Source organism: Haliotis cracherodii, unplaced genomic scaffold (genome assembly GCF_022045235.1).
Source record: "Haliotis cracherodii isolate W230 unplaced genomic scaffold, xgHalCrac1.p SCAF_20, whole genome shotgun sequence".
In the NCBI taxonomy this organism is placed as follows: domain Eukaryota; kingdom Metazoa; phylum Mollusca; class Gastropoda; order Lepetellida; family Haliotidae; genus Haliotis; species Haliotis cracherodii.
The window spans coordinates 1,654,023-1,726,111 of record NW_027266276.1 but is presented as its reverse complement, the minus strand read 5'-3'; the positions used below and the strand labels follow the sequence as shown (position 1 = coordinate 1,726,111).

The 72,089-nt window shown below is 42.2% G+C and overlaps 2 protein-coding genes across 4 annotated transcripts in view; one reads left to right on the top strand and one right to left on the bottom strand.

The window, feature by feature from the left end:
* Positions 1 to 13,118: 13,118 nt before the first annotated feature.
* On the top strand, positions 13,119 to 56,935 carry LOC139470191 (sterol O-acyltransferase 1-like). 3 transcript variants are annotated; one of them, XM_071252503.1, is made up of 15 exons: positions 13,119 to 13,188; positions 17,726 to 17,787; positions 21,707 to 21,834; positions 22,663 to 22,695; positions 31,569 to 31,631; positions 33,064 to 33,171; positions 34,397 to 34,545; positions 36,455 to 36,582; positions 41,030 to 41,123; positions 41,888 to 41,981; positions 42,643 to 42,839; positions 46,250 to 46,425; positions 47,043 to 47,178; positions 49,659 to 49,801; positions 51,270 to 56,935. In XM_071252503.1, the coding sequence occupies exons 1-15, from the start codon at positions 13,131 to 13,133 to the stop codon at positions 51,318 to 51,320; spliced, it is 1,620 nt and encodes a 539-aa protein (XP_071108604.1). In that variant the 5' UTR covers positions 13,119 to 13,130; the 3' UTR covers positions 51,321 to 56,935. The 3 variants fall into 3 exon arrangements, with proteins under 3 accessions (XP_071108604.1, XP_071108606.1, XP_071108605.1); XM_071252505.1 differs by lacking the exon at positions 22,663 to 22,695; XM_071252504.1 differs by lacking the exon at positions 22,663 to 22,695 and having other exon boundaries at positions 31,551 to 31,631.
* A 9,686-nt stretch (positions 56,936 to 66,621) lies between these two features.
* Positions 66,622 to 72,089, bottom strand: part of LOC139470009 (dipeptidase 1-like) — a 25,775-nt gene continuing 20,307 nt past the window's right edge. Inside the window, exons 7-10 of the mRNA XM_071252295.1 lie at positions 71,466 to 71,562; positions 69,987 to 70,062; positions 68,819 to 68,954; positions 66,622 to 68,301 (exon numbers count right to left, since the gene is read on the bottom strand). Coding sequence (XP_071108396.1) covers positions 68,215 to 68,301; positions 68,819 to 68,954; positions 69,987 to 70,062; positions 71,466 to 71,562 — 396 coding nt within the window. The 3' untranslated portion in view covers positions 66,622 to 68,214. The remainder of the gene's footprint in view (positions 68,302 to 68,818; positions 68,955 to 69,986; positions 70,063 to 71,465; positions 71,563 to 72,089) is intronic.

Sequence of the window (72,089 nt, the reverse complement as noted above, 5' to 3'; positions counted from 1 at the left end):
TGGGTATTGTATCTCCAATCAATCATTACACATACTCTGGGTATTATATCTCCATTCAATCACTACGTATACCCTGGGTATTGTATCTCCAATCAATCATTACACATACTCTTGGTATTATATCCCCATTCAATCACTACGTATACCCTGGGTATTGTATCTCCAATCAATCATTACACATACTCTGGGTATTGTATCTCCATTCAATCACAACGTATACCCTGGGTATTGTATCTCCAATCAATCATTACACATACTCTGGGTATTATATCTCCATTCAATCACTACGTATACCCTGGGTATTGTATCTCCAATCAATCATTACACATACTCTGGGTATTATATCTCCATTCAATCACTACGTATACCCTGGGTATTGTATCTCCAATCAATCATTACACATACTCTGGGTATTATATCTCCATTCAATCACTACCTATACCCTGGGTATTGTATCTCCAATCAATCATTACACATACTCTGGGTATTATATCTCCATTCAATCACTACGTATACCCTGGGTATTGTATCTCCAATCAATCATTACACATACCCTGGGTATTATATCTCCATTCAATCACTACGTATACCCTGGGTATTGTATCTCCAATCAATCATTACACATACTCTGGGTATCATATCCCCATTCAATCACTACGTATACCCTTGACAATTCTCTGCCAAAGCCTTTAGTGACGTCACATCTTCATACTATCAGTGACTCCATCATCCGTGAATAAATACGAATAAAGTAATCTTATTTAATATACATGTATATGTATGTATATCTACAAAATACAAAACAAAATCCTCATTCTAGACTTGGGCTGGATTCAGATTGTTATATATCTTGGGCCCAGGAGACAAACTAGGTCAGGTTGCTGAACCGTTGTGGACGGCATAAACTCCATCTCATTCTTCTACATCACTTACCCTGTACCTACAGGGACTGGTCGGCTCGGAGTCAGTATACTGTGTCTGAGTAGGGTATTTTACCAACTCACTCACTAACTCACTCTTTCCTCCCACACTAAGCAGACTATCACTGTCGAAGCGGGGGCGGTCGGGTAGCCTAGTGGTTAAAGCGTTCGCTCGTCACGCCGAAGACCCGGGTTCGATTCCCGATATGGGTACAATGTGTGAAACCCATTTCTGGTGTCCCCCGCCGTGATATTGCTGGAATATTGCTAAAAGGGGCCTTAAACCATACTCACACTCACTGTTCGAAGCGGAGTCACTCACTTTCACTCCCTCACATTCCCTTACAAGGCCAAATCGTAGATGGTGATGTTTTTTTTTTGTTAGAATGGTTTATTATAGGATTTTAAGACATAAAATGTTGAACATTTTGAAGTAGTATTACGCATCTGACAGTTAAGCATACACCAGAACACACCATTTCTGAGCATGTCTGACCTAATAACGTGCAAATATATACAATCAAGATTTTACTTCGAGTGCAAATTTCGTAAATTTCGCTCTTCAAATACTATTTGCGTATTTATTACTGCAGCCTACGTTCAACAGATATAAAACACTTTTAAAAACTCTTTCACAAACAGATCCTCGCGTCCACATCACTCAAAGTTTAGAAACGTATCTTTTATCTACTTATTTTTAGGCACTGATATTAATTTAGCGACTGTTTACGGCTGAGCGAGCAACTGCCTTCGTCGGAGTAAGACTGCTGAATCGGCGGAGCTAACACTCGTTTTTATTGCAATTAATACTCAGCTTTATGGATTTTAAACCAAGATATTGCAGGTTTCACAAAAATCAGCATGCACAGATGTTATTATTGCACCTTTAGGAATAATCAATTGGTTGTCTGTTACAGATAAACTGTTTTCCCACGGCAATACGTTTTCATATCGCCATAGGGATGCCGAGTGGTTAGAGCGTTCGCTCGTCACGCCGAAAACCCGGATTCGATTCCCGACATGGGTACAATGTGAGAGGTCAGTTTATGGTGTCCCCGCCGTGATATTGCTGGAAAAGTGTTGAAAAGCGGCGGGAAACCACACTCACTCACCCTAAGTTTTGTAACCATTTTTTTCCAGAGTTCGAATCCAGTTCAACTGATCTGTACTTCAATGGATCACTGGGGTGGCACAGAATCAAATGACTTAAGATATGTCTAAATTTGTCCTTTATATGTGAGTGAGTGAGTATGGTTTTACGCCGCTTTTAGCAATATTCCGCAATATCACGGCGGGGGACACCAGAAATGGGTTTCACACATTGCACCCATATCGGGAATCGAACCCGAGTCTTCGGCGTGACGAGCGAACGCTTTACCCACTAGGCTACCCGGTCGCCCCTATCCTCGTAGCGAACACGTTAGTAACCACTTGATCATAACTAAAGGTGCAATAACATCTATACATGGTGTATTCTTTGTGAAACCTGCAAAATGTTGGGTTACTATCAATAAAAATTAGTATTAATTGCTATAAATACGACTTGGACTCCGCTGCTTCAAAATGGAGATGACTCCGCCGATAAGTCGCATCCGCCGGAGCAGGGTGATGGTGTGTGAGTTGCTGCAGCTGGCTTAACGGTTAACGCCAAGTCAAAGAAACAGACAGGCGGGAGCAGTGTAAGGGAGATAAATCCTACTTGACTCTAGAACTGACTGGCATTTGGACATGCCGCGAAATTTTGGTATTTGATAAAGTCTTTTTCCCCATCAACGATATTGGGGACACATAAATTACGTGGATCTGTTCAAAGCACAATTTTCAGCGTTGTCACGGGCACGGGTAAATACAATGATGAGCTGGTAACTACAATTTTTATTGATTTTAATGCATCTTTCCTCTTCATTAACTTTGTACTGACCGGATATCATTGTCGCAAGTGATATCATTTACTTGATAACGGTGTTAGAATCTACACCGAAATGTCGCCCTTTTGTAATAAAGAAGTTGCTCATCCATTACAATGTTGTCTTAGTTACCATTCCAACTTCTAAATGCCACTCAAAGAAGTTATCGTGTAAATTGTTTTACAGCAGGTTAATTTCGGCAGCTCCCGTAAAAATAAGAAGAAGGGATATGCACTGCCAGAATTTCAAAATGAACAGTATCCCCCTTGCCTCGAGTGTTGTCGCTAGTTTAACACCTCTACTTCACATACATGCGCTGCCACGGCCTATGTGTGTGTCTGTGTTTGACTGTACGTGTCTGTGTTTGTCTGTACGTGTGTGTGTGTGTCTGTGTTTGTCTGTACGTGTGTGTGTGTGTCTGTGTTTGTCTGTACGTGTGTGTGTGTCAGTGTTTGTCTGTACGTGTGTGTGTGTGTCTGTGTTTGTCTGTACGTGTGTGTGTGTCTGTGTTTGTCTGTACGTGTGTGTGTCTGTGTTTGTCTGTACGTGTGTGTGTCTGTGTTTGTCTGTACGTGTGTGTGTGTGTCTGTGTTTGTCTGTACATGTGTGTGTGTCTGTGTTTGTCTGTACGTGTGTGTGTGTCTGTGTTTGTCTGTACGTGTGTGTGTGTCTGTGTTTGTATGTACGTGTGTGTGTCTGTGTTTGTCTGTACGTGTGTGTGTGTCTGTGTTTGTCTGTACGTGTGTGTGTGTCTGTGTTTGTCTGTACGTGTGTGTGTGTCTGTGTTTGTCTGTACGTGTGTGTGTCTGTGTTTGTCTGTAGGTGTGTCTGTGTGAGTGTTTGTCTGTACGTGTGTGTGTGTCTGTGTTTGTCTGTACATGTGTGTGTCTGTGTTTGTCTGTACGTGTGTGTGTCTGTGTTTGTCTGTAGGTGTGTGTGTGTCTGTGTTTGTATGTACGTGTGTGTGTGTGTCTGTGTTTGTCTGTACGTGTGTGTGTGTGTCTGTGTTTGTATGTACGTGTGTGTGTCTGTGTTTGTCTGTACGTGTGTGTGTGTCTGTGTTTGTCTGTACGTGTGTGTGTCTGTGTTTGTCTGTACGTGTGTGTGTGTGTGTTTGTCTGTACATGTGTGTGTGTCTGTGTTTGTACGTGTGTGTGTGTGTGTGAGTGTTTGTCTGTACGTGTCTGTGTGTCTGTGTTTCTCTGTAGGTGTGTGTGTGTCTGTGTTTGTCTGTACGTGTGTGTGTGTGTCTGTGTTTGTCTGTACGTGTGTGTGTGTGTCTGTGTTTGTCTGTACGTGTGTGTGTGTGTCTGTGTTTGTCTGTACGTGTGTGTGTGTCTGTGTTTGTCTGTACGTGTGTGTGTCTGTGTTTGTATGTACGTGTGTGTGTGTGTCTGTGTTTGTCTGTACATGTGTGTGTGTCTGTGTTTGTCTGTACGTGTGTGTGTGTCTGTGTTTGTCTGTACGTGTGTGTGTGTCTGTGTTTGTATGTACGTGTGTGTGTCTGTGTTTGTCTGTACGTGTGTGTGTGTCTGTGTTTGTCTGTACGTGTGTGTGTGTCTGTGTTTGTCTGTACGTGTGTGTGTGTCTGTGTTTGTCTGTACGTGTGTGTGTCTGTGTTTGTCTGTAGGTGTGTGTGTGTGAGTGTTTGTCTGTACGTGTGTGTGTGTCTGTGTTTGTCTGTACGTGTGTGTGTGTCTGTGTTTGTATGTACGTGTGTGTGTCTGTGTTTGTCTGTACGTGTGTGTGTGTGTGTCTGTGTTTGTATGTACGTGTGTGTGTCTGTGTTTGTCTGTACGTGTGTGTGTGTCTGTGTTTGTCTGTACGTGTGTGTGTGTGTCTGTGTTTGTCTGTACGTGTGTGTGTCTGTGTTTGTCTGTACGTGTGTGTGTGTCTGTGTTTGTCTGTACGTGTGTGTGTCTGTGTTTGTCTGTACGTGTCTGTGTGTCTGTGTTTGTCTGTACGTGTGTGTGTCTGTGTTTGTCTGTAGGTGTGTGTGTGTGAGTGTTTGTCTGTACGTGTGTGTGTGTCTGTGTTTGTCTGCACATGTGTGTGTCTGTGTTTGTCTGTACGTGTGTGTGTGTCTGTGTTTGTCTGTACGTGTGTGTGTGTGTCTGTGTTTGTCTGTACGTGTGTGTGTCTGTGTTTGTCTGTACGTGTGTGTGTGTCTGTGTTTGTCTGTACGTGTGTGTGTCTGTGTTTGTCTGTACGTGTGTGTCTGTGTGTTTGTCTGTACGTGTGTGTGTGTCTGTGTTTGTACGTGTGTGTGTGTGTGTGTGAGTGTTTGTCTGTACGTGTCTGTGTGTCTGTGTTTGTCTGTAGGTGTGTGTGTGTCTGTGTTTGTCTGTACGTGTGTGTGTGTCTGTGTTTGTCTGTACGTGTGTGTATGCCTGTGGCTGTGAGTATGTATCTGCGTCTCCTTTGCTGAACGCCACACACAGCAGTAATCTTATTATATGGCGTCGGTATGTAAATCGAGTCTAGACAATCCAGTGATTGAAATTGTGAGCTTCGAGCCACGCCGTCACGAGCCACGGTTTGTGTCCACGCCTGTGTGTGTCTCTGCGCATGTGTATGTGTCTGCATGTGTATGTGTCTGCACCTGTATGTGCCTGCGCCTCTGTGTGTGTCTGCGCATGTGTATGTGTCTGTACCTGTGTGTGTCTGAACCTGTGTGTGTCTGCGCATGTGTATGTGTCTGCATGTGTGTGTCTGTACCTGTATGTGTCTGCACTTGTGAGTGTCTGCGCATGTATGTATCTGCACCTGTGTGTGTCTGCGCCTCTGTGTGTCTCTGCACCTGTATGTGTCTGCGCCTCTGTGTGTGTCTGCCCCGGTTTGTGTCTGTACCTCTGTGTGTCTGCGCCTCTGTGTGCCTGCACCTGTGTGTGTCTGCGCATGTGTATGTGTCTGCATGTGTGTGTCTGCACCTGTGTGTGTCTGCGCCTCTGTATGTGTCTGCACCTGTGTGTGTCTGCACCTGTGTGTGTCTGTACCTGTATATGTCTGCACCTGTATGTGTTTGCACCTGTGTGTGTCTGCACCTCTGTGTGTCTGCACTTGTGTGTGTCTGCACCTGTGTGTGTCTGCACTTGTGTGTGTCTGCGCCTGTGTGTGTCTGCAACTGTATGTGTCTGCACCTGTGTGTGTCTGCGCCTCTGTTCGTGCGCACCTCTGTGTACGTATGTGTGACTGTAGACTGCTTCTTTCGTTTAACGCCACACGCAGCAGTATTCTAGTTTTCTAGGTCTGTAAATCGAGTCTGGACCTGACAATCCAGTGATTAAAATTGTGAGCAACGATCCACACCGTCAGGGTAGGATGACACATCGAACCTGAACACCCGATCCATTATCTTGCCTCTTACGGCCAGCACAGGTTGCTGTGGACCAATTCCCACGACCGATGCCCATGTTACGTGAGATCATCTATGTTGATAATCCGCCGTTAAGTCCTGTACCTGTGCACCTGCAAGTGGGAGGTGTTTGTTATCAACAGCTGTGTCGGCAACAGCTGTGACGTGTTAGCAACCGAATTACCACCTTCCTCATCAAGTGACAGCATCAGTGACGCTTGTCTTTTTCTGGGGATCTGAACAGAAATAATCTATCAACGTATTCGATTTTGATTTATGAACATCACTGGTGTATTCGTGCATTTGAAATAAGGTGATGTAGTTGCAGCAGCTGTAGAGGATGACAAAGAGCATGCAGCGATGAGTGGTATCACTATCGTCGTCATCGATAGGTTCTGTATCTGAGTTGATGTTCACTGTATCCAGGGTAGATGTCCACTGTATCCAGGGTAGATGTCCACTGTATCCAGGGTTGATGTTTACTCTATCCAGGGTAGATGTTCACTGTATCCATGGTAGATGTCCACTGTATCCATGGTAGATGTCCACTGTATCCAGGGTTGATATTCACTGTATCCAGGGTAGATGTCCACTGTATCCATGGTAGATGTCCACTGTATCCAGGGTTGATATTCACTGTATCCATGGTAGATGTCCACTGTATCCAGGGTAGATGTCCACTGTATCCAGGGTAGATGTCAACTGTATCCAGAGTTGATATTCACTGTATCCATGGTAGATGTCCACTGTATCCAGGGTAGATGTTCACTGTATCCATGGTAGATGTCCACTGTATCCAGGGTTGATGGTTACTCTATCCAGGGTAGATGTTCACTGTATCCATGGTAGATGTCCACTGTATCCAGGGTAGATGTTCACTGTATCCAGGGTTGATGTCCACTGTATCCAGGGTTGATGTTTACTCTATCCAGGGTTGATATTCACTGTATCCATGGTAGATGTCCACTGTATCCAGGGTTGATATTCACTGTATCCATGGTAGATGTCCACTGTATCCAGGGTTGATATTCACTGTATCCATGGTAGATGTCCACTGTATCCAGGGTTGATATTCACTGTATCCATGGTAGATGTCCACTGTATCCAGGGTAGATGTTCACTGTATCCAGGGTAGATGTTCACTGTATCCAGGGTAGATGTCCACTGTATCCAGGGTTGATGTTCACTGTATCCATGGTAGATATTCACTGTATCCAGGGTTGATATTCACTGTATCCAGGGTAGATGTTCACTGTATCCATGGTTGATGTTCACTGTATCCATGGTAGATGTTCACTGTATCCAGGGTTGATGTTCACTGTATCCAGGGTTGATGTTCACTGTATCCATGGTTGATGTTCACTATATCCAGGGTTGATGTTCACTGTACCCAGGGTTGATGTTCACTGTATCCAGGGTTGATGTTCACTGTATCCAGGGTTGATGTTCACTGTATCCAGGGTAGATGTTCACTGTATCCAGGGTTGATGTTCACTATATCCAGGGTAGATGTTCACTGTATCCATGGTTGATATTCACTGTATCCATGGTAGATGTTCACTGTATCCAGGGTTGATATTCACTGTATCCATGGTTGATGTTCACTGTATCCATGGTTGATGTTCACTATATCCAGGGTTGATGTTCACTGTATCCAGGGTAGATGTCCACTGTATCCAGGGTTGATATTCACTGTATCCATGGTTGATGTTCACTGTATCCATGGTTGATGTTCACTATATCCAGGGTTGATGTTCACTGTATCCATGGTAGATGTTCACTGTATCAAGGGTTGATGTTCACTATATCCATGGTTGATGTTCACTGTATCCAGGGTTGATGTTCACTGTATCCAGGGTTGATGTTCACTATATCCAGGGTTGATGTTCACTGTATCCGGGTTGGCGGGCTGACGTTCCGACTTACGGAGATAGATGCTATACGTTGTAGCTTTGTATACACATACGGAGTTAGATGCTGTACGTTGTAGCCTTGTATACACATACGGAGTTAGATGCTGTACGTTGTAGCCTTGTATACACATACAACCTTTTCAATTGGGAGTTGTTGTATGGGGTTGACTTTTTATACAAAAATCTCGCTATATAAAAAAACATCGAGCTGAATGTTATGTAAAAGTAATACAAGTTCACACATTTAGTACATGATAGTTTTATTAAAAAACAAAAACAGGGACGAATATATGTCTATAATCACTGGCGAGACTGCTTATACGGTGACCTTGACCTCGTGTGTGACCTATGATCTACCTGCGACAACCTGCCTTCGTTCAATGCAGACAGACCAGGCACGTGTTCGCTGAGAGGTCCGATACGCTCTATTGTCGACATCATCGTATGCAGACAGGCCAGATAGGCTGGTATCGACAACAGAGCCTATCTGACCTCATAGCGAACACACGTGTCTGTCACTGATATATACAATATATATAATGATTAATTATAGCATATATATATATTGATCATAAAACTAGGAATATCGACACCTCATTCACAGGTCCGTTGACAACCAAACACCCTGTGCCTTGTTTTACACACAGGAGAAGTTTGTTTGTTTGTTTGTCTGTTTGTTTGTTCCGATTCCTCAGTTCCATGTCCTTGACCTCCGTTGGCGTCGCAGTGTCCTTGACCTCTCCTGACCACGAGCATGGGTATGGTGCTGACAAACCTAGAAACATAATTCGGGCGAACCGGGATTCGAACCCACAACCATAGGTTTCTGGCGTGACCAAGGGACGCAACTCTGCACAGCGATCGATCTCAGCGCCACTATTGTCGTCAGTCTATGTTCGTTTTTTGTTTTGTTTGTTGTTTAACGCCACACTCAGCAAGATTCCAGCTGGACCAGACAATCCAGTGATTGATATCAGGAGCATCAATCCACGCAATTGGAACACGATGACATGCATCAACCAAGTCAACGAGTCTGTTAAAGACGGGGCGGTCGGGTAGCATAGTGGTTAAAGCGTTCGCTCGTCACGCCGATGACCCGGGTTCGATTCCCAACATGGGTACAATGTGTGAAGCCCATTTCTGGTGTCCCCCGCCGTGATAGTGCAGGAATATTGCTAAAAGCGGCGTAAAACCATACTCACTCACTCACTGTTTAAGACAAGCCAGTGATTGATAGCATGAGCAACTAAGCCACAAGGTCCCACATTTCTCCGACTCTCGTGACAGACTTGATTTGCTGAATGGTCTCAGGAAGCCCTAATATACCCACAGTGTGAAACTGTTACATGACGTCATCAGCTATATTGAAGTCACATACAAACAAAAATATATTAGAGAGCACGTCTCAAAGCAAGGCTGAGGTTAGTTGAAATGGGATTTAACGTCACGTGCAAGAATTTTTCACGTATGTACAATGCCAAGCGTCATACTGGGAAACAATAAAAAAAACAAAACATATCATTATTTAACGTCATTTGCTAAGACGCGGCCGGGGGGTCGAATCCCCGACCGTCCGCTCCTCGATCAGACGCTCTATCCACGAGACCTCTAGAAGGCCGTCTATAGCTGTGTATAAGTGTGTATGCGGATGTGTCGGGTATGTCTTCTTTGTTTTAGGGGTGGTCGATGGGGGTTGGGGGAATATGAGATGAGATACAAACATGGGAAAACAACAGGAAACAGAAGAAGAGGATTGATAGACGCGAGGAGGTGGGGATTCGGGGTGGGAGTAGGGTGGGGGTTGGAGGTGGGGTTGGGTATGTGTGTGCGTTTGTTTGGGGGTACTGTATACCGAGAAAAGTACACTTGTACAGTACAGATGTATGTGATTAAAATGCCATCGTTGGTTTATTGCTTATACGCATAAATTCATGAAAGCAAATCAATAAACATTCATAAGAATACATTCATATGTATTGAATTCAATTTTCAAAAACAGACATGACAGTTTCCATTCTGGGTCACACAGGAAGATGTTGAACGCATGTTTATCTCGCCATGAATTGCACGGTCTAAAGGTTAATAACATACACACTGCACGATGTATCACGATCCACTCGATGTCATTTCCTTCCGTTGTCTATTTCATGCATTGTCATCCACGTGATTCACATCTAGCTCTATCGTACATTCTTATTCGGTCAATCTTTTCTATTCAAATCTATAAGTATTTAGTTTACACGTACTTTATTCACATTAAACAAGCATTGGGTACAGGTTATCACAGCTTAAATCGGCCTCTCCCACAGATTATAGGTATACTTGACCCGTGAAGATTCCGGGGTAGAATAGGTCTTGAGAAACCCATGCTTGTCGTAAAAGGCGACTATGCTTGTCGTAAGAGGCGACTATCGGGATCGGATGGTCAGGCTCGATGACCTGGTTGATGCATGTCATCGTATCCCAATTGCTTGGATCGATGCTCATGATATCAATCACTGGATTTTCTGGTCCAGACTTGATCATTTACAGACCGCCGTCATATAGCTGGAATATCGCTGAGTGCGGCGTCAAATAACAAACCAACAAACAAACATGTATAGTTATTTACAAGTCATATTATTATTATTATTATTATTATTATTATTATTATACTGCAGGTATCCAGGTACTACTAACCGCGCAGAGGGGGTCTAATTTGTTCCCCGACCAGTGGATCCGTTTGCATTCCCGTTATCATTCCCAACTCCCTGGGGAGTATACAACCAAGCTGCCTGAGGGCGCATATCGCGTACCCATTCCCTGCAGGGTCAACAGAGGCACATTTGAACAAAGTCACTTGCCCAGGATGATAGCACACGTTTTGACACTTGCGCTTCGGGTGTTTGTACGCGTGCTAATTTGAAAAAAATGACATCAGTAAAAAAACGAGTTTAATGCATATATTTTCGAGATGTGTGGACATCCCAGTCGGATTTGTGTATTCATTGTGTTGTTAGTTATTGCAATTTGATCCACGTCAATGTTTGACACACCTTGAGACGCGTCTAAATATTTCACTCTAAATCATGTTTATTTCACAATCGCGGCGTGTATATTGACAACTTAGATTGGCTACTCGTCCAGTCATATCCATTTATTCACCAATCAATAACTCAACCCCTCTTCATACAACTGCGTGCCACATATACTCTGACCTCATTTGACTGTATGTGAGAGTGCATAATAGGTCATGTGATCCAATTTGCCCTCAAATATACCATTACGTCACTAAGCACCCACGCTGGGTCATGCTCCAGGCACCGCATGTGACCACTCATAGTTTTCCTGATTGAGTTGTAAACAGATTGGGAAACGTCAGCTGCGCTGTTAAGAGCTTTCTGCACCATGTGTTTTGTATCGGAATTCCTCCACAACCTGTGACTTTATAATTACTGAATTTCTGCACTAGTAGGTGGTAGTGCTGTAGTTGTAATAGATCACTGTGTAGTGCCACAGTCACTTTATTATGAATCAATGCAAACTGTTTAGGAAATATTTTACGTTCAATGTAGACTTGCACAAGTATTATTGTTGTTTTTAAAATTTTTAAAAATAATCAAACCTTATTAATTTTTCTAGTCAACGTTATTGCTAGTTAATTCAGTGATGAAAATTTCATATCTCGTTACAATTAGAACTTTTTTAAATCAGATATAAAAAAATAAAAAATATTCGAACGGGCACTATTTTTATTATTTGCGTGGATTACCTGTGCTGATGATTACCAGTGGAAAAGTCCAGTACTAAAATCTGATCGGAAAGCACAGAGAATGTCTTCTATTTGTAGTTCTTGATCGTGCTGCATGGATCATTGTAGCGAATTTGGGTTTGCTAAAATAGCAAATATAAAAAATATGAAATAGTTTAAACTGAGGAGCCAAAGAAACTAAACCTTTTTATCATATGTTTGATTTTTTCAAATGAAAATATTTCAAGTTAGTGAAATTATATCCAAATGAACTGAACTGGCGCATAGTCAGCTCTCAAAGAATACTTTTACGCGAGGTTTGACTTTTTTTAAATGAATTGATTAAAACAGATAAAAATTAAAAACAAATCGCATTATACACAATGCTGACGGACCACTCACTCACGTAAAGAGTTAGTTCGTCACGGCGAAGCCCGAGTTCGATTCCCCACATGGGTACAATGTGTGACGATCTTTTCTGGTGTCCTCTGTCGTGATATTGTTGGAATAATTCTAAACGCTGCGTTAAACCATCCTCACTCACTCATCCACCCATGCACCCATCCTCTCACCCAACTACCACCCAACCAATCACCCTCTCACCCAACACACCCACCCACCCAACCACCCTTCCTCCCAACTACCGTCGCGAATATGAGTAGACGGGCACTAGTCTGATATGTTATCACAGCAGAATGTTAATGTGTTTCAAGCAGCGTATATATAACGGCATATGAAGTACAACATGGCTATACGTACAGTGACCTTTCGTTGACCACTGGTCACGTGACGCCAGAAACGCAGCAACCAGAAGCAGGTCATCGTCAACAAGTGTGACCTCATTTGTAAGTTGATATATTAGTGCCAAACTTTATTAAACTACATCAAAAATATAACTGCTCTTATAGTTTAAATATACTTTTCTACACAAACTGAAGCTTTAAATTATTATCGTGATAATTAACAGTTCAAGAAATATTGTTTTTCTTTACAATTTTAAATTAGATTTGATTATTTTATTGAAACATAAGAACGACTTTTTTATATTAGTAATAGTAAATACAATTTTTTTTAAGTGAATGTAATTCTTTTTCGATTGCTGAACAAATTTAGAGTCCTGTCTTTTATCAGTTTAGATACAAACAAACATCGACTGCATAATTTAATTTTTAAATATTTCTCAAATATGGTGTAATTTTTGCCAGCCGAAATGCTAAACTTGCCCCAATTTCACTCAATATTAAAAGCCAGTCTATAACCTCGGTATCCCATGACCCGGAAGTGTGACGTCACCGCTCTGTAAACATGGCGTCGAACGGACCTTCGCAGCCCCCAGGAGCGAATGGAGACCTTAAAAACGCTGGTAAGATAATTTTTCAAGTGGAGGAGATTTCAGAAATGGGACGAGAATACTAACATACCTCTTATATCTATGATCAAGCACGGTTTGATCTTAAATTATTCTCCGGTGGCTCAGAATGTGTAGGTAAACACACGAATCGTGGCACAATGGTTAGCGCTCGCGTGCAAGTGGGGAGAACATGTGTTGCTGTTTGTGAGTGTTTATGTTCACATAGGTAGTGTCACCTCTCTCGGCACTGCACAAAAGCATGGTCGTAAATAACACATTACGTCCATGATAATAACATTGATGAATGCTTCGTAGATTAGCAGATTGCGTCATGATTCATAAATCGTACTGAACTCGACGTTTATAGCATGTATAGACCACTGTGTGTACAATCAAGAGCCAAGGTTTTATCGGCTGTTAACAGCAGTAGATCTATGTTACACAGTTGTCATGTTCATAAGTTGGTCTTTCAAGCTCATTAGCTGGATACATATAAGATATTGCTTACAACACATTGAGAACATATTGTTATATTCTTTGTTTGTGAATGACAGTCCTGGATGTAAACATGGCTTAATTAGTGCAATAGATGGTATTTTGTATCTATGAATGGTGTGGTTTTGACTCGGAATAAATACAGAAAATTAGACTTTGTCATGTTATGCTGGCAGTATTAATCATGTTAATCACAGAATTGGTTGTATTCAAAACATCCAAAGCCATGAAACAGGATAGAGATCTGCTAAAAACTGACAGACAGCATCCATGGTCCAGTGAATAGAGCGTCTAACAGGAGAGCGGAATGTTAGTGGTTCTCTTCCTGGCCACGATATACCAAAAGATGTTACCATATGGTACTTGTTACCCTGTGCTGAACATTAGGGGATAAACAAGCACTGTTGGACCGAAGTCAGCTACTAGCATACTGTATACAGCTTCAGTAAACAGCCAATAAACATGTGCTAATTACTTAAGCCTGTGAGGCAGGCAATAATTGTAATGGTTCAACTGCCATAGTTGTCTCAAAAATGTCTTTTCTAAAGATGAACAAAAATACATCATGAAATACAGTTACCATGGTCAGTATACACAGGAGCATGTATGATAATCAGTGTTTGAAACTAGAGGGGGTCTTGGGTCTTTGAGGTATTCTCATGTGTTACCTGAATCTAGCGACTCTCAATATTTAACTTTTGACGTTAGGGTCGTGACAAGAACCCCTTGCCTTTCAGAGAGGATAATAAATAATGATACAACGGTTCACAAACTGTTTGATGATCAGTGTTCGATATCAAGTACAACTGTCATAGGGTCGTCATGGTTATTACAATTATGTAAGAAATATAAGTGAAACCACTACTTAACAAAAAGTCTTCAGTCTTTTAGGAAACAAAAGTTATGCATGACAATTCCCATGATTCAAAGGCACATCTTCCTGTTTCCCTGACACGATATTCCGGGTCAGGATAGGCGACCAGCAACCCTGCTTGTCACAACAGGATTGGGTGACAGCAGCGCTCCAGACAGCTTTTTAAGCAATTGAGTTTTTACTCGAAGGTTTCTATTTTATTTGGGTTATTACATTTTTCATTGGGAAACCTATATTTTTTCACTCATCTATTCATCACTCTATTGGGTTTTTTCCCAAAATGAGTAAGCATTTTGAGTTTTAAAAAATGAAATAATGTTTTAGATGTATATAACAGTTCTAAATATAGCCTTGACTCGGAAAGTAAATTCGTAAGCTCGTTAATGTGTTTCGGAAATTAGCTCTGTTGTACGCATGCTGAAAAAGCTTCATTGGATATTTACGCATGCTGTTTTCATACACATGATACAATTGAGTTTTTCATTTAATGCATGCGTTTCTGTACGCATTAATTTAAAGTAATTGGGTTTTGAATAGTTTTGAGGGGTATTTTACGCAAATACGCAGCTTATCTGTAGCTCTGTGTCAGTCTTGATGACAGCGTGGATCGGTGCTCATTATATTAATCACTGCCTGGTCCATGCTCAACTATTTACAAGCTGCCATCATTGAGCTGGAAAATTGCCTCACTACATACAAACACCAAACCTATCAATGAGCGCCATCTGTAGTCAAGTACAAAACAGACAATGATAACTCTCCAGTGGTATCTATGTACAGATCGTGATTGGAGAAAAGCAACCTGGTACATTAAGCAACCTGGTACATTAAACAGCTATCGCTGCTTAAAAGTGCACATTGCAATATACGTCATATGAAGCAAAACAATTTTCACATACTAATTAAAAAAACATTGTCATTATGTCATGGGTATACATGTACATGCGGTTTGTTTGTTTGTCGTTTAACGCCACACTCGGCAATATGACAGTGGTCTGTAAACAATCAAATCAGGACCAAACAATCCAGTGATTGATGTCATGAGCATCGATTCATGCAATTGGGATATGATGACATGCATGAAAAAAGTCAGCAAGCCTGACCACCCGATCCCGTTAGTCGCCTCTTACGACAAGCATAGTCGCCTACACACTATGGCAGAGGGAGGTAGCTACTGGTTCTTGTGGTATATACTTGGTCGTATCAGAAGGTTTGAGACTAGCATACACAGAACTGAAATACTATCATGAGTCAGCCCTCTAAGTAGTGAACAATTTCATGGCCAAAAAGAGACTTAAATCTATGATTGGTGACCTAAATTTATCTACTGCTCGTCACTTGGCTATCTAAAAGTCAACGTAACTGGTTACAATATCTGTTGGTTCCTATAAACTGAGGTTTTGGTTCCTAAAATATTCATGTTAGGAACCGCTTGGCTGCCTCTAAACAAACTTAGAGTGAGTGAGTGAGTTTTACGCCACTTTTAGCAATATTCCAGCAATATCACGGCGGGGGACACCAGAAATGGGCTTCACACATTGTACCCCTAAACAAACTTAGAGGGCTGAATAATCTGCAATAATTTTTCAACAAAGTCCTCTTAGTTTCGAACACTTGTACCATCTCTTCTCCTGGTCAGTTTTTTAGGTCAAATTGTGGTCAACCAGTCTTCCACAACTGCAACCCGTTCTTGGTCCCCGATAAACAAACGACTGCATGTGTGAGTGGTTTTTTTCCAATTTGGAAACAGGTTGTGGTCACTAGGGGCAAGATGTGGAATGATGTGGAGGGGTATAAGCTTGTATCCTCATCCTTGTACGGGAACCATGGCAACATGGCTGGGGGGAGATGGAGATGTCCTGATGGAGGAGAACACAGCATCAGAGTGTGTCATGACAGTTCCCTTTGATAGACTCGTGCAATCCTTTCAATAATATTCACCATTTGTAATTGTTCCCCATCTTCCTGAGGCAAGGGAATTAACTGACTGTAAGAGTCCAGTTTCCACCCGTGCCGAACTAGGCTGGAATTTCCCGTCTCAATTGTAATGTTCCAGTGGCTATTACGAGTTATGCCCCTTCAATGTCCCACCCATTGACCAATCAGATTCCACCTATAATATCACTTGCATTTACTTTAGATAAAATAGCAGTGCCCAGTAAAGACGATCTGATCGATAATCAAGATCTTTATCACAATAAAACGAGATTTATCTCGCAAAGTGCTACAAATCACTTCCGCACGTTGATTAAAAACATGATAAAATTTGAAAAATATCTGTCGACAGCCAGTTGACGGCACACATTACATATCCTGCAATCGACTTAAATCTGCAAATGATATTCTATGGTGATTGAGCCGATAGAGTAAAAGATTTGATAGCTGTTTTAATTCTCCGTTTTGCCTAATTCAAGGAATAGGGTACTTTTGAGTCGAATCAGTTATCAGCAAGTCACCAGACTGAATCACAACATATTGGACCCGTGAAGATTCCGGGGTAGAATAGGTCTTGAGAAACCCATGCTTGCCGTAAAAGGTGACTATGCTTGTCGTAAAAGGCGACTAACGGGGTCGGGTGGTCAGGCTCGCTGACTTGGTTGATACATGTCATCGATCCCAATTGCGTGGATCGATGCTCATGATATCAATCACTAGATTGTCTGGTCCAGACTGGATTATTTACAGACCGCCGTCGTATAGATGTAATATTGCTGAGTGCGGCGTTAAACAACAAACCAACCACAACATATTGTGAAAGATGACCCAGCAGACAGGTCTATACTAACATCTGTCACATGTAAATGTGACATGTGACAACAACCTAGATTCCCCTTTGTATAGGATCACTGCAAATAGTTCCTGCTGGACCTCTGAGTACCTTGACCATATAGGATATCGCTCAGCACTGTAGGATAAGTTTAAACACAAGGAAAACTCCAGTCTCTCGATCCTCTTTAATTATGACCAGTGACAAATGACCGATTGTTCACAAACTGGAACTGATCAATATTCTTTCATTTCTGATTTCATAATAATTAATATGAAACTACATATATAATTGACTCAGTGTTATGTGTTGCCGAGGTTCACGCTAATGTGTGGTTATCATGGCACAAACAACACATTATAACCTATAGTAACCATGGTAATGATTATTTTTTCTTTTTTTCTTTTCTCCAGAAACTACCCCTACTGCTGCTCAGCGCCAAGTGAATCTCCAGAGAATCAGGGATCAAGCACAGGTGAACAACATATTGCTCAGTTTTTGTGTCACTGTCGTCGTTCTAATGTCTTGTTCCTGCTCACCTGACTAAACATCAAGTGTTGCCAAGGTTTTGTTTTTACTTATATTGGTATCACTGTGGACTAGTTTTCTTTAAGTCGCTATATTTAGGGGAGATGGGGTAGCCTTGTGGTTTAAGCATTTACACGTCACACCGAAGATCTGGGTTCAATTCCCCACATGGGTACAATGTGTCAAGCCCATTACTGGTGTCCCCCACCATGATTTTGCTTGAATATTGCTAAAAGTGATGTTATACCATACTCACTCATTTAAGTCACTATTTAAATTTCTCACAATAATATGGTTGCAGCATCATAACATTATTGTTTCATAATTCAGGTGACCTGAGGACCCTTGTGCCTCTGCTATTTTGTTACTTTGATTCTAATAAGTATAACGCTGGGGCGGTCGGGTAGCCTAGTGGTTAAAGCATTGGATCGTCATGCCGAAGACCCGGGTTCGATACCCGACATGGGTACCGTGTGTGAAGCCCATTTCTGGTGTCCCCCGCCGTGGTATTGCTGGAATATTGCTAAAAGCGGCGTAAAATCATACTCACTCACTCACTCACTCTAATAACGCTAATGTTAACCCAGGGACTTGTCTAGGATTCTGAACAAAGTGTCCTTGGCAGACATTGCAACCTTGGAAAAAATCGTCATTTTGGGGGATTTGGGTTAAAGTTCTTATTTTCATAAATTAGGAGGTATTTTAACAGTACATTCAATACAATAGGGTAAAACTAAGTCAGTATGTCTTTTGATCCTCTTTGTTGACCAGACACCCTCCAGGATTTAGCGGTAGACGTCCGTCGGAAAGGGGAAGGTCGTAGGTTCGATGCCTACCGTGTCATACCAAAAGACGTTAACTCGTTGTTTCCTTGCCTGTCGCTTGGCATTAAGGGGCTTAAACAAGGACTGGTTAGATTAGAGTCAGTATACTGTGTCTGAGTGGGGTATTCATGTTAAACTGCGGCATGGTATCTCAGTGAGCTAGCACTATAAAATCGGCATTAGTCCGGACTAGTACAAGCAGCCACACGCACACGTGCATACATGTTGCTGTATACTATAAATCTTGAAATTAATGCGCGCCTGAATTAAATGTAAAAAATGCGAGTGGTCTTTGCTGGCATTATTAAACATTGCATTTGTATCAACAATAAGACATTTTGGATAGCAGAAATACCAACTCAGACATACGCTGGAAACAAACAACTATGTATTCCACATCACTGTTTATTGAGCAGCACTTGTAACAAGTATATAAACAATGTCATTCAAACACTGATTACATCTTGTGAATTGTCATTGCTTGGATCAAGACAGAGTTCTACTCACTTATGTCATCACTGATCACACCTGCAAGTCCAGACAGACGCCACCCACGCAACACAGAGTCAAAGACCAACACGAGCCAGCGTGCATGTATTCTTTTAGCGGAAGTACTCTACTCAGCGCTAATAAGCGGTGCTACTTGGTGTGTTATTGGATTAATGTAAGGTTGGATTAAGGTGAGGATTCACCTGTAAACCTGACAGAGGACATTTTCTTTAGATATAAATCAACCGATGCTTGAGATGAGCGGTTTCGCATTCATATTGAGTCACATTTTTGGTTAGGGGCCAGCGGTCAAATTCTTTTGGAGACACATTAATTTCACGTTTTACAGTAAGTGCACAGATCTTAAACATGATCTCTTCATTGGCCCTGTCATCAGTAAACTGCAAGTCCCTTCTACCATTGTCCACAAAGCCGTAACATTGGCTAGCATTAAGGAGAAATACTACTACACAAGTTGGGAAATTTGTAGTTCCAATTCGGGAATTTGTACTGACATTGACTGCAGAGTTGGGGATAAGTCCTTGTAACCAACCCACCAAAAGTTCCCATTATTATGAACTGAGTGAGTGACTGAGTTGGGTTTAACGCCGCTTTTAACAGTATTCCAGTTATATCGCGGCATGTCAGTTTAATGTGGCAGGAAAGCCTGAAGTGATGCAGGTCTTAGATGTTTACCACTTCGGTGAAACCCACGAGCAAGGGTATGGTGCTGACAAACCTAGAAACATAATCGGGGCCAACCGGAATTCGAACCCACAATCATAGGTTTCTGGCGTGCCCAGGGACGCAACTCTGCACAGCAAATCGCGGATGACTGGGCCACTGGTTACCCCTTTTATGAACTGGCCCCTGGCTAATTACAGCGTTCTACCAGCAGACATCTACCCAAGGCAAGAGGGTTAACTGACTATAAAAGTCCAGTTTCCACCCTTGCCGAACTAGGAGTTTTTGTTTTGGCTGGACTTACCAGTCTATGCATAGTCAAATCGAAACCGCGTAACAAACTAGACATCCAGTTTGTAAACTGCCTTGCAGATTTCGGTCGATTGCAGGATTTGCAAAGCGTGTGTATCGCCAGCTCGGCGTCAACAGATATTTTCCAAATCTTCTCATGTTTTTAATCAAGGTGCTCACGTGATTTGATGCATTTCGCAAGGCAAGACCCGCCTTATTACAATATAGATCTTTATTATCGATCAGATCGTCTTGACTGGTGGCCACCATTTTGTTTGAAGCAAATGCAAGTGATATGAGAGGTGGAATCTGATTGGTTAGTAGAAGGGACGTAGAAGGGACGTAAAAGGGACGTAGAAGGGTCAGTAGAAGGGTCAGTAGAAGGGACGTAAAAGGGTCATAACTCGTAATGGCCACTGGTGGCGCTATAATCGAGCTCAGAAATTCCAGGCCAGTTTGACAAAGGTGGAAACTGGACTTTTAGTCAGTTAACTCTCTTGCCCTGGGAAGATGACCTCCTGGGTCACATGCTCGTCTGTGAGATATGATTGTATCTGACATGCCCTACACATGGAAGGGCTGTGATGTTTACAGAGAAGATTAACGGATGTGTTTTTAAATGTGGCTGATAAAGTTATCTTTAAGATTTTAGAGAGTACTTATTTTAATCATGTTTATTCTTAAGTCGTGTCCCAACTGTATTATTTGTCGGTCGTTTTCGCCGAAATGAAGTCGTATCGTGTGGTTTGTGATGAGGAGACATATGTGGTTTGTATCTTAATTCATTTTTCAGTGTCAGCTTATTTTGTAAGCATATCATTTAGATATTAGGCATTGAAAAAATGAATTGTTTGGTAACCACTTGGCAAAGACCGACAATCCCATCAAAACACTATTGTTTAAACATTTTAGGTGCAAAGGTTCCTTGAATGTTGGCCACGGTTAAATAGGTTAGAGATCCGCTCCACAGCTTAGAATTTAAACTAGCAATTTCAATGATTAGACACTAGGTCCTCTGGCTCTAACATATTCCTCAGTCTGTTTCCTCAAGTTTTGAAAGAACCATGTACAATAGTGCTGAATACATTTGGTTCCTCAAGTTTTGAATGAACCATGTACAAAAGGGCAGAATTAGTTTGATCAAATTCCTTGGTGTTGCAAGGGTTTCTCTTAGTTTATGTCCTTTCTAATACATGCAATACAAGGGGGGGGGGGGGGGGGAATCATATTTGTTGAGGATTTCAATTAGAGTGTTCAGTGTTTGAAATTAAACTTGCATACACAAAAATAAGTTTGTATTTGTTGAAAATTTAGATTAGAGTGTTTAGTGTTTGACATTAAGCAAGGAAGTGAAAGGGACTTTGTCCGAATCCTAATGTCAAAAGTTAAAGATGTTGGAGGTCCATGGATTCTAAAAGCAAAGAAGAAAGTGTTCCAGTTTCCCTGTAATTTCGAACACTGGATATAATTTTGTGTCAGCATTTTGAAGATCTTGAGAAGAGTGTCTCTTTTCAGATGAAATATTTTTCATGTGAATTATTCTTCACAAAACATTCATGACGTGAATTATTTTTTCAGCGTTTGAAAGGGGAACTTCACGAGAATTTGAACAAGCATTTAGATGAATTATTTGAGTCGTTCGTCGCTGAAGTCGAGCTTATTGAACAAGGAAGCACAAGTAATGGGTTTCCAGTCTCCTCCAAAAGGTATTTATTTACTCCCACATCAAGGAAGTTATTCATGATGATTTATAATTAATACATATTTGCTGATTAATTTTCCTCCAGGAACAAGAATTACAATCGTCTTGGTCGAGTTTCATAGTCTGCTGCCTCTGTACAGCTGTACAAATATGATTGAAGTTTTGATATTTGCAGAATATTGATTCACAAATGTCTTTTATCATGTATACCATATTTAATGTTTTAAACGTTTTTAACCACGCTTATATTTTCAGACTTTAGACAACTCACAAATTTGATAACAGCATTGCTACTCTTGTAGTCCTCTTCTTCATCATTATGCGTCGCTATATGGCTGAAATAAAGCCGATGCGATGTTAGAGTTTAATTTTTTTAACTATCATTATGGTGTCATGGATATAACAAGGGTCGGTAGGGTAGCCTAGTGGTTAAAGCGTTCGCTCTTCACTCCGAAGAGACACGTTCAATTCCCGACATGGGTACAATGTGTGAAGCCCATTTCTGGTGTCCCCCGCCGTGATATTGCTGGAATATTGCTAAAAGCGGCGTAAAACCATACTCACTCACTCTCAACCCATGCTTGTCATAGAAGGCGACCAAATGGGTTGGGAGGCCAGACTCAGTGGTTTGGTTGATAACGTTTCATCGTACCTGATTGTGTGGATTTCTGTGCACAATGTCAATCACTGGATTGTCTGGTTCAGGCTTGCTGATTTACAGACTGTCATGATATAGCTGTTCTATTGCTGAGTGTAGCTGAGTGTAGCATTTAGCAACAAACAATCCTAAGTTGTACCTGGTGGATAAAAGTCAGTTTTCTCTTTACCTCAGCGTCATTAATAAAGAAGAGACTCTTATTATGCAGTATGTATCACCGGTTGGCTTTGTATTACCCAGGATGCTTTGGTAGTTTCATTATAACCTAACGACGAGCCAAGAAACAATGCCGTGTACACAACGTGATGTTAGGTGTTCACACAACGTGATGTTAGGTGTTCACATAACGTGATGTTAGGTGTTCTCAGAACAATGCCATGTACACAACGTGATGTTAGGTGTTCCCAGAACAATGCCATGTACACAACGTGATGTTAGGTGTTCACACAACGTGATGTTAGGTGTTCTCAGAACAATGCTGTGTACACAACGTGATGTTAGGTGTTCCCACAACATGATGTTAGGTGTTTTCAGAACAATGCCATGTACACAACGTGATGTTAGGTGTTCCCAGAACAATGCCATGTACACAACGTGATGTTAGGTGTTCACACAACGTGATGTTAGGTGTTCCCAGAACAATGCCGTGTACACAACGTGATGTTAGGTGTTCACACTACGTGATGTTAGGTGTTCCCAGAACAATGCCATGTACACAACGTGATGTTAGGTGTTCTCAGAACAATGCCATGTACACAATGTGATGTTAGGTGTTCACACAACGTGATGTTAGGTGTTCACACAACATGATGTTAGGTGTTCTCAGAACAATGCCGTGTACACAACGTGATGTTAGGTGTTCACACAACGTGATGTTAGGTGTTCTCAGAACAATGCCGTGTACACAACGTGATGTTAGGTGTTCCCAGAACAATGCCATGTACACAACGTGATGTTAGGTGTTCTCAGAGCAATGCCGTGTACACAACGTGATGTTAGGTGTTCACACAACGTGATGTTAGGTGTTCCCAGAACAATGCCGGGTACACAACGTGATGTTAGGTGTTCCCAGAACAATGCCATGTACACAACGTGATGTTAGGTGTTCTCAGAACAATGCCGTGTACACAACGTGATGTTAGGTGTTCTCAGAACAATGCCATGTACACAACGTGATGTTAGGTGTTCCCACAACGTGATGGTAGGTGTTCTCAGAACAATGCCGTGTACACAACGTGATGTTAGGCGTTCACACGTGATGTTAGGTGTTCACACAACGTGATGTTAGGTGTTCCCAGAACAATGCCGTGTATACAACGTGATGTTAGGCGTTCACACGTGATGTTAGGTGTTCACACAACGTGATGTTAGGTGTTCCCAGAACAATGCTGTGTACACAACGTGATGTTAGGTGTTCCCAGAACAATGCCATGTATACAACGTGATGTTAGGCGTTCACACATAATGTTAGGTGTTAACACAACGTGATGTAAGTTGTTCCCAGAACTGAGAAGTTGATCATTATTGCCAGCAGAAAGTTAGCATTCTTTCTTTAAAACTATCAAGTGGGATTTGAGACAGGTTAATTGACAGTCATATACAATATTTCATTTTAGGCCAGTATCAATTATTCAGCATTGTAACATCTACCAGATTATTTACCAAAGAATATAATCCATTTAGTTGTAAAATTCTTGTGAGTGTTTTATCAGTGTGTTTTATAGTTACATTTGTTTTCTTTAGCCGTTTCGTGGAGACTATAAGAATGCTGAGTTAGCAATTTACAGTCCTCATGACCACCGGTCTCAGCTGCCTGATGTGTAACTGTTGTGTTTAGTAAACAGAAGCAGGCTCTTGTTGCACGTGGCTGAATACTTGGAGAACATCTGTTGTAGTGGCAGATACTGTTGTCAATGTTTATTCATATCTGTACGTTCAGGATACAGCAATCGGAGAAGGGATGATTATTGCTGGGACAGGCAATTTGATGGATTAAACTCATCTTTCTGTGACTTTGTCACGGAGTTGATTTTCTAACACTGATTTTCATTACATCTTATAAATTGACATTTTTTATGAAAATTCTTTAGAAGACAGAATAGCCTCAATTTTTTGCCATAATTATGAAATAATCACACAAACAAACTGCAACCCAGTTAAAAATAATTTGAATCATTGTTTGAAAAAGGCAATTCAGTTTCTTGTGCATATGGAGGACAATAAAAACAGTTTTTATTTTAGGAATTATTATATTAATTCGATTGATATGATGCTTCCTGTGCTGTATCTTTTGGGGATAAGTTACAGGGATATCTGATTATCATGAAGAGGGATATGTACCATATTCGACGTAATCAGCGCCCACAGTGATATTTACAAATATATAGGCTAGGGAACGATCCCAATTAGCACCCCTTCCGATTGATCAGTGTACACTTATTTATTTGTGTATAATACGCACTTGTGTGTTATATGCGCCCTTCATTATGGGCAATTAATTTCTGGAAAATATATCTGTCATGTATAATACGCACAGACTTTTCTTTTGTATCATTTTAGGCTGTCTGCATAAACCATGAAATTTATGATCTTTCCACTCTGTTTTTTTTTCTCACCAAAATTATATTCTAATAAGAGCCCCCTATTTCTAATTTTGAGGGCGCCCTGGATGCTTATTACGTCGAATACGGAAGTTATAATATATCCTTGGAAAGGTAAAATATATTCGTTTTATCACTGCCATTAATGAGTCAGCTGTGTATCAGGTGAATATTTTGTATATAGAAAGGCATTGTGTATCGGGTGAATATTGTGTATTTAGAAAGGCATTGTGTATCGGGTGAATATTGTGTATTTAGAAAGGCATTGTGTATTGGGTGAATATTGTGTATTTAGAAAGGCATTGTGTATTGGGTGAATATTGTGTATTAAGAAAGGCATTGTGTATAGGTTGAATATTGTGTATTAAGAAAGGCATTGTGTATTGGGTGAATATTGTGTATTAAGAAAGGCATTATGTATAGGTTGAATATTGTGTATTTAGAAAGGCATTGTGTATTGGGTGAATATTGTGTATTTAGAAAGGCATTGTGTATCGAGTGAATATTGTGTATTTAGAAAGGCATTGTGTATCGGGTGAATATTGTGTATTTAGAAAGGCATTGTGTATCAGGTGAATATTGTGTATTAAGAAAGGCATTGTGTATCGGGTGAATATTGTGTATTTAGAAAGGCATTGTGTATCGGGTGAATATTGTGTATTAAGAAAGGCATTGTTTCTTGACTCGTCCACTGCATGACTAACATGAAAGGGACCTCGCCCAGGTGTTTTCACTGTTGAATTTCTCTGCCCAGCATTCTCTAACTTCCTGTTCCCATTTCATGCCATAAAACAGTTGTTTAATTTATAAAAACTATCAAGGGGAGGTAACTCATGCACTTCGTTATTTCATTATTTTGTTGCACATCTTAGGGAATTTCAGATCCTGTTTTCGATTTGCCAAATTTCCCGAAAAGAATTCAAATCTGAATATAATGATGCATGTGTCAGAAATGATTGTAAATTTGGTTGACCTACAACATGAACAAAGTAGGAAAAATAAAAATGAAAAAAATAATTAAAAATGTTTTAAAAAAAAGAAGTTGGAAAATTGAATATTTTTCAGATTATAACTATTGAATTCTGTTCTGGTAATTGGCCATCAATGTTTGACCAACATTGTTCAATGCGATACGTCTGAAGGTTTTTAAACTACTGTGCACACTCCTTAACAAACCAGGCACACTCCTTAACAAACCAAACCCGTGATGAGCCAGGGTAGAATAGCTCTTCAGCAACCTATGCTTGCCGTAAAAGGCGACTATAATTGTCGTAAGAGGCGACTAACAGGATCGGGTGGTCAGGCTCGCTGATTTGGTTGATGCATGTCATCGATCCCAATTGCGTGGATCGATGATCATGATATCAATCACTGGATCGATTTTTTACAGATTGCTAGCTAGAATATTGCTGAGTGTGGTGTTAAACAACAAACAAACAAACAAACACACCAGTTAGTCGCCTCTTACGACAAGCTTAGTCGCCTTTTACAGCAAGCATCTGAACATGCAACTGGTTTCTGTCAGCAGTAAGAGTCACTGTTTGGTCAAGGTCTGCAATGTGGAAATAGTGGAGTTTTATGTGGGAAGAGGCCGCAGCACCTTGTCCTGTGTCTGTTGTTAGAGAATGGGATCATATGGGCAGCACCTTGTCCTGTGTCTGTGTGAGAGAAGGGGATCATATGGGCAGCACCTTGTCCTGTGTCTGTTGTGAGAGAATGGGGATCATATGGGCAGCACCTTATCCTGTGTCTGTTGTGAGAGAATGGGGATCATATGGGCAGCACCTTGTCCTGTGTCTGTGTGAGAGAATTGGGATCATATGGGCAGCACCTTGTCCTGTGTCTGTGTGAGAGAATGGGGATCATATGGGCAGCACCTTATCCTGTGTCTGTTATGAGAGAATGGGATCATATGGGCAGCACCTTATCCTGTGTCTAGTGTGAGAGAATGGGGATCCTATGGGCAGCACCTTGTCCTGTGTCTGTTGTGAGAGAATGGGGATCATATGGGCAGCACCTTGTCCTGTGTCTGTGTGAGAGAATGGGGATCATATGGGCAGCACCTTGTCCTGTGTCTGTGTGAGAGAATGGGGATCATATGGGCAGCACCTTGTCCTGTGTCTGTTGTTAGAGAATGGGGATCATATGGGCAGCACCTTGTCCTGTGTCTGTTGTGAGAGAAGGGGATCATATGGGCAGCACCTTGTCCTGTGTCTGTGTGAGAGAATGGGGATCATATGGGCAGCACCTTGTCCTGTGTCTGTGTGAGAGAATGGGGATCATATGGGCAGCACCTTGTCCTGTGTCTGTGTGAGAGAATGGGATCATATGGGCAGCACCTTGTCCTGTGTCTGTTGTTAGAGAATGGGATCATATGGGCAGCACCTTGTCCTGTGTCTGTTGTTAGAGAATGGGATCATATGGGCAGCACCTTGTCCTGTGTCTGTTGTTAGAGAAGGGGATCACATGGGCAGCACCTTGTCCTGTGTCTGTGTGAGAGAATGGGATCATATGGGAAGCACCTTGTCCTGTGTCTGTTGTGAGAGAAGGGGATCATATGGGCAGCACCTTGTCCTGTGTCTGTGTGAGAGAATGGGGATCATATGGGCAGCACCTTGTCCTGTGTCTGTGTGAGAGAATGGGATCATATGGGCAGCACCTTGTCCTGTGTCTGTTGTTAGAGAATGGGATCATATGGGCAGCACCTTGTCCTGTGTCTGTTGTGAGAGAATGGGGATCATATGGGCAGCACCTTGTCCTGTGTCTGTGTGAGAGAATGGGGATCATATGGGCAGCACCTTGTCCTGTGTCTGTTGTGAGAGAATGGGATCATATGGGCAGCACCTTGTCCTGTGTCTGTTGTTAGAGAATGGGATCATATGGGCAGCACCTTGTCCTGTGTCTGTTGTTAGAGAATGGGGATCATATGGGCAGCACCTTGTCCTGTGTCTGTTGTTAGAGAATGGGATCATATGGGCAGCACCTTGTCCTGTGTCTGTTGTTAGAGAAGGGGATCACATGGGCAGCACCTTGTCCTGTGTCTGTGTGAGAGAATGGGATCATATGGGAAGCACCTTGTCCTGTGTCTGTTGTGAGAGAAGGGGATCATATGGGCAGCACCTTGTCCTGTGTCTGTGTGAGAGAATGGGGATCATATGGGCAGCACCTTGTCCTGTGTCTAGTGTGAGAGAATGGGGATCCTATGGGCAGTACCTTGTCCTGTGTCTGTGTGAGAGAATGGGATCATATGGGCAGCACCTTGTCCTGTGTCTGTTGTGAGAGAATGGGGATCATATGGGCAGCACCTTGTCCTGTGTCTGTGTGAGAGAATGGGGATCATATGGGCAGCACCTTGTCCTGTGTCTGTTGTGAGAGAATGGGATCATATGGGCAGCACCTTGTCCTGTGTCTGTTGTTAGAGAATGGGATCATATGGGCAGCACCTTGTCCTGTGTCTGTTGTTAGAGAATGGGGATCATATGGGCAGCACCTTGTCCTGTGTCTGTTGTTAGAGAATGGGATCATATGGGCAGCACCTTGTCCTGTGTCTGTTGTTAGAGAAGGGGATCACATGGGCAGCACCTTGTCCTGTGTCTGTGTGAGAGAATGGGATCATATGGGAAGCACCTTGTCCTGTGTCTGTTGTGAGAGAAGGGGATCATATGGGCAGCACCTTGTCCTGTGTCTGTGTGAGAGAATGGGGATCATATGGGCAGCACCTTGTCCTGTGTCTAGTGTGAGAGAATGGGGATCCTATGGGCAGTACCTTGTCCTGTGTCTGTGTGAGAGAAGGGGATCATATGGGCAGCACCTTGTCCTGTGTCTGTTGTTAGAGAAGGGGATCATATGGGCAGCACCTTGTCCTGTGTCTGTTGTGAGAGAATGGGGATCATATCAGCTCAATTGTTGAATGTGAACACAAGGGTGGACGGCCTTGTTTTATGCTTCTGAGTACTGCATCATATATTTGATGAAACCTCAATTTGGTCAAGATGTTTGAATCTGATTTTCAATATGGCCACCACGGCAGCCATATTGAAAAAAAACTTTCATGGCCATTACTCAATCATTGTAAAAGATAATGATAAAATTTGGTGCATGTGATGTTAGTAGTGGGGCTCATGTTTCGTTTTTTCACAATACTTTTGGCCTTGATTTGACCATACTAGAAGCTGATACTTCTATGGCTATTTCTCAGCCATTGTCATTCAGTAGTGGGGATTGTGTCATTGTATAGTGGGGAGCAACGCATATAGATTCCCTGGTTGGCGATATTTTATATTCTGACCTTCATTTGATCTTTGCACTTTGGCGATGCACCTAAATTCTCTCTACCTCTTCAGAAAACACTTCACCAATGAAGCATTAACTTCAACAATTCCATCCAATGATGACACATGAATGTATTCAAGATGTTCGAATCCCATTTTCAATATGGCCGCCACAGCAGCCATTTTGGAAAAAAACTGTTGATAGGCCATTTTTTGTTAAAAATGTTTTGAAATTATTTTCTTTGCGTGAAGTTAGTAGATGGGTTCAACATATATGTTCTGTTTATATTTGGATCCTGTTTTGACTCTGCTCTTATATTCTTCAAAAATTCATATTTTTCTCTGAGGGAGCTGTAAGTTTTTCTTTCTGATGTCATCATAATTTTTCCAAATCAAATCATTAGATGTCTGTATTTACGCAGACAATATTTGAATAACACTGCTGACAGCAACTTGTTACATGTTGGTCTTTGTTGATAGTTTTATACTTTTGACTACACATGCAGGTGAGCTACAGAACTTTTTAGCCGTACTCTTTAACAAGATTTAAAGATGGCTTGATCATGGTATTTATGGAAATTATGGCAATGAAATCTTTAGCTGGTTTTATTTTCATGTCCGGTTGAGATATTAGTTTTAGACAAGGACTTCATCCTTTATTTTTGGTCAAGGGACCTTTTTTGTCTGAAATATTTTTTTAAACATGTTGTTGAAGCAGGATCTTCAGTCCATTGTTTTTGGACCCTTTTTCCCACAGACAGTTTCATTAGAACTTCCCTTTTTTGAGCATGTTACCATGGTTACCCTGAGGTGATTCCGTATCACAACAGGTCCAAGAGGATCATTTCACGAAGCTGTCGAGGGCCACGACTGTCATAAGTCTTTGTTAAAGTATGGGAGGTATGACTGTCGTAGCAACAGATCGCTTTGGGAAATGGAGCTCTGGCTAGTTTGTGCTTTTGTTGCCATGGTAACCCGATGGTATGTATGGTTGTACAATATATGAAGCACTGGTTTGTCTGTCCCAAACTCAAGCTAGGGATGCTGTGGCGTAGCTTGGGTTAAAGCGTTCGCTTGTCACGTCAAAGACCCGGGTTTGATTCCCCAGAAGGGTACAATGTGTGAAGCTCATTTCTGGTGTCCCCCACCGTGACATTGCTGGAATATTGCCAAAAGCGGTGTAGACTCACTCACTCACTCACTGTGGTGTAGCTGGAATATTGCTGGCTGCAGCATGAGACAACTTGCTGTCACTAAAGCAGGACAAGAAGTCCTTTTGGCCCTAACCATGATTGTCTCAGTTTCAACAGAAGCGCATTTGAAATGTAGGTGGCCCTATCATCTAAAGCATCCCAATTTGCTGTGCAGAGTTGTTTCCCTTGAGCATGCCAGGAACCTGTGATCATGGGTTCAAATCCCACATTTGTCCTGATTATGTATCTAGGTTTATTAGCACCATACCCGTGCACCTGGGTGTTAAACATCCAAGACCCATGACACTTTTAGATTCCTCCCTCCCACATCAAGCTGACATACCTGGATATGACTGAAATACTGTTCAAAGCGGCGTTCCGGAGAACTGAAGGTCCAGGGTTCGATCCCTGGCCATGTCAGACCAAAGATGTTAATAGATGGTACTTGTTGTTACCCTGTCTGGCTCTCGGTATTGAGGGGCTAAAACAAGGACTGGTTGACTCAGAGACAGAATAATGTGTCTGAGTGGGTATTCATGTTAAACTGCGGCATGGTATCTCAGTGGGCTAGCACTATAAATCGGCATCAGTCCGGACTAGTACAAGCAGCCACAAACACACATGCGCATGTACGTCGCAATATGAGTGCAATAATCTTGGACGGGACGTTAAACCCCATTTCACCTCACCTCACCTGTCAACTGGGCGTTGACAGATATTTTCCAAATCATTTCATGTTATCAATCAAAGTGCTCATGTGATTTACAATCAGAATTCATGGTATTGAATGACATATTTTCAGATATACATAGCAACATTGGTTTTAATTGAAAACTGTATTTTTGCCTTAATCATGTTAATGTTAACAGGTGTGTATTTCGCCTGTCGTCTCATGTTAACATATGCCACGTACTGTCTCTACTTCTAAAATGTTGAACGTTTTGTGTGATATAATATTGTTATTTATTGATACATATTTGTTACCATGGTTATAACAGCTACATTGAATTTTTCAGTAAAAGAAGGAAAGATGGGGATCTGCCGGATAAGGTGTTTGTAAATCGTCGATCAGTATTAACGTGAGTATAGGAGTTGTTGGGTCACAACAGAAACCGCCTTGCGTCTTGAACAATCAGGGTTTTATGCGATGCACAAATGTAGAGAATGGATGCAGAAAAAGAATATACTCAACACAAATTGAGTCTGCTTGATTTAGAATTACGTCCCTTAGCTACTCGTCGCTAGGCAACATTGACAAGATGGCGGACGCCACATGTCAGTTTTTGTCAACTTTGTTTCCTAATTGATATGTTGAATCGCATTTAGTCATTCAGTGAATGCCAATGTGACAATTAAAGAGTATGACTGTTTGTATAGTCAAATACTAGTCATTCAATCACATTCATTCACATTGGTGCTAAAACACTGCAGTAACCTAAGACTTTACCAGTTACAAGTGAAATTTTGTATTAAAATGTTATTGAGAGGACAATTTGAACTTGTTTCCTTCTCATTTCTTGTTTTCTTTCAATATAGTTTCAGAAAGTTATAATTATTTTGATGGTGTCAGTCAAAATGCTGAAATATATGCTGCTAAAGCCTGCTATAATTGCAAGTGAAAACTATTGCAATAGTATCGCAATAGTAGGGCCACTATCGCAATAGTATCGCAATAGTTGTTTTAACTATCGCAATAGTATCGCAATAGTCAAAAATACCTCAATAGTCACCCCTAGCAATGGGCCTGCTACATCCGATCATTATTGCTATAAGTTTCTGACATCACCTGAAATTACTTTCACGTTTAAGATACAATCAATGATAGAGATTGTTTAGAGATATTCAGGTTGATTTTTTTAATATTTGATTTGATTATGTTAATGAAAATACATATATTCACTTATCATGATTATTTTCTGGGTCGTGGGTGACCCAGTCGTCTAAGGTGCCACAATTGTGCAGGTTGCGTATACATAGGGGTGCCATGGCTCGCTAAATACAATGTTTATTCCTAATGCAGGATATTTACCATCCCCAAACACACTCGCGTGATAACCTCTATTTATCATCCCAAACTGGCTCCCACAGGAGATATCACTTGGGTGAGATCAAGTGATATCTACATTGTAGATATCGCTGCAATGAAATTGCATGACACTGCTTTGAAGACCATTGTGACATCATTGGTTACCATGACGTCACAATCAAATGACATCACTAATGGCTCTGCTTCTGAAGCTGTAGGCAGTACCTTTTACACTTAAGACACTGCTTATTACTGTCTACAAACTGAAAAAGTTGGAATGATGAAGTTGGATGATAAATAAGATCTCACCCTCATGTCTTTTGATATCTAATATATCAACACTTGTTGATAAAAGTGGAAACACTCCTCGACAATCCTCAGAGTTTTTGCAGGAGAGTTGATATATTTTATATCCACAGACACTCAGATGAGATTCTGTATATGCATATATATTTATGGTAAAACATGTGTCTTTGTCTTTTCAGGGAATTGTTTGAGATCAACCATATAAGAACAATCTACCATATATTTGTAGCAATACTCGTCGTTTTTAGTCTCAATACCATCATCTTTGACTGGGTGGAACAAGGCAGGTAAGCAATGGGCATGTGTATCCGGCCATTTTGTAATGCCAAGTATTCACAATAATTGTCAGGCCAAATAAGGAAATATTTCCTGGGCATCCTGTCTGTATTCCGGGATAGAATAGTTTCTACCACTCTATGCTGGTTGTAGTAGGCGACTAGTGCAAGGGGTCATCATGTTCGGCTGGCTGTAGTAGGCGACTAGTGCAAGGGGTCATCATGTTCGGCTGGCTGTAGTAGGCGACTAGTGCATGGGGTTATCATGTTCGGCTGGCTGTAGTAGGCGACTAGTGCAAGGGGTTATCATGTTCGGTGACTTGGCTGATTGCGTGGTTTCTACTACTCTATGCTGGTTGTAGTAGGCGACTAGTGCAAGGGGTCATCATGTTCGGCTGGCTGTAGTAGGCGACTAGAGCATGGGGTTATCATGTTCGGCTGGCTGTAGTAGGCGACTAGTGCATGGGGTCATCATGTTCGGCTGGCTGTAGTAGGCGACTAGTGCAAGGGGTCATCATGTTCATGCAAGGGGTCATCATGTTCGATGACTTGGCTGATTGCTTGGCAGTGTACCCTGACAACGTGGATCGATGCTCATTATATCCATCACTTGATTCCACAGACATATGGCTGGATTATTGTTGAGTGCGGTGTTAACAGCAAACAAAACATTAAGCTTTGCTCATTCAGCATTTTTATTAAATTTTTAATAAACAAATTTATGTTTACTTTCCCACATGGTATCCACGGGCTGTCATCCATTCACTAACACTGTATTTTGAGTTAGTTGAATGTGTTTCTGCTACAAGCTTCTGCGCGGGCTAAACAGGGAAGGCTTGATCAGCTGTCGATATTATGTGTTTTGATTAATGACTATTGTAGCTCAGAGGCTAAACAAATGGATTTGACTAACAATGTTACACATGTCAGTTCTGTTTCACTAAGCGTAAATGTCCATCCAGAGCTTTGTGCATATTAAACATTTGATTCAAGGTCAAGGTCATGGGATGTCAAATGTTTCTGCCAGGAACCTACATTCCTGGATTCCGCCTGAAAATGTTTCTTGTTTTCTCAGCACCTTGCAAAGTGGTAAATGTCTGAGACCTGCATCACTTCAGGCTTTCCTCCCACATCAGTCTGACACGCCATGTTATGACTGCAGTACTGTTCAAAAAGTGACATTAAACCTGACTCACTCATTTTCTATGACAGTGTTATTGTGTACTGTTCTCTCCAGACTCGTCCTGGACTTTGACCTGATACAATGGGGCCTGGGCAAGTTGCCGAAGGTGATGGCGTTGTGGGTGTGCATGAAGCTGAGCACGCTGCTGGTGGTGTACCCAGCCTTCTACTACTGGTCAACCAACAGGGTCCCCGGCAAGCCGCGTGAGTCTCACTCAGGGGCGATTACTCCTCCACTTGCATCTTCTGATATTGATGTTATTATACCCCGCCATGAAGTAAAACCGGCATATAGGAATGGGTGCTGTCTGTCAGCAGTCCATCAAATTTTGTTTCTGGAGCAGAACTCAAAAACCATGACAGATATCCCAACCAAACTTGGCACATAGATAGGTCTAGTGGTGAACTGGTGCCTTTTGATTGTTTGTGATTTTTTAAAATTTATTTTTCGAGTTTCCATAGCAATGACATGGACTAAGACTGAAAATGGCTTTCATGCTCGTTTCCGGAGCAAATCTTGAAAATCGTACTCTTTTCTTGCCTTTCACACAACCGGAGATGTCATATTGGTGAGGGATATAAGTATTTCAAGCTTGTTGATAATGGCTGAAAGTGACACCAAATTATGTTGCAGCTCGTTATCAATATTTTTCAGTTCTTAGTTTCTGTATCTATTGACCCAAAATATTTTTTTCCTTCCCATCAAATCTGTTCACTAATTTTTATAAACTTAAAATAGGTCAATGAAAAGGGAAGTATCTCTAGCTCACAAAACTTTATATTGAAATCATCATGGTTTTCCTATCACAGTGAGCTGGAATGCTGATAAGACAGAAATACAATACTGTGAGTGAGTCGGTGAGTGAGTATAGTTTTACACCATTTTTAGCAATATTCCAGCAATATCACAGCAGGGGACATCAGAAATGGGCTTCACATGCCGGCGTGATGAGCGATGCTTTTACCGCTAGGCTACCCTACGACCCAAAATACGGTTGAAACCAACACCGACACACATGAAATCACTGGTGTACTTTGTGTCAGTACATACTTAGCCAGATGGTGATCAACAGGTTTTCCCTAGTCAGTTACAGTTGAAATACACCCAACCTTCATGATGATAGTCAAAGGGGAGATAATTTGAGAGAAAAACGCAGTTGTCTCCCCTGATGTATTTCCTTCCTAGAACCTAACCCCAGTGTATCTCAGTGTGAGAATAATAAGTAAAACAACCATAGTTTTTCAACAAGCAATGTTCTCACATGTGATTGAATGACATTGAAGGTCAGAGCATTTGTGATTGGATTTTGCTGAAACTTATTCTCCATGACCTCTTGGCAGTTAATGGATGATACTGAAGGTCAAGGTCATTTAACCCAGGAATTGCTCATAGCTTTGTTATTAAGGTAGAAGTGGCATAAGACTTTCGGTTTCAGACATGTACTGCATTGCGTTTGTGTTTTCCAAAACCAGAGGGGACACGGGTGGCCTAGTCGTCTAAGGCGCCGTGATTCGCTGCGTCCCTTGGGCATGCCAGAAACCGATGATCGTGGGTTCGAATCCCTGTTGGCCCCAATTATGTTTCTCGGTTTGTCAGCACCATACCAGTGCTCTTGGGTTTCACCAAGTGGTAAACGTCTGAGACCTGCATCACTTCGGGCTTTCCTCCCACATTAAGCTAACACGCCGTGATATAAATGGAATACTGTTAAAAGCAGCGTTAAACCCAACTCACTCACTCCAAAAGTGATGCTATTGAACCGGAAGTGCTAATAGCTTTGTTATTAAGATATTTAGAGACATAGTCTTTTCTGTTTCAAAGATTGATTGTATATTGGGCATGTGTTAGGTCACCTGTCACTGATGTGAGGGGTGTGGGGCAGCCTAGTGGTTAAAGTGTTCACTCGTCATCTCGAAGACCTGGGTTCTCTTCCCAACATGGGTACAGTGTGTGAAGCCCACCGTGATATTGCTGGAATATTGCTAAAAGCAGCGTAAAACCTCACTCACTCACTATGGTAGGAACGTTTAGAGGCATTCAGGGATGGTGGGTATGGATCTGCTTCTGTTTTGCATGTAATAAAACACGTTTGTAGTGTATTTGTTGTTTCAGGGCTGATGGACTACATCTGGCTGGTGCTGTACATCTTGTATGAGTGCCTGTTCCTGATGCTGCCCATCAAATACGTCGCAGAGAATGAACTGCCACCCGCATCCACCCTCATTATCGCCTGTGAACAGGTGAGTGTTGTTGGCCACTGGCCAGTGATTGGGACCAAAGAAGCTGCACATAGATCAATGACTTGGACCTGAAAAATGTAAGAAGTCAATGACAAAAATCAATCCGTCAAATACACAACAAGGGGCACGAACGGCCTAGTCAGTGTGATTCACTGTGCAGATTTGCGTCCCTTGGGGACGCCAGAAACCTATGATTGTGGGTTCGAATCCTGTTTCGCCCCGATTATGTTTCTAGGTTTGTCAGCACCATACCCGTGCTCGTGGGTTTCACCAAGTGGTTGACGTCCGAGACCTGCATCCCTTCGGGCTTTCCTCCCACATTAGGCCCTGATATAAATGGAATACTGTTAAAAGCGGCGTTTTAACCCAACTGACTCACTCCAATACACAAACACGAGAATTGCTTATGCCATCTGCTCACAAATCAACAGACCCGTGAAGATCTGGGGTAGAATAGGTCTTCAGTAACCCATGCTTGCCGTAAAAGGCAACTATGCTTGTCGTAAAAGGCGACAACAGGATCAGGTGGTCAGGCTCACTGACTTGGTTGATGCATGTCATCAATCCCAATTGCGTGGATCGATGCTCATGATGTCAATCACTGGATTGTCTGGTCCAGACTCGATTATTTACAGATCGCCGCCATATAGCTGGAATACTGCTGAGTGCGGCGTTAAACAACAAACCAACCAACCAGAACAACACAAATCAACAAAAATGGCAGGCGAACCCTAGCAACAGATCAATGCAATACCCTTCACAACTGGATTAATACATACAATCTGGCCAATGAACGTCGCGATAAGAAACTTGCTTGACTACGTCACTATGGCTCCTGACAGTATTTCCCTATGATACAGAAAGTATGATGCAAAGACGCGTGCTGTGCAGAACTTCAATCACGATTTTTGATGGCTGTGCATTGTTTTATTGAATTGATTTTGTAAGTAGGACTAAACCTTAATATCTACTTTTTAATCATTAAATTATGAAACAAGTGACACCTTGCTTAGCGTTTTTATAAATAAGAAGTCTGACTACTTAAACAAACCATCTGTTGAAATTTTTATCTGTCTATGACTGGGACCAATGGCCATCTGAAACTGTTGGCTGAATGTAGTCTTATACCGAAGTCAACAGCTAACAGCCAACAGAGCCAACAGCCAACAGGCATGTCGTGGGATGGGTTTCCTTATAATCACATATGTTCATATGAGTGAGAGATTGAGTTAATGTTGTTTTATGCCACCGCCAACACTTTTCCACTTTTGTCATGTCGCTGTTTTCCTTAAACTCCCTGTGTGCAGCTGAATGTTGTGAATCAGAGATTGGGTGAATGTTGTTTTATGCCACAGCCAACACAACTCCAGCTTTGACATGTTTAGGCTTGGCAGTCGTCTGAGGCACCGCAGTTTGCTGTGAAGCGTTGTGTCCCTTGGGCATAATTTCAGCTGATACTGGAATAGAGTTCAAAGCGGTGTTAATCTGAACTGACTCACTCACACAGGGCTTGGCCGACTAGCGGATGATAGAAGCTGTGACATCATGGTTCAGTGGGATCAAGCAGGTCCCCCATTTTAGCCACCTGATCCTCATGTAGCTGGGCCCTGTATGTATCATGTAGCTGGGCCCTGTATGTATCATGTAGCTGGGCCCTGTATGTATCATGTAGCTGGGCCCTGTATGTATCATGTAGCTGGGCCCTGTATGTATCATGTAGCTGGGCCCTGTATGTATCATGTAGCTGGGCCCTGTATGTATCATGTAGCTGGGCCCTGTATGTATCGTGTAGCTGGGCCCTGTATGTATCATGTAGCTGGGCCCTGTATGTATCATGTAGCTGGGCCCCGTATGTATCGTGTAGCTGGGCCCTGTATGTATCATGTAGCTGGGCCCTGTATGTATCATGTAGCTGGGCCCTGTATGTATCATGTAGCTGGGCCCTGTATGTATCATGTAGCTGGGCCCTGTATGTATCATGTAGCTGGGCTCTGTATGTATCATGTAGCTGGGCCCTGTATGTATCATGTAGCTGGGCCCTGTATGTATCATGTAGCTGGGCCCTGTATGTATCATGTAGCTGGGCCCTGTATGTATCATGTAGCTGGGCCCTGTATGTATCATGTAGCTGGGCCCTGTATGTATCATGTAGCTGGGCCCTGTATGTATCATATAGCTGGGCCCTGTATGTATCGTGTAGCTGGGCCCTGTATGTATCATGTAGCTGGGCCCTGTATGTATCATGTAGCTGGGCCCCGTATGTATCGTGTAGCTGGGCCCTGTATGTATCATGTAGCTGGGCCCTGTATGTATCATGTAGCTGGGCCCTGTATGTATCATGTAGCTGGGCCCTGTATGTATCGTGTAGCTGGGCCCTGTATGTATCGTGTAGCTGGGCCCTGTATGTATCATGTAGCTGGGCTCTGTATGTATCATGTAGCTGGGCCCTGTATGTATCATGTAGCTGGGCCCTGTATGTATCATGTAGCTGGGCCCTGTATGTATCATGTAGCTGGGCCCTGTATGTATCATGTAGCTGGGCCCTGTATGTATCATGTAGCTGGGCCCTGTATGTATCATGTAGCTGGGCCCCGTATGTATCATGTAGCTGGGCCCTGTATGTATCATGTAGCTGGGCCCTGTATGTATCATATAGCTGGGCCCTGTATGTATCATGTAGCTGGGCCCTGTATGTATCATATAGCTGGGCCCTGTATGTATCATGTAGCTGGGCCCTGTATGTATCATGTAGCTGGGCCCTGTATGTATCATGTAGCTGGGCCCCGTATGTATCATGTAGCTGGGCCCTGTATGTATCGTGTAGCTGGGCCCTGTATGTATCATGTAGCTGGGCCCTGTATGTATTGTGTAGCTGGGCCCTGTATGTATCATGTAGCTGGGCCCTGTATGTATCATGTAGCTGGGCCCTGTATGTATCATGTAGCTGGGCCCTGTATGTATCATGTAGCTGGGCCCTGTATGTATCGTGTAGCTGGGCCCTGTATGTATCATGTAGCTGGGCCCTGTATGTATCATGTAGCTGGGCCCTGTATGTATCATGTAGCTGGGCCCTGTATGTATCATATAGCTGGGCCCTGTATGTATCATGTAGCTGGGCCCTGTATGTATCATATAGCTGGGCCCTGTATGTATCATGTAGCTGGGCCCTGTATGTATCATGTAGCTGGGCCCTGTATGTATCATGTAGCTGGGCCCTGTATGTATCGTGTAGCTGGGCCCTGTATGTATCATGTAGCTGGGCCCTGTATGTATCATGTAGCTGGGCCCTGTATGTATCGTGTAGCTGGGCCCTGTATGTATCGTGTAGCTGGGCCCTGTATGTATCATGTAGCTGGGCCCTGTATGTATCGTGTAGCTGGGCCCTGTATGTATCATGTAGCTGGGCCCTGTATGTATCATGTAGCTGGGCCCTGTATGTATCATGTAGCTGGGCCCTGTATGTATCGTGTAGCTAGGCCCTGTATGTATCGTGTAGCTGGGCCCTGTATGTATCGTGTAGCTGGGCCCTGTATGTATCGTGTAGCTGGGCCCTGTATGTATCATGTAGCTGGGCCCTGTATGTATCGTGGAGCTGGGCCCTGTATGTATCATGTAGCTGGGCCCTGTTTGTATCATGTAGCTGGGCCCTGTATGTATCGTGGAGCTGGGCCCTGTATGTATCATGTAGCTGGGCCCTGTATGTATCATGTAGCTGGGCCCTGTATGTATCATGTAGCTGGGCCCTATATGTATCATGTAGCTGGGCCCTGTTTGTATCATGTAGCTGGGCCCTGTATGTATCGTGGAGCTGGGCCCTGTATGTATCATGTAGCTGGGCCCTGTATGTATCATGTAGCTGGGCCCTGTATGTATCATGTAGCTGGGCCCTGTATGTATCATGTAGCTGGGCCCTGTATGTATCGTGTAGCTGGGCCCTGTATGTATCATGTAGCTGGGCCCTGTATGTATCATGTAGCTGGGCCCTGTATGTATCATGTGTGGAGGAGAAGAAAAGCTGTCTTTTATATCACGGGTAGATGAAGGAAAACAATTAATTATGTGAGAAGTGGAAGGCCATCTAGTGTTGAGACAAACTGGCTTTCTTGAACTAACCACATGAGGTGAAATGGGGTTATTGCTCTTTTTAGCAATGTGCATGTGTGTTCTTGCACTTGTATTAGTCTGGACGAACGCCGATTTTATAGTGCTTGTCGTATTAGACCCATAAAGATCCGGGTAGAGAGTACCATATTTCCTTGAGTATAGTTCACACATTTTTAAAAAGACCAACACAGCTATGTAGAAGGGGGTGCACATTATACAGGCCTGATGAGTTTTGATGTTTTTTCCCCCAACGCAAAGACATTACTGTGAGCACGTAACACCGCAGGTCTTCAGCAACCCATGCTTGTCGTATGTTACGTTCTTCTGTTTCTCTGCCCTGCAGTTGCGCCTGTGTATGAAGACCCATGCCTTTGTCCGTACAAACATGGTGCGCTTGCTGAACCACAAGAAGGATGAGAGCATGGAGGAACCTGAGGGTATGTGGAGGAGAGGAGATGTGCACTGGTGGCAGGTTCTGTCCACTTGTCTATGGTGCCACAACTAACTCCAATTGCCTAATAACAGTGAAGATCCGGGGTAGAAGGTCTTCAGCAACCCATGCTTGCCGTAAAAGGCAACTATGCTTGTCGTAAAAGGTGACTAACGGGATCGGGTGGTCAGGCTCGCCGACTTGGTTGATACATGTCATCAATCCCCATTGCGTGGATCAGTGCTCATGATATCAATCACTGGATTGTCTGGTCCAGACTTGATTATTTACAGACCGCCACCATATAGCTAGAATATTTCTGAGTGCGGCGTTAAACAACAAATCAACCAACCAACCATTTGCCTAATATTATTTGACACATTTCAACAATATCTTAAGACATGTAAAATTGAATAGAGAAAAATCAAAACTTGTTAAGTTTCCTCTTGAGATCAAATAAGATGTGATTGACGTACAGATCTGATATGATCTGGATTAGGTAGTGGAAAAATAAGCTGTGGGTTTGAATTCAGGATTAATGTCAATTATGATCCTTCGTTTGGTTTCTGCGTCTGAAACAATGACACGCATGTCCTGTTGACAGTGTTCCCACCAAACTCTTTCAGGATCTTCTCGTTCATCCCACCAACCATACTTTACAGATCACTTAAAACTGAATTCTTGTAATTATATTTGAACAGCAAAGGATGTGTGTGTAAGTTATATTTCTGAAAAGTAATACATGTACCTGAAACCTGCCTTGTATGTCAGGAGGGGAGACGACGGAGAGTCGGTGCCCGGGGTTCTCCAAGTACCTGTACTTCCTCTTCGCCCCCACCCTCATCTACAGAGACTCCTACCCCAGGTATGTGTTACCATGGTTACAAGACACACCTGCAGACCACCCTGGAAGCTTCATGATTGAGTAAAGAAATTAGATATTGTCTTGTAAGATGATGGGTATGTCCCGAATGGTTATAACGTTGGATCTATCAAGCTTTTTCCACTTACAGACCCACCCTGTGATGATCAAGTCTGTATGTGAACATGTTTGAGAACCCACAATATAAGATTGTGTTTCATGATGATCAGATCTGTATTTGAACATGTTTCAGAACCCACAGTAGTAGATGGAGATTCATAATGATCACTTTATTAGAATGAGATTCATGATGATCAAATCGTATTTGAACATGCTTCAGAACCCACAATATTTGATGGGGATTCATAATGTTCACTTTATTAGATGGAGATTCATAATGATCAAATCTGTATTTGAACATGTTTCAGAACCCACAGTAATAGATGGAGATTCATAATGATCAAATCTGCATTTGAACATGTTTCAGAACCCACAGTAGTAGATCGAGATTCATAATGATCAAATCTGTATTTGAACATGTTTCAGAACCCACAGTAATAGATGGAGATTCATAATGATCAAATCTGTATTTGAACATGTTTCAGAACCCACAGTAATAGATGGAGATTCATAATGATCAAATCTGTATTTGAACATGTTTCAGAACCCACAGTATTCGATGGAAATACGTGGTGAGCAACTTCACCCAGGTGTTCGCCTGTCTCATGTATACATACTACATCTTCGAGAGATTCTGCATCCCTTATTTCCGCAAGTTTAACAAGGACCATGTCACCCCCAAGGCGCTGATGCTGTCAGCTTTCGGCTGTATGTTGCCTGGAACACTGGTGCTATTTATTGGTAAGCCATGTTGCCTGGAACACTGGTGCTATTTATTGATAAGCTATGTTGCCTGGAACACTGGTGCTATTTATTGGTAAGCTATGTTGCCTGGAATACTGGTGCTATTTATTGGTAAGCTATGTTGCCTGGAACACTGGTTCTATTTATTGGTAAGCCATGTTGCCTGGAATACTGGTGCTATTTATTGGTAAGCTATGTTGCCTGGAATACTGGTGCTATTTATTGGTAAGCTATGTTGCCTGGAACACTGGTGATATTTATTGGTAAGCTATGTTGCCTGGAATACTGGTGCTATTTATTGGTAAGCCATGTTGCCTGGAACACTGGTGCTATTTATTGGTAAGCTATGTAGCCTGAAACACTGGTTCTATATATTGGTAAGCTATGTTGCCTGGAACACTGGTTCTATTCATTGGTAAGCTATGTTGCCTGAAACACTGGTTCTCTTTATTGGTAAGCTATGTTGCCTGGAACACTGGTTCTATTTATTGGTAAGCTATGTTGCCTGGAACACTGGTGCTCTTTATTGGTAAGCTATGTTGCCTGCAACACTGGTGCTCTTTATTGGTAAGCTATGTTGCCTGGAACAATGGTTCTATTTATTGGTAAGCTATGTAGCCTGAAACACTGGTTCTATTCATTGGTAAGCTATGTAGCCTGGAACACTGGTTCTATTTATTGGTAAGCTATGTAGCCTGGAACACTGGTTCTATTCATTGGTAAGCTATGTTGCCTGGAACACTGGTTCTATTTATTGGTAAGCTATGTAGCCTGAAACACTGGTTCTATTCATTGGTAAGCTATGTAGCCTGGAACACTGGTTCTATTTATTTGTAAGCTATGTAGCCTGAAACACTGGTGCTATTCATTGGTAAGCTATGTAGCCTGGAACACTGGTTCTATTTATTGGTAAGTCATGTTGCCTGCAACACTGGTTCTATTTTTAAATACCATATTTTCTTGAGTATAGTGCGCACTTTTTTTCGAAAAAACACAGCTGTGTAGAAGGGGGTGCGCAAATTATGAGTTTGGATGTTTTTTTCCCCCATGGAAAGACATTACCGTGAGCATGAAACACCGGAAATGCCATGTCAACAAATCCATACTGAAGTACGCAAAATAATCATGTAATTAATTACACTCTCTGGCTATAAAAAGTGTTCTTTGTATATCTGGACTTATGTTTGTAACTTATTTCATTAATTTTATTCAAAATTCCTTATAATATTGTTTTTATTAATTTCGGCGAAATCTTGTGTGAAGCGATCGGAAGATCGCACAACTCACCGTTATTAACAGCAACCAAGGTCAGAATACCGCTATTGACGCCTTGAAACGAACTTTAGTTGACAGAGAATGGATACATATATCATAAATGACATACTTTGACTTTTTAAAAGTCATATTTGTTTTTGTTTGACGATTCTATGTCAACATGAAATTCTCGCGATCACGCGATCAAGTGCGCCTGAGCCTTGACGGTGACTGGTCAGAATGGTTCCATGTTAAAAATAGTACCAATAGCGATCAGCTGCCTCGCTTAGGGTTATTATTTTAAATATGTTTAGTAGAGGCTGCATATAATTAAGAAAAAAATGGAATATATTATTCCTGATAAAAAAAATAGTTTCAGATACAATTGTTGCCGATCCTTGCATTAAAAATCCTATAAAGTTATATCATAGGGTGTGTTTTGACCGAATCACCGGTCGATTCCAAGAAAACGTGTGTACAGCTGATTGCTGTTTCCGGCTTAGTTTATGAGAAAATACACAAGGTAATCTTAATCCCTAGATATAAAACAATGCCTAGCAGAACAATAAATACTATTTAAACTGTAAATAAACATGTCTGGTGATTTTTTATCTCAAATTTCGAATTTGTACTGACGAAGTTTCTCAGTACCCGTTTGTTTGCAGGACTTCGCTGAAAGTGTACAATGTAAATTTTTTCTGCGCATAATATTCAAATTTCTTTTTTTCCAAAATATTGAACCCGCTAGAGGGGGGTGCGCATTATACATGGGTGCGCACTATACTCAAGAAAATACGGTAAGCCATGTTGCCTGAAACACTGGTGATATTTATTAGTAAGATAGCTTGCCTGGAACACTGGTGCTATCTAATGAACAAACATATTGCCTGGAAGACCCAAGTTCAATCCCCATCTTGTGTACAATGTGTGAAGCCTATTTATGGTGTCCCCCACCGTGATACTGTTGGAATGTTGCTAAAACTGGTGTAAAACCGCACTCACTCACTCACCCTTGGTATTCTGAGCAATACAGGTCCCTAGCACTCCATTGTTTGTTGTTGGGGGGTCAGGCTAGTTGACTTGTAGGTTCCTACTAATATCAACCTCTGGTTTGCCAGGCACAGATTGTTTTCCAGGCCACCATGACATGGCTCCAGAGCCGCTACCTGTGGAGTAGGGCAGCATGCACTCAGGAGTATCTGTCGGGTGGTGGCTCCACAGCCGCTACCTGTGGAGTAGGGCAGCATGCACTCAGGAGTATCTGTCGGGTGGTGGCTCCACAGCCGCTACCTGTTGAGTAGGGCAGCATGCACTCAGGAGTATCTGTCGGGTGGTGGCTCCACAGCGGCTACCTGTGGAGTAGGGCAGCATGCACTCAGGAGTATCTGTCGGGTGGTGGCTCCACAGCCGCTACCTGTGGAGTAGGGCAGCATGCGCTCAGGAGTATCTGTCGGGTGGTGGCTCCACAGCCGCTACCTGTGGAGTAGGGCAGCATGCACTCAGGAGTATCTGCCGGATAGTCGGGTAGCCTAGTGGTTAAAGTGTTCACTTGTCACACCACTGACCCAAGTTCGATTCCATTCATGGGTAAAATGTGTGAAGCCCATTTCTGGTGTGTCCCCCGCCGTGATGTTGCTGGAATATTGCTAAAAGTGGCGTAAAACAATACCTACTCAGTATCTGTGACATACTCACCTTTTCCAGGCAGGTTTCTTCCTCCACTCATGGCTGGGATGTTGGTGTTGGATGTTGTTCATTATATCCAGACCTGTGAAGATCCGGGGTAGAAAAGGTCTTCAGCAACCCATACTTGGTGTAAAAGGCGTCTATCTGTCGTAAGCTTGTCGTAAAAGGCGACAAACGGGATCGGGTGGTCAGGCTTGCTGACTTGGTTGATGCATGTCATCGATCCCAATTGCGTGGATCGATGCTTATGATGTCAATCACTGGATAGTGTAGTCCAGACTTGATTATTTACAGACTGCTGTCATAATGCTGGAACACAACAAACCAACAATCATTATATAAAGCACTGGTTTGCATGGCCTGAACTTGATTATTTAATGGCCACTGTGGAATATTGTTTACTGTCATAAACTAACATGGTCTCTCTAATCTCTGACTCACTCACTCACTTGCCTTTTCATTCTCAGGTTTCTTCGCCATCCTGCACTCGTGGTTGAATGCATTTGCTGAGATGCTGCGCTTCGGGGATCGTCTGTTCTACAAGGACTGGTGGAACTCCACTACCTTCTCCAACTACTACCGCACATGGAACGTCGTTGTACACGACTGGCTCTACACCTACATCTACAAGGACTTTTGCAGGGTAGGTAGAGCAGTCCATGCCTTCTCTAGTAGGGTTGTGACATCGAGATTCGTGGCTGTAATACTTCCCCAGCATCATTTCCTTGTTCTATGACTGTGGTTCACAAAAAAAATAATTTTATTCAAACTCACCAAACATGAACAATTTGGTAAAGCAGATTTGGTCCTTTCTGTGGCTGAATCTGTACAGGCTAGATTTTCACACACTTGAGTTATCCACAGGAATGTCAGAAGGAACTTTTTTCTCAGCAAATAGTCCTTAAGTACATGCCACTATCACTATCACACTTACTGAACCCATGAAGATCCAGGTAGAATAGATCTTCAGCAACCCATGCTTGCCATAAGAGGCAACTATGCTTGTCGTAAGAGGCGATTAACAGGATTGGGTGGTCAGGCTCGCTGTTGCATGTCATCTATCCAAATTGTGTAGATAGATGCTCATGATGTCAAATCATTGGATTGTCTGGCCCAGACTCGATTATTTATAGAACACCGTCATACACCTGGAATATTGCTGAGTGCAACACTCACTCACTCACTCACTCACTCACTCACTCACTCACTCACTCACTCAGCTCCAATATGATTGTTAAGGTATTGTGGTGTTTGTTGCAGCTGTTCGGCCACCAGAACCGAGCTGCGGCGATGGGGTTGGTGTTCCTCATCTCTGCTGTCTTCCACGAATATGTCCTCATCATCTCCTTCGGCTTCTTCTACCCTGTCCTCTTTGTCATGTTTGCTGGAGCAGGATGTGAGTAGTCCATAACACCTCCACCTGTTTAATGCCTGAGTTAAACATGACCCTACTACCCTTACCAGTAAACCAGAGTTAAACATGACCCTACTACCCTAACCAGTAAACCAGAGTTAAACATGACCCTACTATCCTAACCAGTAAACCAGAGTTGAACATGACCCTACTACCCTAACCAGTAAACCAGAGTTGAACATGACCCTACTCCCCTTACCAGTAAACCAGAGTTAAACATGACCCTACTACCCTTACCAGTAAACCAGAGTTAAACATGACCCTACTACCCTTACCAGTAAACCAGAGTTAAACATGACCCTACTACCCTAACCAGTAAACCAGAGTTAAACATGACCCTACTACCCTTACCAGTAAACCAGAGTTAAACATGACCCTACTACCCTAACCAGTAAACCAGAGTTGAACATGACAGCCTACTACCCTTACCAGTAAACCAGAGTTGAACATGACCCTACTACCCTAACCAGTAAACCAGAGTTAAACATGACCCTACTACCCTAACCAGTAAACCAGAGTTAAACATGACAGCCTACTACCCTAACCAGTAAACCAGAGTTAAACATGACCCTACTACCCTAACCAGTAAACCAGAGTTAAACATGACCCTACTACCCTTACCAGTAAACCAGAGTTAAACATGACCCTACTACCCTTACCAGTAAACCAGAGTTAAACATGACAGCCTACTACCCTAACCAGTAAACCAGAGTTAAACATGACCCCACTACCCTAACCAGTAAACCAGAGTTAAACATGACCCTACTACCCTTACCAGTAAACCAGAGTTAAACATGACCCTACTACCCTAACCAGTAAACCAGAGTTAAACATGACCCTACTACCCTTACCAGTAAACCAGAGTTAAACATGACCCTACTTCCCTTACCAGTAAACCAGAGTTAAACATGACCCTACTACCCTAACCAGTAAACCAGAGTTAAACATGACCCTACTACCCTAACCAGTAAACCAGAGTTAAACATGACCCTACTACCCTAACCAGTAAACCAGAGTTAAACATGACCCTACTACCCTTACCAGTAAACCAGAGTTAAACATGACCCTACTACCCTAACCAGTAAACCAGAGTTAAACATGACCCTACTACCCTAACCAGTAAACCAGAGTTAAACATGACCCTACTACCCTAACCAGTAAACCAGAGTTGAACATGACCCTACTACCCTTACCAGTAAACCAGAGTCAAACATGACCCTACTACCCTTACCAGTAAACCAGAGTTAAACATGACCCTACTACCCTAACCAGTAAACCAGAGTTGAACATGACCCTACTACCCTAACCAGTAAACCAGAGTTGAACATGACCCTACTACCCTTACCAGTAAACCAGAGTTGAACATGACCCTACTACCCTAACCAGTAAACCAGAGTCAAACATGACCCTACTACCCTTACCAGTAAACCAGAGTTAAACATGACCCTACTACCCTAACCAGTAAACCAGAGTTGAACATGACCCTACTACCCTAACCAGTAAACCAGAGTTGAACATGACCCTACTACCCTAACCAGTAAACCAGAGTTAAACATGACAGCCTACTACCCTAACCAGTAAACCAGAGTTAAACATGACCCTACTACCCTTACCAGTAAACCAGAGTTAAACATGACCCTACTACCCTAACCAGTAAACCAGAGTTGAACATGACCCTACTACCCTAACCAGTAAACCAGAGTTGAACATGACCCTACTACCCTAACCAGTAAACCAGAGTTAAACATGACCCTACTACCCTAACCAGTAAACCAGAGTTGAACATGACCCTACTACCCTAACCAGTAAACCAGAGTTAAACATGACCCTACTACCCTTACCAGTAAACCAGAGTTGAACATGACCCTACTACCCTAACCAGTAAACCAGAGTTAAACATGACCCTACTACCCTTACCAGTAAACCAGAGTTAAACATGACTCTACTACCCTTACCAGTAGATCTGAGTTAAACATAACCCTACTACCCTTACCAGTAAACCAGAGTTAAACATGACCCTACTACCCTTACCAGTAAACCAGAGTTAAACATGACAGTCTACTACCCTTACCAGTAAATCTGAGATGAAGCTGACTGTCTACTACCCTTTCCCGTAAATTGGAGTTAAAGATAACATTTTACTACCCTTAACAGTCAATCTGAGTTAAAGATGACAGTTGTACTTGAATAAAATATCTGTACTGCCTTTAAAGTTGAAGTTAAAGATGAGAAGTGCATCACACTTGAAGGTAACTAGCCATGAATAGCTGCAATACTGCTGATGCGGGTAAAACAAAATCAACATAATATGTTCACAGACTCACTAGAAGGTAAGCCATCATACTTGAGTTAAAGATGTGTACGGCCTTTAAGGACCCATGGAGCATTCTCAGAAATCGTATCCTTTCCAAATTCCATTTGTTTTGTCAACATAAATAGAAACCTTCCAATCTTTGTTGCAGTTGGTTTTATTTTTCTGACGGACAAGGGGTCTTCTCGGAGCTGGAACGTGTTTCTGTGGGTGGCGCTGTTCATTGGCAACGGTCTACTTATGTGTTTGTACAGCATGGAGTGGTACGCCAGGAGGAACTGCCCTGTCAACTCAGTAAGTACACGTCTACTGTCCTGTCAACTCAGTAAGTACACATCTACTGTCCTGTCAACTCAGTAAGTAGACGTCTACTGTCCTGTCAACTCACTAAGTACACGTCTACTGCCCTGTCAACTCAGTAAGTACACGTCTACTGTCCTGTCAACTCAGTAAGTACACGTCTACTGCCCTGTCAACTCAGTAAGTACACATCTACTGTCCTGTCAACTCACTAAGTACACGTCTACTGCCCTGTCAACTCAGTAAGTACACATCTACTGTCCTGTCAACTCACTAAGTACACGTCTACTGTCCTGTCAACTCAGTAAGTACACGTCTACTGTCCTGTCAACTCAGTAAGTAGACGTCTACTGTCCTGTCAACTCACTAAGTACACGTCTACTGTCCTGTCAACTCAGTAAGTACACGTCTACTGTCCTGTCAACTCAGTAAGTACACGTCTACTGTCCTGTCAACTCAGTAAGTACACGTCTACTGCCCTGTCAACTCAGTAAGTACACGTCTACTGTCCTGTCAACTCAGTAAGTACACGTCTACTGCCCTGTCAACTCAGTAAGTACACATCTACTGTCCTGTCAACTCACTAAGTACACGTCTACTGTCCTGTCAACTCAGTAAGTACACGTCTACTGTCCTGTCAACTCAGTAAGTAGACGTCTACTGTCCTGTCAACTCACTAAGTACACGTCTACTGTCCTGTCAACTCAGTAAGTACACGTCTACTGTCCTGTCAACTCAGTAAGTACACATCTACTGCCCTGTCAACTCAGTAAGTACACGTCTACTGTCCTGTCAACTCAGTAAGTACACGTCTACTGTCCTGTCAAATCAGTAAGTACAGGTCTACAGTCCTGTCAACTCAGTAAGTACAGGTCTACTGTCCTGTCAACTCAGTAAGTACACGTCTACTGTCCTGTCAACTCAGTAAGTACACGTCTACTGTCCTGTCAACTCAGTAAGTACACGTCTACTGCCCTGTCAACTCAGTAAGTACATGTCTACTGTCCTGTCAACTCAGTAAGTACACATCTATTGTCCTGTCAACTCAGTAAGTACAGGTCTACTGTCCTGTCAACTCAGTAAGTACACACATCTACTGTCCTGTCAACTTAGTAAGTACAGGTCTACTGTCCTGTCAACTCAGTAAGTACACGTGTACTGTCCTGTCAACTCAGTGAGGATTCTGGATGAGAATAGGTCCAAAGCAACCTTTGATGGATATAGGAATCGACTGAATGGATCATTTGGTCACGCTCAGTAACTTGATTGATTTCCCGTCGCTGTATTTCGATGGCTTGGATTATTGCTCATAATATCAATCACAGGACTGCCATGTTCCGACTTGATTATTTACAGGCCGCTGTCATATGGCTGGAATAGTGCTGAGGGCAGTGTTAAACAACATACTGAATAGGATCTCACAGAAACACGACACGTCTGATTATGTTTGTTGTTGTTTCAGGACAGTTTCATCGACTACCTGATCCCAAGGTCATGGACGTGCATGATATGAGTATCGCCAGTGCAAGAGGCGCAGCTATGTCCGCGCAATGTGTCGACGACATTCACATCATCATCAACGTGCCCCATCAACGAACCCCCACCCCCATTGTAGAGAACCATTGACCATTGCTCCATGAATGTCATGACAGGATGTCAGACCGTACCATTGTGATACAAATTTACATTTCAATCAAGTCTTTCTTGTCCAACTCATCATGTCTGTCTCAGTTTTGCGATGTTCATGTGTTTTGTGATTATCAATGTGATTGTATCATGTTGGCATAATTCACTATGTAAATGTCTTATCTTAATAATTTGTATGAAAGATTTTAGTGTACAAAAATTAGGTCATCCAAAATGTGAAAGATTTTCTCTTTCTTCATTGATCATGGAGCATGGGTTACCAAGTCGTCTAATGTGCCACAATTCACTTAGCAGAGTTGTCTCCCTTGGCAGACCAGGAACCTATGATCGTGGCTTCAAGTACCTCTTCGCCCTTATTGCTTTTGTAGGTTTGGCCGCACCAAACCTGTGTTCCTTGGTGCCACCAAAGTGGTAAACATCTGAGACTTGCTGGTACTCCATGATATAAATGGAATACTGTTCAAAGAGGTGTAAAACTCGCTACTCACTCACTCACTCAGTTTGCGCTCCTTGTAAATATGTACTTTACCTGTCATTCATACATTTTTCCAAATATTGTATTTTTATTATGATCATGTTGTTTTCAGAATATATTGATTTCTTTTCATCCAATGGATTGGGGTTGAAATGAAAATACAATTGGAAAACAAGTTTCTTTTTAACATGAATACAAATATATGAAAGCCTTGCTTATTGGAGTAAAAGTGTCAGAGGTCCTTCAGAAAGAAAGAAAAATTGTTTTGAATTAATTTTTTTACATTTATTAAAATGTTTAAGAAGAAATGCCAAATGATGAAATAAAATGTTGGATACTTCAGTTAATCGTTACATATAACTTGGAGTAAGATAGGCCAGCAGGTAGTGTGACCAGCAGTGTGCATATGTCCACCAATTATATGTGCCACCATCACCATCATCAGGGCCTAACATGAACTTCCCTTGACCTGCCCTTGACCCACCCATGACCTGTCCTTGACCCGCCCTTGACCTGCCCTTGACCCACCCTTGACCTGTCCTTGACCCGCCCTTAACCCACCCTTGAACTGCCCTTGACCCGCCCTTAACCCAGCATTGACCTATCCTTTACCCGCCTTTGACCCGCCCTTGACCCACCCATGACCTGCCCTTGACCCACCCTTGACCTGCCCTTGACCCACCCATGACCTGCCCTTGACCCACCCATGACCTGCCCTTGACCCACCAATGACCTGTCCTTGACCCGCCCTTAACCCACCCTTGAACTGCCCTTGACCCGCCCTTAACCCACCATTGACCTATCCTTTACCCGCCTTTGACCCACTCTTGAACTGTCCTTGACCTTGACAAAAATAAACCTGAAATGACATCGTTATTGTCTTTCTTCACAAACAAACCAGGTTATTTCACCCCCCACCCCACCCCCCAAAAAAAAACAAAAAACAAAAACATCTAAGAAATATGACAAGTCAGGCTTCCAATGTTATTTGTGTATAGCATCTGATATCATACATGTGATATATGTGTATAGTCCATGTCATGTAATGTATATAGACAGGATACAATGTCAGTGTTGTACAGGGTGTGTGTGGTATATGATTACATAAGTATACATATGCATGGTATCGTGTGGTATAATCTGTATATCATGACGTCATGATCTGTGTGTATAGCAGCATACATAATTCAAGTTCAAATGCATGTACCTACATACAGAGACTACATACCACATACGGAGCAGTTTCACTTCCAATGTAAAACCAGGGCATTTTTTTCCCCGTATGCAATATTTGTAACTAACACTTGTAACTATCACCAGTAACTATCACCAGTATTGCAACAGACAATCTTAGTTTAGGTACAAGCATTTGATAAACTCGCCACTTTATATGAGATCAATCACAATTAGGTCTTTAATTTGTTGGAACATTGATGCTCTTTCGATGACTCATCCTCATTGATGTAGGGTATTATATCTCTGTTCTGTTATATCTCTATTCTATGAATAGATATTATAAGCTATGGGTTTCCGTACCATAAATATCAGGTATTAGGAATACAATTGTATTATGCAAGTCTTTTGTGAATGTGATACATGATTTCTAAAAATAATTGATGTTTAAGATATTTGATGTCACGCTCTACTTTCGAAACCGTGTATGAATACAATGTTTGAGTGAATCGCCCGATTTGACATATAGGGCCACGTGATTTGCAGGGTTTCTTGTCTTCATGATCACCGACCAGTGTTCCCGTTGATCGATAATTACCAGTTTTTTACCGGTAATATTTGGCTTGGACCATTAATTCATGTGACTGCCAGTCCCTGTGGACGCTCAAATAAAAGCCTGTTGTCTGTTTTTGTGCAAGGAAATAACATTTTGCTTTTCTTCAAGGTTTCAATAAATATCCTTTTTGCAGCGACTTGGTCTTAAACCAAAGTGAAATATTCCGGAGAAGAAAGAGAAACTTGTGACTGAACTTTGTGTGAATGATTGGTAGATTTGACTAAATTACCTCAGGGATGACATCATTCAAGATGTCAGCCATCAACATACACAGCTCTGAACATGATGTTGACAGAATTAAAACCAGGTAATTTTCATGTTTTGTTTTTTTTTGTTCAGAGTTGTGACTGACAAAAATTGGGGTGGGGCGGGTAACTTTAGAGTTGCCAGTCAACTGGGACTGGCAGTTTCAAATGTCAGTGGGAACACTGACCCACACGTCGGGAACACTGACCCACACGTCGGGAACACTGACCCACACGTCGGGAACACTGACCCACATGTTGGGAACACTGACCCACACATCGGGAACACTGACCCACACGTCGGGAACACTGACCCACACGTCGGGAACACTGACCCACACGTCGGGAACACTGACCCACACGTCGGGAAACTGGTACCTAAACTTGTTGGTAACATGAGTTTTATGTTTAAAATGACCAAGCAGACATTGCATCAATGGAGAGAACTAAGTAGTTTAGGGGCATGGGTGGCCCAGTCGTCTAAGGTGCTGTGATTTGCTGTGCAGAGTTGCATCCCTTGGGCACACGAGAAACCAATGATCGTGGGTTCTTATCCCGGTTCGCCCCGATTATGTTTCTATGATTGTCAGCACCATACCCATGCTTGTGGATTCCACCGAAGTGGTAAACGTCCGAGACCTGCATCACTTGGGGCTTTCCTCCCACATTAAGCTGACATATCGTGATATAACTGGAATACTGTTAAAAGCTGATATATCGGTATATGGTCTCTGACCCAACTCACTCACTAACTCTAAGTAGTTTCTTGCATATTTATCGGATCATGATACCAAGTTTTGGGATTGGTTTATCGCATCGATAACACTTTTAGTTATAAGGCTCTCCAAATGTTTTTCTATGTTTTTCATCTGCCGGTTATGAATTTTCATTCCAACGTGAAATGATAAAAAGTCTTTGTATCTCAGTTTTTCCAACCACTGTGGAAAATTATGCCCCAATGTGATAAAACCTTTTCCCATTGACTTCATTCCTCCCCATGGCTTTGTTTTGAGGAGAATTGAGATTAAAGGCATCCAATCAAAATCAAAATACTGTGTTGATCCATCTTGCTGAGACAAGTGTCCACCAGCATATAGAGTTTGATGTAGGCTCGTAGACACCCTCCCATCTAACATGACAGTTTGGTGGCCAGTGGGTCCAGATTATATGTGAAGTCAGAGTTTTTTTAGATTTATTACCTGAATCCAAGTGATAAAACCGAGGGGCTTGTTTTATTTAACCTAGAAACCAAAAAAAAAGAAACTTAAACCAACTTTTATCAACATTTTTATGTTTCAAACATATTTTCCATGAACCTTAGGAATCTGGTGTAGAATATCTGTTGCTGGCGTACGGTACTTGAAAAACGTGTCTGTAGCCTAGTGGTACATTCACTGGGCTGCAGACACGAAGGTTGCGTGTTTGATCCTCGGGAATATAAAGAAAACATTTGCCATTTGATTTTACATTTCATTACGTTCTGTTCAAATGCAAAATAAAATTCTTAGAGAAACATTCATATGTTACAATGTAAACGGGATATTATAACATCCCTGTTTATGAGATTTAACCCTACTCGAGATGACGTCACTGGAGGTTTATAAATCCTGATAGAGAGGAGATATAATACCTGCATTGTCTAAGACGCTGAGTCTTAGTGACTTCTGAGCATGGGAATGTTTCTGCTTAAAAGAGAGGTGTTTGTCGTAGTCACTTCTTTTCAAGGGCACAATACCTGTTGATAGCATTTTGATGTTTGCATAAAAATTGTTTAGTTTGTCCATTATTTGTCAACAAATGTTCATCCTTAGCTCGGGGCAGTCTTCGCACTTTGATAAATGAATGTATTTTTGATGCAGTTAATTTTGATAATTATTTTAGATGTAATTTTTCTATTCATATCTAGTGGACTCGTTGCTCAAGTTGTTTCTAGTCAGTCCGAAAGGTTTCATTTGTCTATATAAAAATAAACCATTTCAACACTAGTTCACATTATGAAGTGATTTGCAATTAGGTGAAATGAATATTGTGTGTATCATATTTGCCGTAATAAGCGCCCTGCACCAATAAGCACCCCAGACCAACTTATAGACCAATCTGTTGTTAATATGTGGATGTGGAACTTCCCCCTGAATACGTAATCTTTATTTTAGCCCCTACAAAGGCCGAAAGTTTACGTGGCGATCTTTATTTTCTTGTGTATATTACATATTTTGTACCATAAACAGCAGCACGGAAGGGGTATAACTGCCCTGCAACAAATAGTGAAATAGTTTCATTGATGTTTGAAGTAAGTTTGTTTTTTTCCCTCGACCTCTGAAACCAAATTTAGCTAGTGTATGGATGTATTAGGCAACCCACTTTGTCAACTTTCTAATTGCCCAGAGAGCTTATTGCTGCAAGAACTGGAACTATATCACTTAGTTTGATTTACCAAAAGACGTTAAAAGATGGTACTTGTTGTTACCCTGTCTGGCGCTCGGCATTAAGGGGCTAAAACAAGGACTGGTCGGCTCGGAGTCAGTATACTGTGTCGAGTGGGGTATTCATGTTAAACTGCGGCATGGTATCTCAGTTAGCTTGCACCATAATCTTGGACGTGACATTAAACCCAATTTCACCTCACCTCACCTTCATGTTAAACTGCGGCATGGTATCTCAGTGGGCTAGCATGGACTAGTACAAGCAGCCACACCTACACACATGCATGCACATCACTATATAAATGCAATAATCTTGGCCGTGACGTTAATCCCCATTTCACCACACTCCTATGGGGACAGCGCTGCCCATCTCCCCGAGGCCAGGGAGTTAACTGACTATAAAAGTCCAGTTTCCACCCTTACCGAACTAGGGTGGATTTTCTGGATTTGATCCCAGCGCCACCAGTGGCTATTACGAGTTAAGTCCCTCCTATTAACCAATGAGATTCCACCTCTGATATCACTTAATTTGTTTCAAACAAAATGGCATCGCCCGATCTATATAATCAAGATTTCTATTGTAATAAAAGGAGCCTTACTTCACGAAGTGCATCAAATCACTTGAACACCTTGATTATAAATGGGAAAAAAAATCCATTGACTCGAAGTTGACGGTACACATGCCTTGCAAATCCTGCTGTCGACCAAAAGCTGCACGACAGTTTACGAACTCGATGTTAATTTTGTTACACAATTTTGATTGGACTAGACTTGATAGTCCAGCCCAAATATAACTCCATAATTGCAGCCTAGTTCGGCAAGTGTGGAAACTGGACTTTTATACTAAGTTAATGCCCTTGCCTCAGGAAGATGAGTGCTGCGTGCATTAGATGGGTTTCAGTGTCTTCGTCCGTGGTGTTCCATCTGATATCCTCAATCCATCGTCTTTAATACCTCAATTAATACCTCTAAGAGTTCGATTTTTTACTGGCCAATGTACATGGAATTTTGCTGAGTGTGCAGTATATAAAACACGCACTAACACACAGAAATATCATGCCGACCACACAGGATGAATTTCAAATTAGTTTGCTGTACAATTTGGGCTGACATGCTGTGCAGAGTTGTGTCCCTTGTCCGTGTCAGTTGACACTGGGTTTCAAATCCCTGACTGTCGGTACAGTTAAGTTGAATTCACAAAATGTGTGCTCTGAATGCTATAGGCATGTTGCATTATTATTATTATTATTATTATTGAAGTAGTACTGTGCATGTAAATAAAGTATACTACTCAAAAGAAATTGAGGAACACCCGATTCTTTCATATTACTACAGCTAATCTGCCTGGACACTTTTGAGTCATATAAATAAGGTATTTGTCTTTTGGTGCTGCGTGTCAAGAATGGTTTTGTAAAACTCATGCCAAAGACCTCGTCCTAATTTTGTAAAGGGATGTACTTGTTTTAGTCGTCGTGTCAAATGCATCAATGTCAGATTATTATTGTCTATTGTTTCCATGCCATTGATTTCCAAATACTACAGTGAGTAGCAGGATGATGTGTATTTTTGCGACCCGTCGCCCTTGGTTTGCATTAAGAGATGCATTTATTTTCAAAAGCCAAAATATTTTACACAAGTAATTACTGATCCTACATTCAAACATAGAAAAAGAGCAATCTTAGTCATAATAAAGTTGTGCAATGTAGTGTCATAATATTTGCAGTATGGTGTTTTAGGGATACGTTGTCATGGTTACAGTCATCATTGTTTTGTTAATTCAGGAGTTGCTGTGAGTTACTTATTTTTTTTAAGCTTTCAGAAAAGATTTAATCAGATGTGATATGCATGTAGGGATAAGATGGTTTCCTTTATGTTGGAGGCAGTATGGGTCAGCTCGTACCGGCGTATTGTAGAAGTTGTTACCTGTAGCTAGGAGGCCTGTTTGCCCCACATGAAAATCACTTACTCTTGTGAACGGTCAGGTAGCTTAGTGGTTAAAGCGTTCGCTCGTCACACCTAAGACCCGGGTTCGATTCCCAACATGGGTACAATGTGTGAAGGCCATTTCTGGTGTCCCCCGCTGTGATATTGCTGGAATAATGCTAAAAGCGGCATAAAACCAAACTCACTCACTCACTTACCCTTGTGAGTTCTCTCCCTTGATTTTCTCATTTTATTTGATTCTTTATTAAGAGTAGACAAGTGTAAATACGAACAAATACCTAGACAATTTAATACATTGTAATTGATCTTTGTCTGTTTTCCCTGTATATAATTCTGTAGTGATTATGATACAAGTTGTTTACTATAACATTTATGTATTAATCTCATGTCCAGCTGTTCTGTATCTCTCCATGCTGGTGTCCATCATCAATCAGGAATGGCCCTAAAGATCCTGGTAGAGAATAGGTCCGCAGCAACCTATGTCGAAAGAGGCGACTATCAGGAGCGGGCGGTCAGACTTGGTTAATGTATGTCATTCACTCATTGTATTCCAATTGTGTAGATTTATTTGCATAATGTCAATCACTGGATATCTGATCAAGACTTGATTATTTACAGACCGCCGTCATATAGCTGGAATATTGCTGAGTGCGGCTTTAAAGAACAAACCAACCAACCAACCAAATCGACCAGAAATGTTATAAAAGCCTTCTTATCTTGGATGCTGCAGCAGGGTCCCATGTTGACCAACTCATTATCGAGACACTTCATCCATCACTCCTGAATACATTCAGCCATTATGTGATGCAGCCGCTAGTTTTAACCATCCAATCAAGCCACGGATTGGTTCCAGCAAGTGGGAACCTGCGAGTGCTCAGACCAATGACCTCTCAGATTAAACAAGCAAAATTTCTCATGCAACACGTGCCATAGCCTTGTGATCTCATCCATACACATTGCTTCAAGACCCATGAAGATCCGGATTAGAATAGGTCTTCAGCAACCGATGCTTGTCGTAAAAGGCGACTCCGTCGTAATCGGGATCGGGACCACGGGATCGGGTGGTCAGGCTCGATGACTTGGTTGATGCGTGTCATCATGTCCAAAATGCGTGGATGGATGCTGATGATGTCAATCACTGGATTGTCTGGTCCAGACTGGATTATTTCCAGAAAGCTGTCATAAAGCTGGAATATTGTTGTGTGCGGCGTTAAACAAGGAACAAAAAAACATTTCTTTAAGACCAGGATACGTTCACACAAAGTTAATACACAGAGTTAGGGTAATTTGGCTTCTGTGAGTTATATATGGCTGTTTTTCAACCGGACTGAACTAAAGCGTCACTACGACACCACACAGGGGATGTATGTGTTCAGGGGTGATGGAGGAACGTGTGTACACAAACTCGAGATGTATTGTTGATGATGAAATCTGAGTCATCATGACTCACTGCACATATTTTTGAGTCATGCACGATTTAGAGTCATGCATGAGTTCAACTTGCGACTGCAAGATATTGATGACAAGATTTACATCTTGAAAATTCTGTTGCTTTTTTGTTTAGACAAGTTTCAGTTTGTTCCAGTCCCTGCGTTTTGTGGGAACTCCTTCCCAGCTGATAAAAATGTGTTGCCTTAAATATAAGTAATTGAAATGTTATAATGACTATTTTGAACGAAAAGCATGTCAAATATGCAGGATTGAAACTGCTGTTGATCAATGAATCATTTGAGGCAGGTGTTGGGGGTGAGACTGAAAATCTGATAATTAATGTGTTATTGCCTAATTATAGGAATCTAAGATTGTACTGGGTTGGTAGGTAGGTGGTATATCAAAATATTGCTGCACTCACTGTAGCTGTTACCCCTCACTTCCTGAAAATGTTCAGATTTTCTAAGAATTTGTTTTGTTCTGCATGAAATGTTTGCCTGGGTTTGAATATAGTCAATATTTCCGATGATAATTATACACAAAATGTATTTTCTTGTCTTTGAATGGCATTTAGAAGTGATGCACGCAAGTAAGAGAATTATGGATGTCAACTTCCTTTTTATGAAGAACACAGTGTTTCGGAATATATACTTACTTCTTCATCAGGTGAATTAATGCTACGAGGCAGAGAGCATATGTATATTAACATGTAACATCAACATAAGAAATAAACTTAAGGGGAGCCAACAGATAATGCCTCATTTCATTTATTCACCTGATGAAGGAGTACGTATATACTACGAAACGTTGTGTTCCTCATGATAAAGATGTTGACATCCGTAAATTCTCTTCCTTATGTATTTCCTTGTCGAAACTCAGGTTAGATGGGATGGGGATGATCCTCCGGACCGACTGAGGGCAGCTACTGGGGTACAATCAGTCAGTTGAAATTGCCTGATTATAAATACCGTATTCGACATAATAAGCGCCCAGGGTGCTTTCAAAGTTAGAAATAGGGGGCTCTTATTAGAATATTATTTCGGTGAAAAACAACAGTTAAAATATCGTAAATTTCATGGTTTATGCTGACAGCCTGAAATATTTATATAGGACAGATATATTTTTTCCAGAATTTAATTTCCCATAATTATGAATGCATATAACATACGTAATATACTCGAATAAGTAAGTCCTGTGTCACTGAACAATCGGAAGGGGTGCTGATTGGGATTGTTTTCTAGCCAATATATTAGAAAATATCGCTGTGGGCGCTTATTAGAGCGGGGCGCTTATTACGTCGAATACGGTAACCTTTAGTTTTTATGAGCACCGTGGGGATTCTGGGTTAGAAGTGGTCCCCAGCAACAGATACTGGTCATAAGGCGAGCAAATGAATCAAGTGGTTGGACTCTGGGACTTGGTTGATTGTGTTTCATCTTAACACTATGACGTGGATCGTTGCTCACAATATATCAATCACTGGATTGTCTGGTCCAGACTTGATTAATTACAGGCAGCTGTCATAGAGCTGGAATATTGCTGAGATTGGAGTGAAAGAACAAACAAATAATTAAAAATACTATCATGACTTCCCATGTTGTGCATGCATGATGATGATGATGATGATGATGTGTCAACAGTATGTTTAGGGTGAAATCTGCAGTATTAGCATTTTTTCGCAAGCCAAGCAATTGATATGTTCGGGGGCATTTTATTTGGTATCTTGTTGACCATGTTTAATGTTTTGAATGAATATGTTCACTTCCTTTTTAAGGGATTATTTATAATTGGATGTCAGATGTGATATGTGAGTCTCGTTAAGGGATATAACTTCCAAGATATAGTAATCCACTTTTGATAGGGATATTCATATTTTTCCTTGGTACACAAAATTGATTCTAATGATATGTCAGGGGCAGTGGGGTAGCCTAGTGGTTAAAGCGTTCGCTTGTCACGCTGAAGACTCGGGTTTCATTCCCCACATGGGTACAATGTGTGAAGCCCATTTCTGGTGTCCCCTGCCGTGATATTGCTGGAATATTGCTAAAAACGGGATAAAATCAAACTTTATTATTTGCTCACCGCCCTTTCCATATTTCAGTAAAAGCATTCCTGGTTACCTCTAGGTTGGTTACAAAACAGACATGCTTGAATTTTGGAAAAATGCTGTTCAGATAAGATCAAGGACTATTTGGTGAATAGGTAGAGATTTGTAAATAGTCTGATGTTTGGGGAAGTGTGTTTAAAGGCAGAGGTGAAGGTTACAAATGGCTGTGCTGCATTTCTTCCTCTGTGTGTGTCTGTGTGTGTGTGTGCGTGCATGCGTGTGTGCGCACATAGAAGTGTCTGAACAATGCAGGTAGGAACTGGACATGGGACTGTCAGCTTCACCTTTTGAGGAAATTGCAATATTCTCTGCTTATCCAGTATATTAATGAAACAATCCCAAATATTAGAAACACTGATATTTGCTGTATATGACCAGAGCATTTGTAATAAATATTTTAGAAGTATGTTCTTGTTACTTTTCTTCATGATTTTCTAAAATTTGCAAAACAGTGAAAGACAAGATCCTTGAGAATATGTGTTTTTTATGAGGTGTATGTGAGATTTAGCCAAAGTGATAAACTTAACGGGGAGGGGGAATAATTTGTTCCAGGTTGTTTTGCATAAAAAAAACCAGAATTGTTCCCCGAAAGGCCAGGTTGCATGGCCAGAAAAATAGAATTATCTGCCTTTCAAATATAAAATCGTATGTTTAGAAGCTGTAAAAAAAAGAATATTCTGTGTTAAATAGAACATTCTTCCTCCATTCAACTGATCACAGGGTTGAACTACCTGTAATACTTTGGAATAAGAGCAAACCAGGGAACCTCAAGACTCTATGGGATTTTCTGCTGAGGCAGGGACCCTACACACCAGACAACATAGGATCTTTGGCTGAGGCAGGGACCCTACACCCCAGACAACATAGGATCTTTGGCTGACACAGGGACCCTACACACCAGACTCAATAGAATCTTTGGCTGAGACAGGGACCCTACACACCAGACAACATAGGATCTTTGGCTGACACAGGGACCCTACACACCAGACTCAATAGAATCTTTGGCTGAGACAGGGACCCTACACACAAGACTCAATAGAATAATTGGCTGAGACAGGGACCCTACAAACCAGACAACATAGGATCTTTGGCTGTTGCAGGGACCCAACACACCAGACTAAATAGAATCTTTGGCTGAGACAGGAACCCTACACACAAGACTCAATAGAATCTTTGGCTGAGACAGGGACCCTACACACCAGACAACATAGGATCTTTGGCTGAGGTAGGGACCCTAGACACAAGACCTAATAGGATCTTTGACTGAGGTAGGGACCCTACACACAAGACTTAATAGGATCTTTGACTGAGGCAGGGACCCTACACACAAGACTTAATAGGATCTTTGACTGAGACAGGGACCCTACACACCAGACTCAATAGAATCTTTGACTGAGGTAGGGACCCTACACACAAGACTTAATAGGATCTTTGACTGAGGCAGGGACCCTACACACAAGACTTAATAGGATCTTTGGCTGAGACCAAGTCATTGAAACAGGACCGCCTCCCTGGTCTAGTGGAAAGTGTCCGCCCGGAGAGCGGAGAGTCCGGGGTTTGGTCCCCAGGCTCGTCATACGAGTTATAATGTGGTACCTGTTGTTGCCTTTCATGGCACTCGGCATTGAGGGGCTAAAAACAAGGACTGGTCGGCTCGGAGTCAGTATACTGTGTCTGAGTAAGTATATGTGTTAAACTGCGGCATGGTATCTCAGGGGTACAAGCACTATAAAAACGGCATCAGTTCGGACTAGAACAAGCGGCGACAGATGCACGTTACTATGTAAGTGCAATAATCTTGGCCGCGACGTTAAACTCCGTTTCACCTCAGCCTCGCCTCAAAGAACAGCTCATCCTAATCCAACCATGGGCAGCGTTATGTTCTCTGATGTATGTGTTCTGTGGGCCTTGGGGGTATGACTAACTCAGTGGTTTGAATGTGCCACAAGTGACTGTGCAGAGTTGTGTCCCTTGACCCTACAAACGTCCAGAGGTTATGGCCATCATAGATTTGAAGCCCAGATTTCTCCCACTGATGATTGTTTGTGTGTAAACACCGAATGAAGGAATTGTTTTACAATGGTCGTGAACGTCTCACACCTTTATTTCATGGGTGCTTATACATGAAGCTGACAGGCCGTGATCTGTAGATGAAATACTGTACAAATATACATGTCACTCTGAGGGCCTGTAAGTGTACTATAACCCTTCAGGTGTACTGTTGCCCTGGTGCCCTGGTGCCCTGGTGCCCTGAATAACTAGAATTCACCCCCAACAAACCACACAACCAACCAACACCTTTTAAAAAAAAGATGTGCCCCCCCCCCCCCCCCCCCCCCCCCCCCCCCCCACACACACACACACACTTTTCAAAAAGTGGGGAAGATCTGGGTTAGAATTGGTCTTCAGCAACCCGTGCGTGTCCTGAGAGGCGTCTAAGGGAATCGTGGGGTCAGACTCGGTGGTATGGATTATGCATATCATCGTATCCCAAATGCGTAGATCGATGTTCACGATGTCAAATTACTGGATTGAGGGGCGGTCGGGTAGCCTAGTGGTTAAGGCGTTCGCTCTTCACGCCGAAGACCCGGGTTCGATTCCCGACATGGGTACAATGTGTGAAGCCCATTTCTGGTGTCCCCCGCCGTGATATTGCTGGAATATTGCTAAAAGCGGCGTAAAACCATACTCACTGGATTGCCTGGTCCAGACTCGATTATGTAGGCAGCCGCCTAAGCTGGATTATTGCTGCGTGCGGCGTCAAACAGCAATCAAACAAACACTCCTATCAAAGCAGTTGTATCCAACGTAAAGTAAGACAATGTTGGACCAGTTGAACTAGACCGGGGGAGTTAAGTAAGTTGTAAATACAACAGACAACAACAAATATTTAGAACGTAAAACGTTGCGTTTAAGGACAGATTTGTCTCGGGCTCACCTGACGGAAGAATGTTGTTTGTTGGCGTAAATTTTGTTGCATACGCGTCATCTTTCAATTCAAAGGAAAATAGATTATTCTATTGAATAGCATCGGGGCGTTTTCCTACCTATATTAGACTATCTACTCACTGTCAATGTTGACCTTATTTGCACGTGCTTCATATGCCGGTGTCACGCTCGAGGCCTTGAACTCATGCATATTCATGAGGTCAGATGTCGCGACCAAGTACTCGTCTCTATATGTTTTGTCTACTCTTTCATAACACATGTTTGTGTGTCTATTTGCTGACCCGATCACGCACATCGTACCTGGCACGAACGGGTTAACTAAACAGGCGAAACTGTTCAACAGTATATACGCACTTATAGACATATTTGTTTATGGATGTTCACAGCGTGGTCATACAGTTTAATATACCCTGTTTCCCATCTGTCCATGGAGGGGGGATGTTGGGTGTATGCTTTGTGCCTTTGTAGTCAATTTTCTTCTTAGATTATTTCCAGCACACAATATTGTCCTACACATTGTCGGAGATTTGGATATGATAAGGTTTCAGGGGGTGTTTTACACTAACGTACAAGATTATGATCAAATTCTACCTATAACAATCGCGCGCGTGTATGCGTACGTGTGTATGCGTTTGTGCCAGTAATGCCGAACTAATGGCGGTTTTTTTCATAGTGCTAGTCCACAGAGATACCATGCCGCAGTTCTTACTCAGACACCGTGTGCTTGCTCCGAGCCGACCAGTCTTTGTTTTATACTCTCAATGCCAAGCGCCGGGCAGGGTAACAACAAGTACCATCATCCAAAACGTCTTTTGGTATGACGCGGCCGGGGCTCGAACCACCAACCTTCCGCTGTCCGGGCAAACACTCCATCCACTGGACCAGGGAGACAGACAAGAACCATGGCACTTGTTGGTAAAGTGTTGGTTGTACATGTACGTCTTATATAGGGATGGGGTCACGTTGGTTCTGTGTCAACTTGACAATATACATGAGTATTTCACTGACAAGAGGGTATTTTGTCATATGCATGGGTGGTTTGAACACCATGAAACACCCCTGATCTGCCACTTGTGTTACGACTAGAGCTCCAATTGTCAGATTCACAAGAATCAGTAAAGTCGTTTAGCAGCGGTTCTGCCACGTAGGATGGAATTTACACCACCTGCGACGTGAACGGTTGGTTGATAAGCTACCACGGCATACAATACGGATCAGAATTGGTTCACCCGTGAAGATCCGGGGTAGAATAGGTTTTCAGCAACCCATGCTTTCCGTAAAAGGCGACTGCGGTTGTCGTGAGAGGCGACTATCGGGATCGGATGGTCAGGCTCGCCGACTTGGTTAATGCATGTCATCGTATTTCAACTGAGTGGATCGATGCTCATGATGTCAATCACTGGATTGTCTGATCCAGACGCGAGTATTTACAGACAGCCGTCATATAGCTGGAATATTGCTGCGTGCGGCGTTAAACAACAAACAAACAAACAGAATGTGTCCCCGGCAGCCTGTGCAGGTCGAAAGTGGTGAGCAAATTGATCGGGTGGTCAGACTTGGGTGGTCAGACTCGGGTGGTCAGACTCGGGTGGTCAGACTCGGCGACTTGTATTGGGCGATGGCATGTCATCGTACCCCGTCGACGTAGACCGTTGCTTTTAATAACAATCACCGGATTGTCTGGTCCATACTCTATTATTTTGGCTGCTGCCTTAGATGGAATATTGCTGAGTGCGACGTTAAATATAAAACAAACAAACCTTAAACATACTATGAAGTATATCTTATAAAACGTCACACAGTATACAAAATAAAAAACTTTATTAAATAATTTCTAAATGTATATCAATATAAATGTGTATAAAATCTGCGTATCTGATATGGGAAAATGAAAAATACAACACTGAATCCACTGTGATACATCTGTCGGTCAGTTGAAACATAACCTGCGCCCATCTTCTATTAGGAGTGTTTTTGTTTCTTCTTATCTTGAGGTAGGAGTTGCATGTGAACTTGCATGTGCATGTCCTACGTCAATACTTCACTGGCTTTGTATTATTTTCTCTTGCCATTTCTTTTGCGGTTCGATGCTTTTCTTCAAATTGTTCTGGGTTTGTGAGTAAACGTGAAATATACACGAGTATTTCAATAACAAGAGCGTATATTGGTGTTTGTTTTGTAAATGAAATCCATATACTTTATTATACTACTCAAAAATTTGTTAGGACCCCGGATCCTTTCATAGTGCTGTAATAGGGAAAAATCGGATGGATGTTTATGATAATATGAAAGAATTGGATGGTCCTTAACTTTTTATTGAGTAGCATAAATAATGTCTAAATGTATACCAATATGCCAGTGTACTAATTTGGAATGGCCTTCACAGTGTTTGTGTAGTGCTGTAACTGCTTTTAGAACACATATTCTAAACAAAAGCAAAATGCAGTTCACAGCCCATATATGTTCGTGTGGACAGTGGGCGTTGTTAACGATGAGCATCGTGTCATCCTGTTTATCCGGACCGAAACTTAAGTATCTGGTCATCACATCCCAATCGGGGCGAATCATATTTGTAAAAATATAAAATATATATTACATAAAATACCCCTAATCCTTCTATACTCGCGTTGATATTTTTAGGCGTATTTCATCATCGTTTTAAAACTTTAACCATCGAGTATGACATTCAGTGATATATGTGTCTCCTAACAAAACCAGAACGTTAACCGATATGCATGTCGTGACAATATGATTAAGAGAAGATGAATAAAAAAATTGTAAAAAAGTATGATTAAGAGAAAACACCCCACCCACACCCATACCCACACCTCTTCTCAATATATATAAAAATAGCGATTATTTTTATTTCAAATTTGAATGAGAGCAAATACACACTTGAATAACTAGTCGCTCACGTGTGTACTCTTTTTGTGATCAGGTATTATTATCCAGTTAATCAATTTATAGACAGTTCCAGGAGTTCCCGAAACCGTGATTTCTCCTTTCTGATATCCTACACCAAACTCAAAAACTCCGACCTTTGTGACATCATAGGTCGGTCATTATGTTGGTCAAAGACACGACTAACGTTTGTGGCCATCTTAACCAATAATTTCCTCTTGTTTTCTACCTCATAAACAGACCATTGCAAGGGAGAGGTTTCATATTTGAGGAGAGACGCATGGAAAAAAGACAACACGATCTTATAGATTACTCGAAACAAGCTAAAGAACACCTACAATGGTAAGGCTGTGTGCTGCAATACTCACTACATGCATATGAAACATATTAACTATCGGCATATGAAAAAGTAGGTGTTCTTTAAGTTCTTTTGAGTAGTATAATTGAATGTCTTGTTGTGTTCCGACACAGGTTTTCTCAATTCGTTGTCGTTGATTTAAAAGCCGGTCCGGCAGCTACCGTTGACGGCTTCATACGGGATGAGATCTTCATATGGCGGAAGGTTGGCCTGGTTCATTTTCACCTGACAGAAAAGATGTGAAAAGGTGATTGCACTGCTGCTAAAATGATTGTTTGTTTGTATGTTGTTTACTGCCGCACTCAGCAATATTCCAGCTGTATGACGGCGGTCTGTAAATAATCGAGTCTGGACCGGACAATCCAGACAATATTTCAACTATATCACGGCGTATCAGTTTATTGTAGGAGGAAAGCCCGTAGTTGTACAGGTCTTAGACGTTTACCACTTTGGTGAAACCCACGAGCACTGTAGGGTGCAATCATAGGTTTCTGGCGTAGTCAGGGGACGCTACTCTGCACAGTGAATTGCGACGGCTTAGACGACTGCCGAAGAGACGCAGCTTTGCAGCTTTGCAGCTTTTAGACAACCAGATCACCACGCCCTCTTTGCTATTACGACGATGAAGAGCTTCAAGCATATAAGGGGGGGCACAGGTGGCCAAGTCAAAAGCGGCGTTAAACCAAACTCACTCACTCACTCAAGTCTACAACAGGAGTGATCAGAAGCTGGTTGAACTCACCTTCTCGGCAGCTTTGAAAACACGAATGAGATTCCGTCCAGCCAGCTTCTCAAGTTCAGGGTCGGTCCAGCCCCGATTTATAAGTTCCTCAAACAGCTTAGGATAGGTGGAAACATCTTCTAAGCCCTGCGGTAACCTTGACAACACAGAAACAATTCCTCTAGTATCCAGTGTGTTATATCTCCTTTCTGTTATGATAAATACACTCGTATCTTTGAGGAAGTGACGTCACCGTCTCTCTTACCAGTAAACTTCCTACATAATGTGTCTCGCATATGATTGAATCGGACTCAAGATGAAGTTATTTATCATAACAGAATGGAGGTATATATAACGGGGAAAATGTGGCTGATAAACACGTGGCCATGAAATAAAAGCAAAGAAGCACCATTCATGTCAACAAAACCCACCTAAGCAAGGGGTACAGGGAGCTATTCTGTACCAGACTCCCAACAGAGAGACAAGCATGGGGTACAGGGAGCTATTCTGTACCAGACTCCCAACAGAGAGACAAGCATGGGGTACAGGGAGCTATTCTGTCCCCGACTCCCAACAGAGAGACAAGCTTGGGGTACAGGGAGCTATTCTGTCCCCGACTCCCAACAGAGAGACAAGCTTGGGGTACAGGGAGCTATTCTGTCCCCGACTCCCAACAGAGAGACAAGCCTGGGGTACAGGGAGCTATTCTGTCCCCGACTCCCAACAGAGAGACAAGCCTGGGGTACAGGGAGCTATTCTGTCCCCGACTCCCAACAGAGAGACAAGCATGGGGTACAGGGAGCTATTCTGTCCCCGACTCCCAACAGAGAGACAAGCTTGGGGTACAGGGAGCTATTCTGTCCCCGACTCCCAACAGAGAGACAAGCCTGGGGTACTGGGGGCCTAATCGGTCTCCGACTCCAAACAGAAAGACAAGCATGGGATACTGGGGACCTATTCTGCCCCCGAGTCTCAACAGAAAGACAAGCGTGGGGTACAGGGACCTATTTTGTCCCCGACCCCCAACAGAGAGACAAGTGCTGGGTACTGGGGCCTAGTCTTTCTCCGATTCTCAACAAAGAGACAAGCATGGGGACCTATTCTGGCCCCGATTCTCAACAGAGCGACAAGCTTGGAGTACTGGGGACTTATTGGCAGTGCAACAAAGGTAAAGGTTATCTGAACGTACGTAGGGACTCCATCATAATCAGCGCCTATTCCAACATAGTCGACGCCAATCAGGTTCTTGATGTAATCAATGTGGTCTGAAAAAAAAGGTTCATAGTTCATAACATCTCTAGGCCTTGCTGAAAGAAGCGATTATACATCTATACATTTCATCCATGGTTCCAACAATAGAAGGCTTTCCTCAAATGGACCGCCTCCGTGGTCTAGTGGTAGAGAGAGGAGAGCGGAAGGTCCGGGGTTCGATCACCGGCGGTGTCATACAAAAAGACGTTAAAAGATGGTTCTTGTTGTTACCCTGTCTGGCGCTCGGCATTAAGGGGCTAAAACAAGGACAGGTCGGCTCGGAGTCAGTATACTGTGTCGTTGTGTTAAACTGCAGCATGGTATCTCAGTGTGCGAGCACTATAAATTAGTCCGGACCAGTACAAGCAGCCACACACATACATACGTGGATGCACGTCGCTATATAAGTGCAATAATCTTGGACGCGACGTTAAACCCAATTTCACCTCACAAAAATGGGGCGTTGATGGCCTTGCTGGCAAAGAAATCGACACTGAAAAAACATTCGCCACACCGAAGAGGGTTGGTTTCACAATGGGTGTCCCATTCTTGGTGTCCAAACTGTGGTGTTGTTCAAACATAGTTGACTCGAACCCTGTTATCTCGAACCTAGCGGGGATACTTCGAGATATCCGGACATTCGAGATAACGAGACATAGGCATCCTGATAGATCAAGTAACAGCACTATAGATACACAACAATACGATTGCATACACGAGAAATCAGAAACACAACATGTGTATGCGAAAAATTAGCAACAGCTGATGGAGTGGCACGTGGTCTTGGCGTTTACCAAGACTTGAATTTCATATTTAACGAAAGAAAATCAACGACCGATGTTTGTTTGCTCTTATTGTCACAGACATAGAAATCTCTTTCGATCTCTGTTTTTGACTTCATAGTTAAAGCGGGGTAAAACCTAAATAACTCCCAAATACTTGTCAAAAGACACGACCCCCATACCCCCAACCCCACCCCCTCCCTTCCGACATAAATGAGTTTTGTCATGAATTGACTTCAATAATAATTATTGCGTTCATTGAGGTACAAACGTACAAAACGTTGCCCCGTGCTCGTCTCCCTATTGGGACTCTGGGAAAGTATAAATCTCCAGCATAACGGATATACATAAAGTGTACACACCGATGTCTACGCTTAGATCTCCATAAACGCAAGGACATATTAAAGTCAATTCTTATGAAACAGATGCGCGTACTTTGACAGGCCGTAATTCTCTGTTGTAATTAAGTCTAACCCAGGCATCAGGGCTGCCGGGTTTCCGAGTGGTTAAAACGTTCGGTGGTCACGCCGATAGGAAACTACCTTGCGAGGCAATAAACAATATCCCAGTTGTTTGTTTTGTTTTTGTATTGACTAAATCTACATGTCAAGCTTGATGTGTAACGAGCGACATACCTGCCACCTGAGCCAAAGTCGCAACGCTCTGGTTGTTCGGGAAACAGTTGATGTACAAATCGTAGAAATTCACCATCACCACACCTTCATTAACTTTCTGTTCCAAAAGAAAAAATATAATCAGAAGACAATTTAAAAAAATAATTCGTTTCGAATAATGCTGGAAAAAGGGCAATTTGTAGTCAAGGTTTGCCACAAGACAATTGTCCGCTGGACATCTAGATGCGGAACAAAACAGTTTGAGTGACGATGTCGCCGCGTGACTTGGCCATTTCATTGTGTAGCCATCCGATCTATATTTCGTGGGTTTTTGCACACAAAAAAACCCAACAACAATCGGGTACTAGATATCTGTTCTGCCCTAGAGTCCTGGATATTTAAAATAATGTAAAAACTGACAATAGACCCAAGCCTGTGCCAAATCGGGTCTGCTGAAAGCGCTCATTAAATGTCATCGTCACCAAAACGTTGATTCATTTGGCATGCTCCAAAATTATGGTAAAAAGAAGAAATATAAAAAAAATCGCCATATATACCAATTTTAAGTAATGAGAAATGAGAAATTGGATTTTGTATGCTATCATGTGTGTAAGTTGGGCTTCAACAACGGCTTTCAACAGTATT

What these genes read in the sequence shown, in the direction of transcription:
- LOC139470191 (XM_071252503.1), top strand. Translation starts at nt 13,131, where the DNA reads ATGGCGTCGAACGGACCTTCGCAGCCCCCAGGAGCGAATGGAGACCTT. An exon ending in GACTGGGTGGAACAAGGCAG is followed by an intron (nt 33,172 to 34,396) that starts GTAAGCAATGGG and finishes TGTTCTCTCCAG; the next exon opens with ACTCGTCCTGGACTTTGACC. An exon ending in TCTACAAGGACTTTTGCAGG is followed by an intron (nt 46,426 to 47,042) that starts GTAGGTAGAGCA and finishes TGTTTGTTGCAG; the next exon opens with CTGTTCGGCCACCAGAACCG.